Source organism: Ailuropoda melanoleuca, chromosome 6, assembly GCF_002007445.2.
Source record: "Ailuropoda melanoleuca isolate Jingjing chromosome 6, ASM200744v2, whole genome shotgun sequence".
NCBI classification, from domain to species: domain Eukaryota; kingdom Metazoa; phylum Chordata; class Mammalia; order Carnivora; family Ursidae; genus Ailuropoda; species Ailuropoda melanoleuca.
The window spans coordinates 90,893,744-90,965,832 of record NC_048223.1 but is presented as its reverse complement, the minus strand read 5'-3'; the positions used below and the strand labels follow the sequence as shown (position 1 = coordinate 90,965,832).

The 72,089-nt window shown below is 39.6% G+C and overlaps 4 protein-coding genes across 4 annotated transcripts; 3 read left to right on the top strand and 1 right to left on the bottom strand.

The window, feature by feature from the left end:
• Nucleotides 1–21,808: 21,808 nt before the first annotated feature.
• On the top strand, nt 21,809–22,770 carry LOC100479785 (olfactory receptor 6C75). The gene is given in 2 exon segments (XM_002930897.3): nt 21,809–22,550; nt 22,553–22,770. Coding segments are annotated over 2 exon segments (960 nt in total).
• A 24,092-nt stretch (nt 22,771–46,862) lies between these two features.
• LOC100480294 (olfactory receptor 6C74) lies at nt 46,863–47,831 on the top strand. The gene has a single exon (XM_002930899.3). The coding sequence runs from the start codon at nt 46,863–46,865 to the stop codon at nt 47,829–47,831; it is 969 nt and encodes a 322-aa protein (XP_002930945.3).
• Nucleotides 47,832–56,250: 8,419 nt separating this feature from the next.
• On the top strand, nt 56,251–57,213 carry LOC100480038 (olfactory receptor 6C74). Its single transcript, XM_002930898.3, has one exon. The coding sequence runs from the start codon at nt 56,251–56,253 to the stop codon at nt 57,211–57,213; it is 963 nt and encodes a 320-aa protein (XP_002930944.3).
• A 6,846-nt stretch (nt 57,214–64,059) lies between these two features.
• Nucleotides 64,060–65,004, bottom strand: LOC100484062 (olfactory receptor 6C74-like). Its single transcript, XM_011218067.2, has one exon. The coding sequence runs from the start codon at nt 65,002–65,004 to the stop codon at nt 64,060–64,062; it is 945 nt and encodes a 314-aa protein (XP_011216369.2).
• Between the last annotated feature and the right edge of the window lie 7,085 nt (nt 65,005–72,089).

Sequence of the window (72,089 nt, the reverse complement as noted above, 5' to 3'; positions counted from 1 at the left end):
TAAAGAACACCATTTAGTAGAAGGCCATAAAGTTGCAGACATGAAGAATGTGGCTTGAGGGTCAATGAGAGAGCAGTGGAAAGAGAATCCAAACACCCAGATGCTGAAGTTCCTGGAGTTGCCTGAATCTAGAATCACTCTCCACCTTTAGTGTCCTTGACAACCAGGCCTATTGTGAGTCCTGTTTCAGGATGTCTATGAATGAGACGCTACTTAGGAAATAAAACCCCCTCATTGACTGTGATTGATAGTTCAAAACAAAGAGTCAAACTAAGATGGTTATGAGGAGAAAGCAGAGCTCCTCTATTTTTGGTAGCTGTATCTTTCCCCCATAGCGGACATGATGGACAAAGGTGAAGCATGCTTTCGGAAGAAGCCAGCCTTCTGAGGATGCCGCAGGTGCTTACCCTGGCAGTATGCCTCTTGATCGGTCTGAGCACAGGCTCCCCCACTATGCCCGCACTGGCCACTTTCCTTCCCTGCCTTGTGGGTGGCCTGAACTCCCTCCCAACTAAGGAAAAAGAGTCTGGTAGATACCTCCATCCAATGTTGAGCAGTCCAGTCATATTGGGAGGCTGAAGAATTCCAAGTTATCTCCTCTGGTTCCTTAGAATTCTTCTCAGGAGCTTGTCTCCAAGCAATGATAAGTGCTGGATAAGAAAACAGAATTTGATTATGTTGTCAGTCCAGAGTCCCCAGGGTCACACGTGTGGAAAGAGATCATCCTGGTTTACTGAATCGTAGGAATCTTGGACACTGATTTTATGACACCGACTAATATAATACTAATTATTGGTGAGGTGATGTCTCAAGCCCAGCCAAAAGGATCCCATTTCCTAAAAGGGGATTAAATAAATTAGTTTTCTTGCCATGGCACATGGTTCATCTTCCCCTCTAAGTAGTTCCCCTCCATTAAAAGTAAAACTATTACATGTAATCAGCTGTAAGGGTGTTATCAGAAGAGGTGTGAACTCAAAAATGTGAACTTCGCCCCATTTCAAAGTTTGGGGAGGGAAGAGGTTATTGAGGGCTCTTCCATACTTTGTGTAAAATATTGACCTTGCAAAATGTAACATTCCATTTCATTTTGGAAAGGTACTGAGGTAAAGATACTTAAGAATCTTGTGCTAAAAACACAGCAAAGAGCCATAGGTGTTGTCCCCAGTACCTGGAGCATCCACACATCAGAGGTGAGACAAGCACAAGAAACCCTACCAAGAAAGTAAGAGAAGTGGGGGAAGGTAGAACCTTACAAAGTAGTTTCACTTCTGAGATTTATAGATAGCTTTTTCTACTTCTTTCTATGCCACACACATAATTCAATTCAGTCATTCTACATATAAAGTCAGGTTCATTAAAAAGGAAAAAAATTCTTTTTCCATGCATGCATTAAGAAGAGAACAAAGATGCCCAGATAGAATAAATTACCCTATACTGTCAGTTTTGCCTCGTGGCCCCAAAGTGGAAACTGCTAACACTACTATACTTTTCCTCACGTGTGAGGATAGGTATTGAGTGTGATATTAATGAGACCTCTAGATCAGAAGGGATATGTTCCAGGTCCCCAGTGGCATTGTTGCCTTATTTTTATGGAAAATCCATGAGGAACGGTGATTCTCAAAGTGTTATTAGTAATCCAAAACTCCACCCTCAGCCTGGGGTTGGGCCTAATGAGTGCTTCTCTCCATCTTGATCCCTACTTCCGGTTCAATTTCGCATCCCCTACTTCGGTCTCTCACAATAACAAAGATGATAGGATTTACCTTTCCACAGGCCTTAACCTAGCCTTCTTCCTTAGGGACATAATACTAGAAATTGGAACCTTTCTGGTAACAGACTATATTAACCATACACTATAAACCAAAATACTCTTATAATCTAAACCTGAATATAGCTGTAGCCTAATTTGTCAAGAGTGGATGAGCGACAGTGTGGCAAATGTAATAATATTCTGTGGAGGAAAATCCACAAGCTGATGTTTGCTTTATCCCTCCATGTTTTGATAATCACAAACACAACTTTAAGAACTATCCCCTTCCTTACTGTAGCTGGCTAACTAAATACCCCAAGCACAAGGAACACTGAAAAATGTCTTTGATAAGTGAGATCTCAAGGTCAATTAAGCAAAAACAAAACAAAACAAAACCCATAAAGAAATACCAGGTATTGGAGAGCCAGAAGCCACTGTTCGGAAAAGAGAAACTATACCAAGGACAATTTGGAACATTTCTTGGGCCAGCTCAATAACACCCCTGATGTTAGATGTAATGTAGAATTAGCTCAGCCTATTTCTTCGAGTGTTCCATTTGGTAACCTTTCCATCAAAATACATGGAGAGCTTTCCTCCCACCTTCCCACCATCGTGTTGGTGCTGGGACTTGCTCAGTTATGATGAGTATTTCTGCACCATGAAGACTGCACTGAATAGAATTAAAACCCCATGCCAATGAACCTTTAACTGAGCATTAAATTGCATAGTTTCACTTTGCTCTAGATTCTGTAACTCATCTGCCATTATTCTTTATTTTCCCTCACTTCCAGGTGTGACCTGGATTGAAAGCAGAGTGGGTAGATGGGAAGATGTTATAAAAATGATTTTGTTGGGGCACCTGGGTGCCTCAGTCACTTAAGCGTCCAATTCTTGATTTTGGCTCATGTCATGATCTCAGGATTGTGGAGTGGAGCCCTGTGTCTGGCTCCATGCTCAGGGCAGAGTGTGCTTAAGATTCTCTCTCCACCTCTACCTATGCCTCTCTCTACACTTCACCCATGCTCAGGTGGGCACACACACTCTCTCTCTCTCCCTCTCAAAACAAAAAACGAAAAACTGTCCATTTGTGGAAAGGTGGGACCCACATGAAAACTCATGAAAGTTTCTATATTTGCCTTGACTATCTAAGATCAATATTAATCTGGGCAGATTCAAGCAGAACAAACTTCCAAATAGCTCCCATATGTACCAGAGTAGCCTGCAAATACACCTTGGAAGTTTAGTCCCCTTCTCTGGCTGTTGATGGGTAGTCAGAGGCCACAGAAAAATGGGTCACTCCTGCCACAGAATCCCAGCTGACATACCCAGGAAAAGAAACAGCTTTCCAAGCCAGTGATTGCTATGGATACAGCTTCTCCACCCTCGGGCGCACATCTCTTCCCCTTCTGCATCTAGAAAGAATCTGGGGATCCACTGCCCAGATTCTTTTTAAAAAGAGAGGGGCCTGCCAGGTTAGAGATGTTACAGAAACCACCTAGCATTCCCCCTTCTTCTCTGAAGAGGAAAAATGTGTGCTTTCCTTTTTCAAATAGATTGGGCAGCACAACGAAAATATTCTTCAAATGAAAATATGCAATGAAAGAATCACAAACTTGATGGAAGCATGAAGAATGATTGACCAAGAAAGGTGGTCTTCCCCAGTATCTTTCCAAAAGCCTTATGAAAACCAGGGTATATTCAAGCTCTTTCTCACCATAAAATCTGTTCTTTCAACAACTATGCTGTGGTCTCAGTGCAAACATCACATGTAGAAAATTGTAGTCTGGATTTTTATCTCAAAGTACTATCAATATTCAACTTAGGACTTTAAAAACCCTTGGGAAATTGTCATATAATGTCCTTCAAAAAGTTGGCAGAGAACAGTGCAGACATCTGGGAGTCAGCATTACCATAGACAATGGGAAGATAAATATAAGGGTCGCACCAGTAACTCTTGTCCTCAACAGAAATCAATTAGCTACCCCAGGACACCAGGCATGCCTTTACTTTCTGCCCTTGTCTCTTCAGTATCTATAAGATTTGGGGACCTACACTCTGCTCACCATTGGGTCCATCTTGTTTCACGACCAAATAGCATTGTGGCAAAAATAGCACAGAGCTTCAGATTTGCATGTCAGCAGCTTTTCATTGCTGATGCAGTAAAACAAGGAAGCTTTTCCACATGGAAAGGTGAAGATGTGATGGAGGAGCAAGTGCAGAAGAAGGTGGCTTGCGTCAGGAGTACCCAAGATGTGGAGCACTGCATCAGAAGGACCCTTCTCTCAGCAACACCCAGAGCTAAACATAGAAGAAACTGCCTGCTCCTGTTAGAAAGTATAGAATACCATGTGATCAGTCAGGGAGGGGAAGGCAAGGTGAGGCTTGGCCTCGGTTAGCTAAAATTTCATACTCGATTTTGTTTTTTTCCTTAGCATGATATCTTAAGCATTACTCATTATTATACACATTATTGTGACTTTAAATGCATGTGAAATATTTAGTTAGATTTCAGCAATTGTTCAGCTATATATTCCACAGTTGTAACTTGTCACAGGCCATGGTTAAATTGCCATGTTATTAAGATAATCCTTGATGGTATTAGGCCAGGGAACTCAGGAACACTACCTTGACCTGGGCACAATCTCCTTTCAGTTAACTTCCTGGGGAATATATGCACAAAGAAGTCCACCTACAACATGATCACTGAAAGAGCTACAGTACTATGCTGCTCATTTAATGCCTTTTACAGCCAGACAAACGTTTATTAGGAGTCAGCAGGGCTAAAGTACCAAACAGGGTGTCCGGAAAATTAATATTCACTCTAACCCTAATCCCTGAGATTCTGATAACCTAGGCAAATATCACATTGAAGAAACAACCAAATCTAGGTATTGCATACGAACTAGAATTCTGAGTGACTACATCTGACTCAGGTAGGCAGTTATTATATGCCTTACTATCCATTTCTTTAATAAGGGGGAAATAGAATTAACCACAGCAAAGGATCATTTTAAGAATAATGAGATAAACTCAAATTAGCATAGTATTAGGCAGGTATTAAATCTTCCATAAAAGCCATTTTTCATTCATTCACTTAATCTTTCAATATATATTTATTGAGCACCTATACTTGCTGGGACTGTGCAAGGCAACCATCAACACCACACTTTCCATCATTATATTCACCATCTTCACCACCACGTCATCATTTTTTAAAAAAGATTTTATTCATTTATTTGACAGACAGAGAGAGACAGCCAGGGAGAGAGGGAACACAAGCAGGGGAAGTGGGAGAGGAAGAAGCAGGCTCCCAGCAGAGGAGCTTGATGCAGGGCTCTATCCCAGAACACTGGGATCATGCCCTGAGCCAAAGGCAGATGCTTAACGACTGAGCCACCCAGGCGCCTCGTACCACGTCATCGTTATCAATGTCATCATCACAGTCTACTGATCATAAGGGCTCTATCAGCACTGAAGGGCAAACAGATCAATTACCATGGAGGACTCAGAAAGGTAAATATAGGTGAGGTTTTCATTAGATCAAGACTGAGTGTTATATGCAAACAACGAATCGTGGAACACTACATCAAAAATTAATGGTGACTAGTATACCATAATAAAAAAAATTTTTTTAATAATAAAAAACTGAGAATGAGAAAACAAATATTTGATAAAATAGTAACTGGACTATTCCAAATTGGTTGAATTATATGTTTTGCTACAAATTCTTTAGTCTCTTAAAAAATATATATATTAAAGTTTCCTCTCCATTTGGTGCTGACCCAGCCATCCTCAGGGACTGGGAATTTGAGAGCAGCATTGATAAAAACATGAGTATACTCCTCTGTGAGAGAGTCAAAATTAGTGCTCCCTTTGGTGTGCAGCCGGCAGTCAGCAAAAAATAAGGGAATACTTAATTTTACTAATACTTTCCAAGGATCCTTCTGAGGGGCATTAAAATATGATCTACTATGCAAGAGGCAGAATTAACTTTTTCTTATAAATTTAAAAATTGTAGAAAATCGCAACCCCACCGGAATGGCTAAATGTTAAAAGCATGGATAAAACCCAGGGTTAGAAGAGGTATAAAACAACTGGAATTCTAACATATTGCGGCTGGGAATATAAAATAATAAATCACTTGGAAAACAATGTGGCCATTTCAGATAAAATTAAACATACATTTACCATACAACTTAGCAATCTCACACTGACCAAGAATTGACCTAAGAGCAATTAAAACGTATGTTCACAGTTGTATACATGGTTTACAACAGCTTCATTCACAATAGCCAAAAAATTGTTTTAAAAAATTGCCCATCAACAGGTGGCCTATCCAGAGAATGAGATACTACTTAATCATAAAAAGAGTGAACTACTGTTACAATGAAATATATGAATCTCAAAAACATCACATTGAGAAGAGAAACCTGGCACTAATGAGTGTATATTCAATTCCATTTATGTGAAATTCCAGAAAAAGCAAAACTAATCTATAGTGAAATAAAACAGCATGGATTCCCAGGACCTGAACATAGTGGTGGGGTTTGACAACAGGAACCAAAGAACTTTTCCCAGTGATGAAAACGTTGTGTATCTTGTATGGGATGAAAAAAGGTGAAAGGAGGGAGTATAAAGAGGCAAGGATAACTGACGCTGATTAACATGAGGAGACAGGGTTTCTACAATATAATAGAGGAAGGAAGAAATACAGAAACTAAACAAGACTCAATAGAATATATCTTTTGCTTCCATGGTAATAACTTTGGAAATTAACAGCAGCCATGACAATGATCTGTTAAGGACATAGTAACCAGGGGCTCAGACCTCTCAGGTATAACGGTCTGTTACCCAGGAGGACAAGCAAATGAAACCAGCAATCTGATGGTGAAAGGTGAAGAAAAACATACAGAAAGAATGAGCATGAAAGGAGATGTTGGAATATCTATTTGGCCTTGGGACCAATGGCAACAGCAGGAACTACAGCTCACCCACTTACCCTTTTGCTATAACCATTTTTTTCTTACTTTAAGAAATATGACCAATGACTACAGTGAAAAATAAGTAATAGGACAGGATGACTATAAGGTGATGTACAAATAAATCTAATTAGTGTAAAGGGTATAATGAAGAAGACGGTGCCAGACCCCAACCATATTACCTTGGTATTCAACTTGTCAGGCAATCTGGAGAGGGTTTACGGCAAGCTCTGTCAGAGCACTATGTTCTGGGCCTGGGAGCACATTTTTCCATGCACAAGAGAAGCAAGAAGTGCTAGAAAACGAACACTCCCACAAGCAATCATCAGCTAGTGATGGGTAGAGAATTGCCATACACACACCCCATCTTCTTTTCTTCTGGGTTTGAATAACTGTGAAGAATATTCTACACTATGACTAAGAATTCCATAGTGAGACTGGGCTCCAAGTTCCCAGAAGGGTAACTGGCTTAGTAATACAGTTCTTTTTACTATATCATTTTCCCTACTTCCTACTGGTCTTTCATGAAATCAGCTCTCCAATAAACTACTTGTCTTCAAATCCTTGCTTCTGGGTCTGCTTCTGGATTAACTCAAACTAAAACATTGATTTTTCTTCTACTATGTAGTTTATTCCCCAGAAATTCACACCTTCTGTGCAAATTGTATGCATAGTAATAATAGGAATGTTCTTCTGTGAATCCATCCTCATATCATTTTCATGGGCTACCACATGAGGAATGTCTTTCACAAAGAAATGCCTTTCATTCCAAAATAATTCTGATTTCAAAGAGTTCATTAAAGACTTCCTCTTCCACCAAGCTGGAATAACACTTCTTCCCCTAGGTCTTCCATCTAGAAATTTAAATACCCTGGATGGGGTAGTGTAGGAGATGGGGGTGGTGGGGGAGTCAAACGATGGCTCAGTAGTAGGTCCCTAGGCTCATCTCATACCATGAACACAGCTAGATAACTACCAAATCATCCTAAATACCCTGGAAATCAACCTTAAGACTGACAGAACAAACCCCATAACTAAGGGGAGAGAAGAGGCCACATCAGAGAAGGTAGTAAGTATGAAGACATGGTTTAGGGGAGAAAAGATGGCAGGTGTTGCAGAAGGGGACAGCCATGGTCATGGAGAAGGCCAAGGAGTATAGAACACACAGGGACAATGCACAAGAACATTTCCCAAAGCCATTCACTGAGAAAAGAAGAGGGGTTGTTTTCCTGAGTTCTTGCAACCAGTGGCACTTAAAGCCTAGAGTTTTAAAGGTCACCATGTTGCTCCTGGAGAAAAGTCAGGCAAACAGCCTGAGGGGCAGATCAGGTGGAAATAATGCTTTGAAGAACATCTGGGATACACAGGGGGGAATTATTTGCTCTTCTTGGAGAGCATCTCTGAGAGGCAGAGTTCATGGAGATCCCTCTCCAGGGACAAAGGAGCTGGCTGGCACCCTTTGCCACAGCATAAACATAGAGCCACCTGTGGGGAAACAACACAGCACTGACACCAGTTGCCTAACTTGCTCACACCAAATCCCAAACCCCTGCACTCTGGCTGGACTTACCTTCTCAGTCAAGTTTGCCTGAGACCCAGCGAGCAACCCTCTACCGGAAGACCAGCACATATCCCTGCCCACACCACATCTCCTGATAAGAGAGTTCTGCAGGGCTTCAGTTCTAGTAGAAGTAAATCAAGTCTCATTTCATAAGCAGACCAGAGCACACCTAGTTAAAACTCACCACATTCTGCTAAGAACCTAACGCTGCCTACTACAAGCAAGACGAGCCTCTGCAGACAACTCTCCTGAAGGATGGAGCAGCCAAATCATGATAGCACAGCACACATAGCACACACCAGAGACACTCCCTGAAGAGCCAAGAGCCCAGACACCACACGACCTCTTCTTCATAGCCATTATGCTCAGGAAGAGGAAACATAACTGGCTTTTCTAACACAGAGAAGGCAGAGACCTAGACAAAATGTCAAGATGGAGGAATTCATCCCAAATGAAAGAACAAGATAAAGCCACAGCCAGATCTAAGTAAAACCGACATAAATAATATGCCTGGTGGGGAATTTAAAGCAACAATCATAAGGACGCTCATTGGGCTTAAAAAAAAGAATGGAGACTTCAGGGAGACACTTAACCACAGAGATACAAGAGTTTACAAGAAGCACTCAGAAATGAAGAATCCCATAGCTGAGATTGGAAGCAGGTTTGATGCAATGAACAGCAGGATGGAGGAAGTACAGAATGAATTGCTATAGAATACTTTTATAAAATAATAGAAAAGTAAAGAAAGTGAATAAAAGAGAGAAAGAAGAATTATGCAACACAAGAATAGACTTAGGGAACTCAGTGACTCCATCAAATGTAATAACATTCATATTACAGGAGTCCCAGAGACGAGAGAGAAAGGGGGGCAAAAATTTTTTTGAGGAAATAATGGCTGAAAACTTCCCTAATTTGAAGAAGAAAACAGACATCCAGATCCAGGAGGCACAGAAAACTCCCATTAAAATCAACAAGAGCAGGCCAATGCAAACACATATTTGTAATTAAATTTGCAAAGTATATCAATAAGGAAAAAATCTTAAAAGCAGCAAGACAAAAGAAGTCCTTAACTTACAAGAGAAGACCCATTAGGCTAGCTGCAAATATCTCAACAGAAATTTGGCAAGCCAGAAGGGAAGTGGCATGATATGTTCAATGTGCTGAATGGGACAAATATGCAGGCAAGAATACTCTGTCCAGCAAAACTATCATCCAGAATAAGGAGAGATCAAGAGTTTCCCAGACAAACAAAAACAAAGGAGTTCATGACCACAAAACCAGCCATGACAAGAAACCAGTTCCCTGAAAGAGGACTCTTTGAGTGGATAAGAAACACCAAAAGTGAAAAGGAAAAGACGGGATCTCCAGAAACAATAACAAAACAAGCACTAAGATGTCACTAAATACATATCTACCAATAATTACTCTGAATGCAAATGTACTGAATGTTCAAATCAATAGACATAGGGTGTCAGAATGGATGAAAAAGCAAGACCCTGCCCCAGAGTCCAAGATGGCGAAGGAGGAGGAGACCTTAATTTCATCTGGTCCCAGGTTTTCAGCTAGATAGCTGTCAAATCATTCTGAACACCTGAGAACTCAACCAGAGATCTAAGAAAAGAATGGCTGCAACTCTATTAATAGAAAAGTGACCACTTTCTGCAAGGTAGGAGTTACGGAGAAGCGAATCCAAGGTGATATATAGGAAGACAGACCAAGGTGGGGAGGGAGCCTGCGTCAGCCAGCTACCAGCAAGTGATACAGCAGCAGAGCACAAAATAGGAACTTTTAGAAGTCTACTTCACTGAGGGGCATCACTCAGGCTGCTAAGTGGGGGCAGAACCCTAGCTGGGACAGTGTGGTCTTAGAATCCTCAGAGTCATCGGAAAACCAGGGGTGCCTGCATGTGGCAGAGCTCCTAGGCACCATAGCGGGGACGCCATCTGCAAAGAGTGAGCCCAGGAGTGGGCTCTCAGCACACGGTCGCCATAAACCGTGAACTGTGGCACAGTTGGGCCCCTGCTCAGAGAACACGAAAACCAGAGAGACTCCCCCCTTCCTCCCATGGAAGGAGTGGCACGGGAGCATGCTGCAGGAGTCTGCAGAGTTTGGAAATTCGAAAAGGGATCATGTGCCTGAGATAGAAATGCTCAGTCAAAGGCCAGGTGAGCACGGAGTGTGGCCAAAGACCAGGGAGACAGGAGTAATTGATTGCTTTTCTGTGAGGGCTCACTGAGGAGTGGGGTGCCAAGTTTTTGGCTCTGGGGCTGGAGATTGGGAGGCTGCCATTTTCATATTCATCCTCTAAAGCTGCACAGAAAGCTTTCAGGGAACAAAAGCCACATAGAGGAAACCAAAGCAGATTACCTTGTCTGGCCCCCTGGCAAGGGTGGTACAATACTGCCTGGGGCAAAGACACTTGAGAATCAATGCAACGGGTCCCTCCCCTAGAAGATCAGCAAGAACATCCAGCCAAGACCAAGTTTATGGATCAATGAGAACTGCAAAACTCCAGTGCTAGGGAAATACAGCACATAGAATTCATGGCTTTTTCCCCATGATTCTTCAGTCTTTCAACTTTAATTTTTTTATTATTATGTTCAATTAGCCAGCATATAATACATCATTAGTTTTTGATGTAGTGTTCAACAATGTATTAGTTGTATATAACAGCCAGTGCTCATCACCACATGTACCCTCCTTAATTTTTTTGTTTTTTTCATTCCTTTTACACCAATTTCTTATTTTATCAACTCCTTTTTAAAATCTTTTTTAATTTTCATTTTTGCAGTTATAATCTATTCCTTCATCGTACTTAATCTTGTGTGTGCGTGTGTCTGTGTGTGTATATATATATGTTTTCTTTCTTTACAATTTTGGGATGCAGTTTTTCTAACACCAAAATAGACCCAAAATCTTAGTGTATGGCTCTGTTCTAGTCACCTGTCTGATCATATTTTCTTTTTGTTGTTTTTCTTTCTTTCTCTTTTTTTTCTTCTTTCTTCTCCCTTTTTTTTTTTGGTTTTTCGTTTGTTTTGTTAAAGTCATTTTTAATTTTCATCTTTATAGTTACATTCTATCTTTTCAATGTATTTAATTTTATTTTTGTATATATGTTTTTCTTTCTTTACAATTTTGAGATGTAGTTTCTTCTAACAAACTGACCAAAATACACTCAGGAGATAGTGTTTTGCTCTGTTCTGTTCACACATCTGCTCATATCCCTTCCTTTGTTGTTGTTACTTTTCTCTCTCTTTTGTTTTTTCATGTCTTTTAATTTCCATTTTTACACTTACATTCTTTTTTTAAAGATTTATTTATTTATTTATTTATTTAACAGAGAGAGAGACACAGCCAGTGAGAGAGGGAACACAGGCAGGGGGAGTGGGAGAGGAAGAAGCAGGCTCCCAGCGGAGGAGCCTGATGTGGGGCTCGATCCCAGGACTCCGGAATCATGCCCTGAGCCGAAGGCAGATGCTTAACGACTGAGCCACCCAGGAACCCCTACAGTTACATTCTATCCTTTCATTGTATTCAACTTTATTTTTATACATATACATGTTTTCTTTCTTTACAATTTTGGGATCTAGTTTTCAAAAAAGCAGACCAAAATACACACAGAATTCAGTGTATTGCTCTATTCTGCTCTCCTGTCTGATTATATTCTCTCTCACTCTCTTTTTTCTTTTCCCTGGTTTCAGGTCTTGTCTGGTTTGCTTAGTGTATATTTCTCTGGGGCCTTCTCAAGTGCAAATGGAACATTCTCCAGAATAGATCACATACTGGGTCACAAATCAGGTCTCAATTGGTACCAAAAATTGGAATCTTTCCCTGCATATTTTCAGACCATAATATTTTGAAAAAGGAACTTAATCACAAGAGGAAATTTGGAAAGAACTCAAATACATGGAAGCTAAAGAGCATCCTACTAAGGAATGAATGGGTCAACCAGGAAATTAAAGAAGAATTTTTTAAAAATCATGGAAACAAGTGAAAAAGAAAATTCAAGTGTTCAAAACCTTTGGGATGCAATAAAGGCAGTCCTAAGAGGGAAGTATATAGCAATACAAGCCTTTCTCAAGAAACAAGAAAGATCTCAAATACACAACCTAACCTTACACCTAAAGGAGCTGGAGAAAGAATAGCAAACAAAGCCTAAACCCAGCAGGAGAAGAGAAATAATAAAGATTAGAACAGAAATCAATGAAACAGAAACCAAAAGAACAGTAGAACAGATCAACGATACTAGGAGCTGGTTCTTTGAACAAATTAATAAGATTGATAAATGCCTGGCCAGACTTATCAAAAAAAGAAGAGAAAGGACCCAAATAAATAAAATCATGAATGAAAGAGGAGAGATCATGACCAACACTGAAGAAATACAAACAATTGTAAGAACATATTATGAGCAATATGAGCCAAAAAGTTAAGCAATCTGGAAGAAATGGATGCATTCCTAGAGATTATAAACTAAGATTTTAAACCAAAACTGAAACAGGAAGAAATAGAAAACCTGAACAGACCCATAACCAGCAAGGAAATGGAAGCAGTAATAAAAAATCTCCCTACACACAGGAGTCCAGGGCCAGATGGCTTCCCAGGGGGATTCTACCAAACATTTAAAGAAGAAATAATACCTATTCTTCTGAAACTGTCTCAAAAAATAGGAATGGAAGGAAAACTTCCAAACTCTTTCTATGAGGCCAGCATACCTTGACTCCAAAACCAGACAAAGACCCCACCAAAAAGGAGAATTGCAGACCAATATCCCTGATGAACATGGATGCAAAAATTCTCACCAAAATACTAGCCAATAGGATCCAAGAGTAGATTAAAAGGATTATTTACCATGTCCAAGTGGGATTTATTCCTGGGCTGCAAGGCTGGTTCCACTCCTCAAATCAATCAGTAATACACTACATAAATAAAAGAAAGAAAAGAACCATATGATCCTCTCAATTGATGCAGAAAAGAGCATTTGACAAAGTACAACACCCTTTCTTGACTAAAATTCTTCACAGTGTTGGGATAGAGGGAACATACCTCAATATCGTAAAAGCCATCTACAAAAAGCCCACAGAGAATATCGTTATCAATAGGGAAAAACTGAAAGCTTCTCACCTAAGATCAGGAACATGACAGAGATGCCCACTTTCACCACTGTTGTTCAGCAGAGTACTAGAGTCCTAGCCTCCACAGTCAGACAACAAAAAGAAATAAAAGGCATTCAAATTGCCAAAGAGGAAGTCAAACTCACTCTTCCAGATGACATGAGACTCTATGTGGAAAAACCAACAGACTCCCCACCAAAATTGCTAGAACTCATACAGGAATTCAACAAAGTTGCAGGATATAAAATCAATGCACAGAAATCAGTTGCAGTCCTATACACTAACAACAAGACAGAAGAAAGAAATTAAGGAGTAAATCCCATTTACAATTGCACCCAAAACCATTAGATACCTAGGAATAAACCTAACCAAAAAGGCAAAGGATGTGTACTTAGAAAACTATAGAACACTCATGAAAATAATTGAGGGAGACACAAAGAAACGGAAAAACATTCCATGCTCATGGATTGGAAGTATAAATATTGTTAAATGTCTATGCTACCTAGAACAGTCTACACATTCAATGCAATCCCTATCAAAATACCTGCAACATTTTTCACAGAGCTGGAACAAATAATCCTAAAATTTGTATGGAACCAGAAAAGAACCTGAATAGCCAGAGGAATGTTGAAAAAGAAAACCAAAGCTGGTGGCATCACAATGCCATACTTCAAGCTTTATTACAAAGCTGTAATCATCAAGACAGAAGGTACTGGCACAAAAACACATAGACCAATGAAACAGAATAGAGAACCCAGAAATGGACCCTCAACTCTATGGTCAACTAGTCTTCAACAAAGCAGGAAAGAATATTCAATGGAAAAAAGACAATCCCTTCAATAAATGGTGTTGGGAAAATTGGACAGCCACATGCAGAAGAATGAAACTGGACCATTTTCTTAAACTTTTTTTTTTAAAGATTTTATTTACTTATTCGACAGAGATAGAGACAGCCAGCGAGAGAGGGAACACAAGCAGGGGGAAGTGGGAGAGGAAGAAGCAGGCTCATAGCTGAAGAGCCTGATGTGGCTCGATCCCATAAGGCCGGGATCACGCCCTGAGCCGAAGGCAGACGCTTAACCGCTGTGCCACCCAGGCGCCCCGTGGACCATTTTCTTATACCATACACAAAGATAGATTCGAAATGGATGAAAGACCTAAATGTGAGACAGGAATCCATCAAAATCCTAGAGGAGAACCCAGGCAGCAACTTCTTTGACCTTGGCCACAGCAACTTCTTGCTTAGACCTGTCTGCAAAGGCAAGGGAAGCGAAGGCAAAAATGAACTTTTGGGATTTCATCAAAATAAAAGCAAAGGAAACAGTTGACAAAACCAAAGACAACCTACAGATTTGGAGAAGATATTTGCAAATGACATACCAGATAAAGAGCTAGTATCCAAGATATGTAAAGAACTTATCAAACTCCACACCCAAAGAACAAAAAATCCAATCAAGTAATGGGCAGAAGACATGAACAGACATTTCTGTGAAGAAGACATCCAAGTGGCCAACACACATGAAAAAATGCTCCACATCACTTGGCATCAGGGAAATACAAATCAAAACCACAATGAGATACCAACTCACACAAGTCAGAACAGCTAAAATTAACAAATCAGGAAATAACAAATGTTGATGAGGACGCAGAGAAAGGGGAACTCTCTTACACTGTTGGTGGGAATGCAAGCTGGTGCAGCCACTTGGGAAAACAGTATGGAGGTTCCTCAAAAAGTTGAAAATAGGGCTACCCTATGGCCCAGCAATTGCACTACTGGGTATTTACCCCAAAGATACAAATGTAGTGATCCGAAGGGGCACCTGCACCCCAATGTTTATAGCAAGAATGTCCCCAATAGCCAAACTATGGAAAGAGCCCAGATGTCCCTCAACAGATGAGTGGATAAAGAAAAGGAGATACACACACACACACACACACACACACACACGCACACACACAATGGAATATTATGCACCCATCAAAAATGAAATCTTGCCATTTGCAATGACATAGATGGAACTATAGGGTACTATGTTAAGCAAAATAAGTCAATCAGAGAAAGACAATTATCATATGATCTCACTCATATGTAGAATTTAAGAAACAAAACAGGATCATAGGGGAAGAAAGGACAAAATAAAACAAGACAAAACCAGAGAGGGAGACAAACCATAAGAGACTCTTAATTACAGGAAGCAAACTGAGAGTTGCTGGAAAGGGGCAGGTGGAGGGATGGGGTAACTGGGTGATGGACATTAAGGAGGGCATGTGATGTAATGAGCACTGGGTATTATATAAGACTGATGAATCACAGGCCTGTACCTCTGAAACCAGTAATACATTATTTGTTGATTGAATTTAAAATAAAAAAAGGTTTAAAAAAAAGCAACACCCATCTATATGCTGCTTACAAGAGACTCATTTTAGACTAAACACACTAGCAGACTGAAAGTGAGGGAAAGGAGAAACATTTATTATGCAAATGAACATCAAAAGAAAGCCAGAGTAGCAATACTTATATTGGATAAACTAGACATTAAAACAAAGTCTGTAACAAAAGTTGAAGAAAGGCATTATATAATAGTAAAGGGGACAACCCAACAACAAGACCTAACAATTGTAAATATTTATGCATCCAGTGTGGGAGCACACAAATATATAAGACAATAATAAACATAAAAGAACTCACTGATAATAATACAATAATAATAGTGGGCTTTAACACCCACTTACATCAATGGACAGACCATCTAAGCAGATAATAAGCAAGAAAACAATAGCTTTGAATGACACACTGGACCAGGTGGATTTAACAGATATATTTAGAACACTCTATCCTAAAGCAGCAGAATACATATTCTTTTCAGTGCACATAGGTCAATCTCCAGAAGAGATCACATACTTGGTTACAAATTATGCCTCAAGCAGTACAAAAACTGAGATCATACCGTACACTTTTTCTGAGCACAATGCTATGAAACTGGAAGTCAACCACAAGAAAAAATTGGAAAACACCACAAATATAGGGAGGTTAAACAGCATGCTACTGAACACTGAATGGGTCAACCAGGAAATCAAAGAGGATATAAAAAATATATGGAACCAAAAGAAAGTGTAAATACAATAGTCCAAAACCTTGGGATGTAGCAAAAGCAATCCTAAAAGGGAAGGATACAGACAAGCCTACCTGAAGAAGTACGAAAACTCTCACACAAACAGCCTACCATTACACCAAAGGAGCTAGAAAAAGAGCAACAAACGAAGCCTAAAGCCAGGAGAAAGAAGAAGGTAATAAAGATTAGAGCAGAGATAAATGATACAGAAACTGAAAAAACAGGAGAGCATATCAATGAAACCAGGAGCTGGGTCTTTGAAAAAATCAATAAAATTGATAAACCTCTAGCCACACTTATCAAAAAGAAAAGAGAAAGGACCCAAATAAATAAAATCGTAAATAAGAGAGGAGAAACAAAAACCAACCTCGCAGAAATACAAACAATTATAAGAGAATATTATGAAAAACCACACGCCAACCAACCGGACAACCTGGAATAAATGGATAAATGTCTAGAAACCTAGAAACCACCAAACTGAAACAGAAAAAAAATAGAAAACTTGAATAGAATGATAACCAGAAAAATAACTGAATCAGGAATTAAAAATCTCCCGAAATACAAAAGTGCAGGGTCAGATGGATTCACAGGCACATTCTACCAAACATTTAAGGAATTTAAATAACTGTAATTTATTTATTTTTTAAAGAGTTTATTTATTTATTTGACATAGAGAGAGACAGCCAGGGAGAGAGGAAACACAAGGAGGGGGAGTGGGAGAGGAAGAAGCAGGCTCTCAGCGGAGGAGCCTGACATGGGGCTAGATCCCAGAGCTCTGGGGTCACACCCTGAGCCAAAGGCAGACACTTAAGAACTGCGCCACCCAGGCGCCCCTAAATAACTGTAATTTAAATACAAACTTTAAAAAAAAAGGAGGATCCAGAACCTTACACAGTGGTTTCACTTCTGAGATTTATAGGTAGCCTTTTCTACCTCTTTCTGTTCCACCCACATAATTCAACTGAATTAATCATTTCATATATATCTATATACATAGATATATATGATGAAGTTTATTAAAAAAGAAAAGATTTCTTTTTTCCATGCAAGAATAAAAAAGACAGCAAAGAAACTCAGAATAAGTTACCCCATGCCTTCAGCTTCCCCTCCTGGTCCCAAGTTGGAAACTACTAACACAACCATGCTTTCCTCACATGGACGGATGGGTATTGCATGTGATATTAATGAACCCTTTAGATCAGAATTGATGTGTTCTGGGTCTCTGTTGCCATTGTTGCCTTACCTATATGGACATTCCATGAGAGGCAGTGGTTCTCAAAGTATTATTCGTATTCTCACAGCTCCATCCCTCAGCCTGAGGTTGGGCATACTGAGTGCTTCTCTCCATCCTGATTCCCACTTCTCTTCATATTCCATCCCCTATGCCATCTCCCACAAATATCATAGATGATGGGATTTACCTTTCCTCAGGCCTTAATTAAGCCTCCTTCCTTAAGGAAATAATACTAGAAATTGGAACCATTCTAGGAATAGACCATATTAACCAGATACACTGTAAACCAAAACATTCTTATTATCTAAATCCTGAATATAGAGGTAACATAATTTTTCAAGAGTGGCTGAAGGACAGAATGGAAAACATAATAATATTCTGCAGAGGATAATCCATAAACAGATGTGTGCTTTATCCTTCTGAGTTTTGATAATCACAAATACAACTTTAAGAACTGTCCCATTCCTTACTCTAACTGGATAACTCAGAGCACTCAAAGCACAAGCAATGCTGGAAAATGGCCGCAGCAAATGAGCCAAGGTACCATTTAAAAGCATGAAGAAATAGTGGGTAAAGGATAAGCCATGAAGGCACTATCCAGAAAAGAGAAACTAAATCAAGGACAATTAGAAATATTTCTTGGTACCAGCTCACCATCCCTTACGCTAGATGCAATGTAGAGTTAGTTCTGCCCATTTCTTTGAATGTTCACTTTCTAAGCCTTGCCATCAAACCGTGTGTCAGGCCCTCTCCTCCCACATTCCCACTACCATGTTGGCATTGGGGCTCACTCAGGTGTGAGAGGTATTTCTGCACCATGAAGCTGGCACTGAATAAAATTAAAACTCCATACAATGAGCCTTTATCTTAGCATTAAATGTATGGTCTCACATTGCTATAGCACTGTAACTCTTCTCTCATTACTCTTCATTTTCCCTCACTGCCAACTGAGAAAATAACCATGGGGTCCAAGTTTGGCCCGGATAGAAAGCAGAAGTATGAAAATGGATAGATGTTTTAAAAATGATTGTGTATTTATGGGTAGATGGGATCCCCATGAGTACTCATGAAAGTTTCTATAATAATTGCCTTGACCTTACAAGAAAAATTATGATGAAGGCAGATTCATGCAGGACAAATTTCCAGCTACCATGAGCTCCATGGGTGCCAGCAAATATACTTTGGGAGTTTAGTCCCCTTTTCAGGCTCTGGATGGGAAACCAGAGGTCACAGAAAATTGGGCGGTCTACCACAGCGGCCCAGCTGAGATACCCAGGAGACGAAGCTGTTTTCCAACCCAGTGGTTGCTATGGATACAGCTTCTCCATCCTCAAGCTCACATCTAGCCTCTTCTATATTTAGAAAGAATCTGGGGTTCCACATCCAGATGCATTTAAAAAGAGTGGGGCCTGCCAGGTTAGAGATATTACAGAAAGTGTCTAGCATTTCCCTTGCTTCCCTGAAGCAGAAAATGTGCGCGTTCCTTTTTCAAGGAGATTGGAGAGCACAATGAAAATATTTTTCAGATGAAAATACGCAATGAAAAGAATCATAATATTGGTGGAAGCATGAAGAATGATTGACCAAGAAAGGTGGTCTTCCGCAGTGTCTTCCCAAAAGCCACATGAAAGCCAGTGTGTGATCCAGGTATTTCTCACCATAAAATATGTTCTTTTAGCAATTATGCTTTGGTCTCAGTGCAAATATCACAGGTAGAAAATTGTAGTCTGGACTGTTGCCTCAAAGCAGTAGCAATATTCAACTTGGGATTTTAAAAAACCCTTGGGAAATTGTCATATAATTTCCTTCAAAAATCTTGGCAGAGAACAATGGGGACATCTGGGAATCAGCATCACCAGAGACAATGGGAAGATAAATATAAGGGTTAGGCCAGTAATTCTTGTTCTCAATTGACTAATTGGCTGCCCTTAGGACCCTAGACAGGCCTTTACTTTCTGCCCCTGTCTCTTCAGCATCTATTAAGGTTTGGGGGCCCTACACTCTCTGCTCACTGGCTGGGTCCTTCCTGCTGGGTGACCAAACGGTATTGTGGCAAAAACACCAGAGGCTTCAAATTTTCACATCAGCACCTTCTAACTGTGGATGCAGTAAAATAAGGATGCCTCTCCACATAGAAAGGTGAGGATATGATGGAGGACCATAGTGCAGTAGAAGGTGACTTGGAGCAGATGCGCCCATGACGTGGAGCACTCCAGCAGAAGGACCCTTGCCTCAGCAGCTCCCAGGGCTAAATCTGTAAGAAGCTGCCGTCTCCCAGTAACTGGTATAAGAGGTGAAAGCAATGTTGCATGTTAGGTGGGCTTCTACCCACTGGTGGCAGCCAGACTTTTCCTCAGAATCCTAAGTAGTCTGGGAGTCTAGCTTTAGCCCAGAATTGGGGCCAGTGAAATGTAGTTGTTTTAGTCCATCTGTTCCCCTCTGGGGTTTCAGCGCTGGAGGCTGCATGTTCTGGTCTATGGAAACAGGGCCTTGTCAACAGAACACTGGCAGCATGGAATGCATATTCATCCCCTCAGGGACAATAGGCTGTGACAAATGAGTTTCCTTCTCCTCTCCTTTCCCCTCAGCCCACAACAAGCTCTTGATGTCTTCGAAGACAATACCTGCAAGAGGAGAAAGCCCTGCCCCCCATGAGGTGATTCCTGTGTGTGCCTGGCCTCATGGACCCTGGTGACCTGGTGGACGTACTGGGGTCAACAGGAACAGAAGCAGAGGCTCCTTCTGGTTGTGCCACTCAGGGGGGAGCAGTTTGGTTTCATGAGCAGCCCTTCAGAGGACCTGGCCCAAGATGTGTTAGTAAGAATGACACATTCCACGCAGCAGACTTTTAACCTAGTACTGAGATGCTAGAGCCAAACACCGTCCTGAGAGAAGTTACTGACTGAGAGTACTGAAGAGAGAGGAATGTTCGTGGAGCTTTGATGCAAGAGTAATTTATGAATGCCAGGTGCCCTGCATAACCTCCACAGTGGGTTAATCTTATAAACTACTATCACTTCACCTGCACCACAGGCCAGCGTGAACCCTGGGGTGGGGATGGTGGTGGTAAATCCTGGATTTACAACTTACCTCAAGTTGTCGAGCAGCCCCTAATGTCCCTGGTCTCCAGGCTCTTGTAAAAAAATGCTTGTGCTAACGCAGATACTCTGTAAGCCCCATGTCACGCCACAGGTCTGTAGCTCATCTGTGAATCTAACCAAGGGTAGAAACAATTATGATAAATAAAGCTAATCTTTCACTTAAAATTGATAGATCATCAACAACATATATGATCCCATTTTAAAATAATTTGTCTCTGCATTTGGAAATGGCAGATCCTCCAGATTCTGGGGTTCTCCCTAAAGTCCCAGGAATGTGATCTAAGCTCTCTGGAACTCTCTAAGCTTCAATTTCTGCTTCTGTAAAGAAGGGGCTCATGGTTATTGTGAAGAGTACTGGAAAAACTGAATTTTAGTGACCAGCACAGAACAAGCATAAGTCCTCAACAGATGATGATGATGACAACTTAGACCATAGTATGTGTTTCATATTTTACAAGGGATAAAGGGAACATTACTAACATTATGGTTATGTTTACTTACAAATTAATATTATTAAAAATATTTTGTAAGTATGAAAAAGTCACTGACTCTGCCTACTAATGATGCTCTATTAAGCATCATATTAATGACCATGATATTACGCTTAGACTTTGAGGAACACACAATAAACACTGGCATCATATGCCAAGTGACTTACATGCTTTATACTAATTCTCCTAGAACATGAATAGGTAGATCCTATCATCATCTTCATTCTACAGAGGGTGAAAGTGAAGTTCACAAAGGTTAACTTCCTTTCCAAAGATGACTCATCTCTCAGGAGTTAGAACTCAGTATTGAACTAGTATTAAACTCAGGTCCTTCTGATTCAAGAACCAATGGACTAAACCACATTGTTATGTGCCTCTCCACCTTCTTTCAGAGGCAAATAACTTAATCATGCTTCTCTAAAACCCTTGTCCTCTCTGATGTCTTAATTCTAGGTTAGATCAGCATTGATGATGCTGTGCAAAGACATGCCCATGGAAATGAGGAATGGGACAACTGTCCAAGAATTCATCTTGGAGGGGTTTCCTGCCATCCAGCATCTGGGAAATGTCCTCTTGGTTGTACACCTGCTGGCGTACCTGGCATCCATTGCAGGCAATGCTGTCATAGTCACCATCACCTGTGCTGACTCCCGGCTCCACACACCTATGTACTTTTTTCTCAGCATTTTCTCCTTCTTTGAGTGTTGTATCATAAGTGCTGTTATTCCTAAATTGCTGGTCATCTTTCTTTTAGGCAAACAAACCATTTCCTTTCCTGCCTGTTTCATACAAGCATTTGTCTTTGTATTTCTGGGAGCAACAGGTTTCCTTCTCATAGCAGTGTTGTCTTTGGATCCGTATGTGGCCATTTGCAAGCCTCTGCATTACCCAACCATCATGAATCTGAAGACTTGCTTCCTCCTGGTCACTTCCTGCTTCGCTTTGGCCTTCACTCTCATCACTGGTCTGATAGTAAAGGTTTCCCAGTTATCGTTCTGTGGCCCTCATGTCATCCCCCACTTTTTCTGTGATGTTGGCCCCCTGATTCATCTCTCCTGTTCTGACACCAGGTCTGTTGAAATGTTGACCTTTGTCCTTGCTTTGTTTATCCTTTTGACATCCTTTATCATAACCATCATTGCATACAGCAACATAGTAGTCACAATTGTGCGACTCCCATCAGCCAGGGAGAAACAGAAAGCTTTCTCCACCTCTCCTCTCACCTCATAGTCCTCTCTCTGATGTATGGCAGCTGTGTCTTTATATATGTGAAACTAAAGCAAACGAACAGGCTGGACTCCAGTAGGGAGGCTGCTCTCGTGAACACGGTGGTGACCCCGCTGCTCAACCCTGTCATCTACACTCTGTGGAACAAGCAGGTCCACCGGGCTCTGAGGGAGACAATGTGCAGAATGAAAATATCAAGATAAAAACAACAAAAACAACAACACATGGCCTTGGAGTGGAAGGTTTCAGAGAATAATTTGTCTTCATTCCGGCGAATTTAGCAGTCCACAGAGTTGTAGTGCAGGGTCTTGGGCAACCACAGCTGATCTGCACATCCCTAGCAAAATGGAAATCTGTTTTAAAGGCCACATTTACCTTGATGTGCATAACTATCTTCTCCCTACATATTCCACATATTGATGATAATTGATTAATTGAAAAATTCTTTACTGAATTGTTATTCTTCCCTCTGATAAAAATCATGTGTTTGAAGTTTCTAAATTTTAGTAATATGTACATTTTTTATTTTACTTCTCTCTAGTCATAAACATGGCACAACAGAATTAACAATGCTTTAAGAAAGGCATTTTGATAATTAAAATAATAGGAGGTTGTATATTATGATGTGGTTAGGAAGAAAAGGATGGGAATAGTACAAATGCTTGGTCAACATTCCCTCCATGCCTATCCCAAGGAAATAATGGTCATAGTACCCTTCACATTGGAATATATACGGTTTGCATCAGGTGTGCTCTTAAATGCTATTCTTTGCCCTTAGCTTAGTTACATATGTATGCAGCAACCCCATGCTGGAGAGAAACAGAATTGTTCTCAGTGTTAGAGAACCAAACTCTAAGTAGTGGTAATAACCACAGTATCCCACAGCTGACCAATACTCCTAGTTCCTAAGTTATTTATTCTAGCTCCAACTCCTGAGATGCATAATGCATACTTATGATCAGTTCATCTCCTAAAACTGTTACCACAGAATGCTTCTGTATGTCAGTGGAAGGAAGCCCTTATTTCATATTTCTATAATATCTTCCAAAGATTCAAGTTCTTAGAATCTAAGTTATTTGCTTATCTACTTCATATTGTTAATGAATACACACAAATTAGACATATATCCTGGTTGAGTGGTGTTGTCAACTGTTCAGGTGATCTTCTGATTGATAACCTATTTTAAAACCAACATTTCTGTTATCTCAATCCTTAAACTTTGAGTACTTTTCACACCTTTCCAACTGCAATGTTTCTATTTATTATTCAGAAGAAACACCTCTAAAAAGATTAAGACAATTTTTCATTTTGTTTGTCTTTAACCCAAACCCTGAGGTTAGATAATCTCAAATACATTTTATGAAACATGTTCTACACATGATTAGATCCTATTTGGCCTTGATGGTCCTATTACAAAGTTCAGATTTCATGTGATTGACAAGAAAGAAGTATCGAACATGCCTAAAAAATCACAGATGATTTGCTATACACATTGTATTAAAAGGAGTTTAGAAAAGCCAAGATCAGAGTAGGAAAGTGGGTACACACGCTGTTACAGGAATTAAAAGAAAGAGAATTATAGCTAAGGGAAGTGGCAGTGGGAATGGAATACAAAAGGACCAGAGAAGACTCTGAATCATTTGTATTGGACAAGACTGGTGCTGTCTTCAACTAACTGGTCAACTTCCAAAAACACACGAGTCACCTTCTCCATTAAATATGGAGATTGAGCCAGATAATCTCTAGGGTCCACTTGAAAATACTCATGGACATAGCAACAAGATACTTCAGGAACATGGAAATAATGTTCCACCCTGAGAGTTGAATTACGGAAGAGTGTATTAAAGTGGTTGAGGTTCCATAATGTAGGAATAAATGATGGAACTGTGGTCAAACTACTGAAAAGACTGTGAGCCTCCCCAACATTTTAGTCATGATTGGAAATAATTTATTATACTTACACTAATTAAATGCATTTATATTACCTTGAGATAGAATATGTTTGAAGAGTGAGCTTGAGAAATACAAAAATGAAGACCAGAAATCCAAAACTGAGTCTATAATTCCAGACTGATGGTTGCCAGCCATAGATGGTACCGAGTGAAGGATAAACCCTAATGTAGAGATTAATGCACTATATTCTGGAGCCATTAAATATTTTATTGAGACAAACACCCTAAATTAATTCTATGTTGACGATACTTCCAACTACAATTTTTAAACCACTTCATTGGCATGTGATTGATACATAAAAAGCTGTAGATATTTAATGTATGCAAGTTGATGTGTTTGGAGATAAGTATACACCCTTGAAACCATCATCACTCTCAATACCAGGAACCTATCTGTCACCTCCAAAAACTTCTTCCTGGCCCCTTTGTTGTTAACCTTTTTTCCCTTATATGCCAAGTAAGAGTACCTAATTTAAGATCTAGCATCTTAGCAAATTTTTAAGTAGGTAATAAAGTATTATTGATCATAGGCCCTATGTTATACAGATCTCCAGAACTTATTTATTACGTATAACTGAGACTTGATCAATACTTCCTTATTTCCCTACTCCCTCCAGCCCCTGACAACCACGATTCTATGCTCTGCTTCCATGTATTTGTTTAGATCCCACATATAAGTGAGATCATACAGTGTTTGTCCGTTTCAGGTCTATTTTACTTAGAATAATGTCCACCAGGTATATCCATGTTCTTACAAGTGACAGGATCTTCTTTGTAAAGTTTAAATGAGATTCCATAATGTACATATACCACATTTTCTTTATCCATTCTTTTTTACATGGACTTTTAGGCTATTTCCCCCTCTTAGCTATTGTGAATAATGCTACAGTGAACATGGGAGTACAGATATCTCTTTGAGATCCATATTCAAATTCCTTTGGATATATACCCAGAGGAGGGATTGCTAGATCAAATGGTAATTTTATTTTGAATGTTTCTGGGAACATTATATTGTTTACCAGAGTGGCTATACCAATTTACCTTTTCATCAGTAATGTACAAGGGTTCCTTTTTCTCTACATCCTCACCAACAGTTCTTATCCTTTGTTTTTGTTGGGTGTTTTTTGTTTCTGTTTTTGCTTTTAGTTTTTTGTTTTGTTTTGTTTTGTTTTGTTGGTAATACCCATCCAAAGAAGCATGAGATGATACCTCATTGTTGCTTTACTTGTACTTTTCTTTTAATGATGTTTGCGTGTCTATTACTGATGGTGAGCATCTTTTCATGTACCTGTTGGCCCTTTGTATGTCTTCTTTGGAAAAATGTCCATTCGGTTTCTCTGCACATTTTTTCCACTTTCTCTAAGTTTTTATTTAGATTTCAGTTAGTTAATATACAATGTAATATTAGTTTCAGGTGTACAATTTAGGGATTCAACACTCACATACAACACCCAGAGCTCATCACAAGTGCCCTCCTTAATCCCCATCACCTATTTCCCCTATCCCTCCAGCCACCTCCCCTCTGGTAACCATTAATTTGTTCTCTATAGTTAAAAATCTGTTTCTTGGGGGGTACCTGGGTGGCTCAGCCATTAAGGGTCTGCCTTCGGCTCAGGTCATAATCCCAGGGTCCTGGGATTGAGCCCCGCATCGGGCTTCCTGCTTGGCAGGAGACCTGCTTCTCCCTCTCGCACTCCCCTTGCTTGTGTTCCCTCTCTTGCTGTCTCTCTCTGTCAAATAAATAAATAAAATCTTAAAAAACATCGGAATCCGGCAATGTACTGTATGGTGACTAACATAATATAATAAAAAAAATCATTAAAAAAAATCTTTAAAAAAATCTGTTTCTTGGTTTGTCTCTTTCTCTCTTCCGCCCCCATGCTCCTTTGTTTCTTAAATTCCACATACGAGTGAAATCGCATGGTATTTGTATTCTCTGACTGACTTATTTCAATTACTATAATACTCCTTAGCTCCACCCACATCTTGCAAATGGCAAGATTCCATTCTTTTTGATGGCTGAGTAATATTCCATTGTGTATATATGTCACATCATCTTTATCCATTCATCACTCAATAGATATTTGGGCTCTTTCCATAATTTGGGTATTGAGGATAATGCAGCTATAAATACTGGGGTGCATGTATCCCTTTGAATCTGTATTTTTGTATCTATTGGGTAAATATCTAGTACTGCAATTGCTGGATCATAGGGTAGTTTTATTTATATTTATTTATTTATTTTTTAAAGATTTTATTTATTTATTTGACAGAGAGACAGCCAGTGAGAGAGGGAACACAAGCAGGGGGAGGGGGAAAGGAAGAAGCAGGCTCCCAGCAGAGGAGCCTGATGTGGGACTCGATCCCAGGACTCTGCAATCATGCCCTGAGCCGAAGGCAGACGCTTAATGACTGAGCCACCCAGGCGCCCAGGGTAGTTTTATTTTTAACATTTTAGGAACCTCCACACTGTTCTCCAGAGTGGCTGCACTAGTTTGCATTTCCACCAACAGTGTAAGAGTGTTCCCCTTGTGGTGCATCCTCACCAACACCTGTTGTTTCTTGTGTCATTAATTTTAGCCACCCTGAGAGGTGTGAGATGGTCTCTCACTGTGGTTTTGATTTGTATTTCCCTGATAATGACTGATGTTGAGCATCTTCTCATGTATTTGTTAGACATCTGGATGTCTTTTTTGGAAAAGTGTCTATTCCTGTCTTCTGCCCATTTCTTAACTGGGATATTTGGTTTTTGGGTGTTAAGTTTGATAAGTTCTTTGTAGATTTTCAAAACTAACCCTTTATAAGATACGACATTTGCAAATACCTGCTCCCATTCTGTAGGCTGACTTTTAGTTTTGTTGACTGTTTCCTTTGCTGTATGGAAGCTTTTTATCTTGGTGAAGTCCCAAAAGTTCATTTTGCTTTCATTTTCCTTGCCTGTGGTGACATGTTTAGCAAGAAGTTGCTATGGCGGAGCTTGTTTTAAATTCTACTTTGGACAACTTATTTACATCTGTATTGATTAAATCCCTGGCCATGAGTTCTACCTCCTGTTCTTTCTTTTGGGGTGAATTCCTCCATCTCATCATTTTGTCTGAAGAGAAAAGAAGAAAGAGAAAAGAACAAAAACAAAACAAAACAAAACAAAAAACGAAAACAAAGACAAAAAACAAGGAAACAAAAAAACAAAAACCCCTAGATCCTGGGTATGTTTTGGTCTGCTTATTAAAAGAATCTAGATCCCAAGATAAAAAAATGAAATGAAATGAGAATAGACCAAAAAAAATAAGATATGTATATGAAAAGTATATATATGATTTATAAAAATTAATAATAAAAGTTAAAAAAGGAATTGGAGAATATAAGAAAATAAATGAAAAAATAATAAAAATAAAAGAAAGAATAAAAGTAAAAAGGAAGCTCGATCTTATTTCCTGTAGAGCTGATGCTTTGCAGCACTCTATGATCAATAAACTTGGTACAAGCTAGTTGTTTGTGTTGGTTTTCTGAGAGAGGGGCCTGCTGCGCTGATTCCCATGCTGACAATCAGTTTCAGTGGAAATGCTTCTCCAGGGCACAGGGGGGTGGGGCTTGACATAGGTGGCTCTGGCCTCCACTAGGTGACCCAGGTGCTCCCTGAAGGCTTTCAGCACTGATGGGCAGGATGATTATGGCTATGCCTGGCTCTCTAGCCTCAGAGCTGAAAGTTCGAGCCGCCTACTCTTCAGTGGGCCTTCACAGAAAAGCAATCAACTATCCTACTTGTTTCCACGGTTTCCATCTGAACCCTGCATTCAAACTGCTCACGGCCGAACCTTATTATCTTAGGCACAAAACTCCAAATTTCAGGGACGCTCGAGCATGGACCACACTGTTCCTCGAGGGGAGGGTCTCACCACACCTGCCAGCCTATCCCAGGAAAGAAGTCTCACAACCACAGAGCAGTTCACAGTTTATAGCAGAAAGCTGGCACCAAGACCTTCTGCTCTCTGCCAGCTTCCTGGCTCCTCTGCCTGGGAACAGTGCAGCACCCTGGCACCACCTGTTCTTCCTTTGAACCACGGGATCCTCAGACCACCCTGTCATTCAGGATTCTGCCCCTCTTCTCCACCTGAGCACCTTTAATCCAGGCACATACCCCACAGTAGTGAACTTAAAAGTTGAGATTTTTGCTCCACCACTTCTAATACTTTCCAGTACCTCCGCAAGCAGGATCCCTCCCCATTGCTGCATCCAGGGCTATGTTTGACCCAAGTGAACTTTGCACTTCCTACCTTCCAAAAGATGGTCTCTTTTCTACTTGTAGACTAGCAGTTTTTGTTCTCTGAGAACTCCAGTTGACTTCTTGAGTGTTCAGAATACTTTGATAACTATCTAGCTGTGTTCGAAGCATGAGACAAGCTCAGGGTCCTTCTACTCTGCTGTCATCTTAACTCTTCCAGTGAATTGACAATTTTATCATATTGGAAAATTTCATTCCTTGCTCTGAAGTGTTAATTTCTCTGATATAAATATAGCTTCTCTGGCATTATTTTGATTAGTCTTTCCATGCTATATCATTTTCCATTCTTTCACTTGTAACTACCTGTATCATTATATCTCAAATTACTTTCTAGTAAACTACGAGTAGTTTGGACATGTTTTATTCGTTCATTTGCATGTTTTAATCTGACAGCCTCTGTCATTTTATTGTAGTGAAAAGCACATAACATAAAATTTATCATCTGAACCATCTTTCAATGTGCAGTATAGTAGCTTTAGATATGTCCACATTGCTATATAACAGATTTCTCCAGCTTTTTCACCTTGCAAAATTCAAACGCTGTATCCATCAAACAACTCCCCTTTCCACCTCCTCCATCCCTGTCAACCACCATTCTACTTTCTATTTCTGAGAGTTTGACTTCTTCAGATACCCCACATAAGTGGAATCTTACAGTATTTCTTATGCCAATCTCTCTGTCTTTTAGTTCGGTGACTTTAGGTCATTTCCATTTAATGAAATTATTGGTATGTTTGGATTTAGGTGTACCATTTTCTTATTTGTCTTATGTGTTTTTTCCTCTGTTTTTCCTTCCTTCCTATCCCATCATTTGAGTTCTTAGAATATGGCTATTATTCCATTTTAATTCATCAGGTTTTTAAAAATAATATCCATTCGTATAGATTGCTTTAGTTGGTTACTATGAAAATTACAATTTATATATTTAACTTTTCATAGTCCAGTTAGAATCAACACTTTACCATTTAAAAGGAATTTAGAAATCTTTCAATTACATAGATCCCTACCCTCCTCTTCTTTATAATCATCTTCTATATTATATCTCTATACACTGAAAAACCTCTGCAGGTAATGTTATTATTTTTCCTTTCAACTATCGAATATAGTTTTCAAGAACCCCAAAGCAAAATATGTACCAAGATATTTACCATTTATCTTGCTTATTTTCCTTGATGTACCATTTTCTTCTGTTATCATTTCCCTTCTGTCTTTAATTAGTACCTTTAGCTAAATAAATAATTTAATTTAAAAATGAAAATAAATTAAGAAATTTAATAATAATAATAGAACTTCCTTTACCAATTCTTTTACAGCAGATCTGGTGGCAACAAATTCTCTTAGCTTCTTTTCATCTCAGAATACCTTCCTTTACCTTTATTCCTAAAGGTGCTTTTTGCTAAATAGAGAATTTCAAGTTGACAGTTCTCTTCTTTCAGCAATTGAAAACTATAATGCCACTTCCTTCTGTAGTTTCTGGTTAGAAATCCAGTCATTCAATTTTATCTCCCCCTACAGGTAACACACCTTTATTTTTCTGGTTGATTTCAGTATATCCTTTGTCTTTAGTTTTCAACAGTCTAATTACGTTTGGTCTGAGGATGGAATTTCTTTGGATGTATCCTCTTTAGGATTTGTTCAGCTTCTTGAATCTGTAGGTTTATGTGGTTTGCCAAATTTAGGAAGTTTTCAGACATTATCTCTTGAAATACATTTCTCAGCACGGAACTCTTTGTGCTGGTCCTTCTGATGACAAGAAGTTTTACCTTTTATTCTTCCATGGGTCCCTGAGGCTCTGTTCATTTGTTTTAAATCTTTTCTTCTCTTTCCTTTCTAGGTGGGATCATTTCTATTGATCTAGTTTCAGTTTCACAGGCAATTTTATGTCATCTCCATTTAGGCTTTTGAGCTCAGTCAGTGAGTGTTACTTTTAGTCACTGTATTTTTCAGTTCTAATATTTCCATTGGCTTCTTCTTCAAACATCATTGCAGAGTCCTATGTTTCCATTCATTTTACAAGTGCTTGTAATTGCTTGTTAGAATATTTTTAAATAATTGATTTAAAGTCTTTGTCAGATAATTTCAACATCTTTATCATGTGAGAGTTGATGAATCCTGACTATCTTTTCCCAAGAGAATCAAGATTTTCCTGGTTCCTCATATCCTGAGTAATTTTGAACTGGGATATCAGGTTTTCAGACTCTGAGTCTTTTTAAACATCCTTTTGAAAATGTTGATTTCTTTATTTTGGCAAGAGATGGACCTGATTCGGTTCAGGCAATATGTTCCCTCCCATCTTCCTTAGGTTGCAGTTTCAATGTCAGTGCAGTTTTCAAAACCTTTGCAAAGCTACTCAGATCTGTCTCACATGTGCACCACCCAGTGGCAGTCTGGGTCAGGCTAGAAATCTTTCTGGTAATTCAGTTTTCAAAGTCTTGATTATGCTAAGATCAGATGCGGTCATGCATAGTTTGGGAGTACATCTTCTGAGTTATTGAACAAATTAATGGATTTCTTTCCTCCAGTTCCCTCACATCATTATCTCCCCAACACATCTCATGTCCCTGAAGTGCCTCTTTTAGGGTCTGTGGCCAGAAGCATAGGGCCTTAGTTACTTTTCTCTGCTGCTCACTTTTGTGACTGGACCAAGAAGCAAGAGAACCTGAAGACAAAAAACATGGTAAACTCATCATTGATTTGAGGGCACTTCAAATTCTGGTCTTCTTTCCAGTCCTCCTGCTTGATTCACAGTGCAGAATCCTCTCATGGTTGCCACATCCATTCTATTATAGCCATTTTCAGTGTAGCAGACAGGGTAGAACATATTTTCCCCAACTTACCTGGAACTAGTTCCTACAGTCATTTATTTACTTCTTTATTTCTGCATATTATCCACACCCTTCTTTGACTTCCAGTGTTTGAACACTGCCTGGTATTGACTCATTTTCCTTCTCCACCAGCCAAAGCCCAATACTCAGTCACTGTATTATTAAATTATTTGCATACCTTTTGTGTTGTAACTGCCTTACCTGACTCCATTCAGAGTTCAAAGGGCAGACTCACTGAGGTTTGGGGGAGGGAGGAATGCCTGATAACTACTATACTGTATTAATTACTTAGAGCATCAACAAGACTAGGAAAGCAGTATTTTATGATTTCCCACAAGCATGTAAGTTTCACAGAAAAGTATTTTCAAGTTGAACTAAACAATGAAAAAGTACTACTGAAGAATTAATTATCTGTCAGTTTATCCCCACTGGAGTCACTGGTAGGCTAGGAAATGAATTTGTTACTTCTTATTATAAGCCCAAGTGCACAGAGAATTTCTGTGTGGTAGCTCCTTACTCATGGTGTTCAGGGATGACAAGGGTCCCATGCAGCCCTGCAGAATTCCCTGATAATGCTCTATCACAATTACCGCTAACTAACTCTGAAGCCACTTCTGCTTTTGGCTCTTAGAGCCAGATGAGACACCAAGTAAGCAAAAATAAATAAATAAACTTCCTCTTGCCTGTCACTCTGCCTCTTTATTCTTTTATCCCTACTTCCTACAAACAGCTCCATTTCAATAAGCCCCTCACTTGAGACTGCTATTTCCCACTGCATTGATTTGCTTATACTCCACTTTGTTCCTGGATGTAAAACAACTTATTATTTCCTCAGCTTCATCCTCCCCACTGATGATCTAGAAAAATGAACTTATACTTACTGTAAGAGAATTGGAATGATGCCAAAGGAATGAAATATTCCAGTCTCAAAGTGTGGTCCCTACACCAGTAGCAATACATCACCTGGTAACTTGTAATAAATGCAAATTTGTGGGTACCACCTACATTATCAGAAACTTTTGGGATGGGGCTCAGTAATCTGTGTTTTAACAAAGTTTCCAGGAAACACTGATGCATGCCAAAGTTTGGGAACCATTGCAACTGGGGAGTTAATAATCACCTGGCCATGGCATAATAAGGGAGAAGAGTGGTTCAGATATAGATTGCTTGTCAAATTATAAGGACCTTTTTAACTGGTTTTCACTGTGCTAGGAAGAAGTCTTATTTCTAACACCATGACTGGTTCAGTGGGGTGCAGGAAGGGAAGCAAAGAACAAATATTGAGTGATATGGGCTGATAATTCCAAAGGCCTTCATTCCCTCTCCACCTGCCTGCTCCATTTGTTGGCCTGCATATTAATCTCTCCAGCTACTGATTACACTTTGGCAATTATCCACAGTGGCATTTTTCTAATAAAAATTCATTCATTATTCTTCCAACATTTTCTTCTTCAATGGTCCTGGGAGCAGTTGACAAACACATTTTTAATGACTGGCCTTCAAAAAACCAGGGATGTACTGTATGGTGACTAACATAATATAATAAAAAAATTATTATTAAAAAAATAATGACTAGCCTTCACATATATGGCAATATCATGCTCTCCATATATTATACTTCAATAACCCGCTGACACTTCTTGGCTGACTTTTTGCAGTTCTTAACATCATATAAATTTAGATTCAACCAAAAAATAGGTTCTGTTGATGTAGTAGTTATTTCAGTATTATAAATATTCTAAAAGCTGAATCATTATGTCTTGTGTTAGAAACAGAATCTAGTGCTGTGCTAGAATCTAGAAAAGAACAAAGTTTGTCCTTGTGTACAAAGCATTCCTCCATATCACTGTAATCTTCAAGGGAAGTAAGGAAACAGTGATTGACTAAACAAAAACTTCTATGTCAAGAAAATTGTTTCCTTTACTTCAGAGAAATTTTGCACAAGTGGGATATGTCAGAACAATACCGAAATTGATCCTGATGATTGCATGGGAACTCCCATTTAAACATCATGAAACTAAAGAATATAAAGGCATATTTGTTGGTTTTTCTTTAAATAGACTATAGTTTACTATCAATAAAAGGATTAGCCCCTGAAAAGGAACTTAAATATTCTTCTAAAAAGTGTCCTCAAAGTTATCAAATAAGAGAGGAAATTATTTGAACATTAAAAAGGCAGAGGACATTTTTTGTCATTAGCTCATAACTACATCTGTACTCTTCCTCCCATTAGAGTTAGGAGGAGTTTTGCAACAGTGTGAAATTTTTTCACAAAAACTATACTCACAACTCAAAGACAATTATAATGTATTGTTTCATAGGGTTCTATTTCTAAAGTAAAAAACATTTGTATTTTAATTTTTTGTAAGTACATTATATTACAAAAAATATGTATCTGTTCATAATGTATGTTAAAATTTCAGTCTATATTTAGCTTTTTTTTCTATTTCTCATTTTATGGGAGGTATGATTTACATTTAAATAAAAAGCACAATTCATAAGTTAAAGCTGATTAGTTTGACAAATGTATATACCCATGGACCCACCATCTTAATTAAAATATGCAGCATTTCTATGACCCCAGAAAGTTCTCTTCTCTCTTTTCCCAGTTTCTGCCTTCCACCCTGAATGAAAATCACTGTGATTTTCATTATCATATAGTAGTTTTATCTGATTTTGAACTTCATATAAATGGAATTATACCATATGCACTCTGTGTCTAGCTTCTTTCATTCTGCGTGTTTTTGAGATTCCTCCGTGTTGTTGCATTTATCAGTAGTGGGTTCATTTTATGGCTAAGTAGTAATCCATTTCCATGATGACTAATGATTTTGAACATTTTCCGTATACTTATTGGCTTCCATGTATCTGCAGTGATGAAGGATCGATGCAAATATGTTTCCCATTTCTTTATTGGGCTCAGTGCCTCATATTATTGAAATGTGTTATTTATATATTTTGTATAAAAGTCTTTATCAGATATGTGTTTTGAGGTTGGTCTTCTCAAAGTCTGTGGCTCATGTTTATTTTCTTAAGCACTTTTTTAAACAGGCTTAGAGCAACAAAGATTTATTATTTTCCAGTTCTTTGGCTTGGAAATCGTGCTGGTTTTCCTGCTGATCTTGCCTGGGATCATTCAGATAGCTACAGATATCTTATGGCTTCACTGAAACAAGAAGGGCCAAAATGACCTTACTTACACGGCTAGAAGCTGGCACTGGCTATTGTGTATAGCCTTGAGGAAGTCTCTCTCATCTTCTAGTCAGCTAGACTGAACTTCTTCACAACATGGAGGCCTCAAGATCCTAAGAGACTGAAAGCAGGGGCTGTGAAGCCTTTTCAGTCATAGGATCTGAAGAACTGCACCATCACTTCTGCTGTATTCCATATTTTTACTCTTTCTGTTGTTCTTTCTTTATTCCTGATATTCTAAGTTTTCTTTGGTATCATTTCCCTTTGGCCTGATGAACTTCTTTTTAACAATATCCATATATATATTTGAGAACAGGTTTACTGACAACGAAATCTTTTCATTTTCCTTCATCTGAGAATGTCTTGATTTTACCTTTATTCTTGAGGGATATTTTTGCTGGATATAGAATTCTAGAAAAATTGTTCTTTCCTTTCAGCACTTTAAAAATATTGTGCCACTTCTTTCTGGGTTTCATGGTTTTAACCAAAAGATCTACTGTTCTTCCTTGCTGCTAATGCATCATCCTCTCTGTTTTCGAGAATATTCCTTTGTCTTTAGTTTTTTAAAGTTTATTTCTGATGTGTCTTGAGGTGGACTTTTTGGGGGATTCACTCACCTTCTTAAATCTGTAAATGTATGCATTTTGCCAACGGAGGATGTTTTTAGCCACTATTGCTTTGAAAACCATTTCAGCCACATGTCCTTCTCTTCTCCTTCTAGGACTCTGCTGATACAAATGTTAAATTTTTGTTATTTCCCTACCAGTCCCTGAGATGATATTCATTTCTGTGCAGTCTATTTTCTCTCTACTGTTCATATTGGGTTATTTGTATTGTTCTATCTTTGAGTTCACTTATTCTTTCCCCTATGATATTAATTCTGCTCTTTGGCCTCTCTAGTGAGTTTTTTTGTATTGGTTATTGTATTTTTCAGTTCTACAATATCCATTTTTTATATCTTCCATTTCTTTGCTGATATTTTCTATGATGAATTAGAAAATTACTATTTGTAATTGATTCAGGCAAGATCATCAGGGGATCCTACAATTAATGGATAAATGTTTGAGGAGGCAGAGGTTTGTACATAGTCTCAAAGTACTGCCCTAAAAAACACTTAATGATTATAGTATGTCCGCCCCTGCTCCACTTATATACATATTCTTTCATTTCAGTGATGTTTTGTAGTTTTCTATATGGAGGTCCCATGTGCTTTTACAGATTTATCTGTGCATATTTGATGTATTTTGATGGGACTGTAAATAAATGGTACTATTTACATTTTTTATTTCATATATTTTTTTGCTAGCATATAGAAATACAATCAACTTTTGTATGTTCAGTATCTGGCACCTTTGGTAAATTCGCTCTTGGATTTTATTTATACACAATCATATAATCTATGATGTTGGGAGGTTTATTTATTTATTTCTATTTTTATATCTTTTTTTCCTTGACTTATTACGGTGACTAGAACCTTCAGTACTAAAGTGAGTGGAAGTATAATAGCAGACATATGTTTCAGTTCTGATCTCAGTGGGAAGATTTCAATGTTTCATCATCATATCTGATGTTTCCTACAGATTTTTGTTGTGCTGTTATTATTTTTTGAAATAAGGAAATTCACATTTGTTTCTATTTTCTTAAGAGTTTTTTTAATTAATGAATAGGTGCTAAATTTTATGATTCTTTTCCTAAATTTAAAAGTCATGTAGTTTTCTGCTCTTCTTTCTTCACATAGAAATTTTTTTTTGAAGATTTTATTTATTTATTTGACAGAGAGAGACAGCCAGCGAGAGAGGGAACACAAGCAGGGCGAGTGGGAGAGGAAGAAGCAGGCTCCCAGCAGAGGAGCCTGATGTGGGGCTCAATCCCAGAACGCCGGGATCACGCCCTGAGCCGAAGGCAGACTCTTAACTACTGAGCCACCCAGGTGCCCCACTTACATAGAAATTTTTGAATATTAAATCCACCCTCCATTCCTGGTATAAAGCTAACTTGTATTAACATTGTAAAATATGCCGACCTGATGTGCTAATATTTTATTGAGGCTTCTTGCGTCTACATATTGGACACATTAGTCTATGATTTCCCTTTTTCTGTAATGTCCCTGTCAAGTCTATCTTGAAAACTATGTTGAGACTTTCTTTATGGTTCAGCAGATGATCAAACTTGGTAATGTTCCATGTACATTGTAGAATAATATTAATCTATGGTTCCCGGATACAGTGTTCTATGTGTAAGTGTTTAAACATGTGGTTTAAATTTTCTATGTCATTACTGGTTTTTTTTGTCTGTTTGTTCTACCAGTTACTGAGAGAGATGTTTTAAAAATTTCCATCCATGATTTTGGATTTAATTTTAGGTTTGTCAGATGTTGCTTCATATATTTTTGGTGAATTTAGACTTTATGTCTTCCTCTTAAATTAATACTTTTGTTATTATAAATGTATTTTATACATAAGTTTGTATGTATACAAATCTGTACATCTTTACCTCTTGTCATAGTTTTTGCCTTAAAGTCTACTTTGTCTAATACTCACAGGGCTACCTCGCCATCCTTTGAGTTTGTATGGTATATGTTTAGCTCTTATTTCTCTATCCTTTTACTTACAAACTTCTATGTTCTTATACATCTGATGTGTCTCACTTGGGCAGCATATAGTTCAATCTATTTATTTTTTCAATTTAATCTGACAATCTTCTTTTAAATTGGGTATTTAGCTTATTTTCATTAATTTATTACTATTAATCTGGGTTAATCCTTACCATCTTACTACTTGTTGCCTACTTACCTCTTCTTTTTTTCCCCTTTATTCTCCTTTTTAAAAACTATTTGTTGTCTTGAGTGAGTTAAGATGGCAGAGGAGTAGGGGACCCTAAGTTCATCTGGTCCCTAAAATTCAGCTAGATAGTTATCAAATTATTCTGAACCCCTGTGAAATCAATCAGAGATCTGAGAATAGAAATGCTGCAATTCTACAATAGAAAAGTGACCATGAATCAGAGCAATGAGGAGGTACAGAGACATGAATCAGAGCAATTTATCAGAGGATACAGGAGGGTAGGGAGCCAGCTTAAGGAGGCTGCCACAAAGTATTATAAGCAGTGGAGTACAAAATTGGAAATTTTAGGAGTCTGCCATGGTGGGGGACATCGCTAGCTTAAAGGTGCTCAGGTGGTGAATTAGGGCAGAGCCCCAGGAGAAAGAGTGTGGTCTCAGGATCCCCAGGGTCACAAAGAAAATGTAGGTGCCTGAGTACAGCAGAGTTCCCAGTCATCAGAGCAGGGAAGTTGGCTGGAAACAGAGTCTTGGCACTGGCTTTTTCTCAGTGTGTCATAAACTATGAACTGCTGCACAGTCATGTGACTGCTCTCTGGGCAGGGGCCCAGCAAAACGCAGAAGCGTGGCAAGATGCCACTTGCTCCCCCTGGGAGGAACAGTGCAGATTTGGGCTGCTGGAGTCCAGAAAGTTTGGAGATTTGAAATTGGGTCACATGCCTGAGATAAAAATGCTTGGTCATAGGTTGGGTGAACACAGAGTTCAGACAGAAACCAGGGAGACATGAGTGATTGCCTGCTTTTCTGCGAGGGCTCACTGAAGAGTTGGAGGTGCAAACTTTCAGCTCCAGGGCTACAGATTGGGGTGTCACCATTTTAATCCCCTTCCATTGGTGCTGAAAGCCTTCAGGGACCAAACAGCACTACATAGTGCAGTTCGGAGCCAATTACACTGAGCCTGATCCCCTGGCAAGAGAGGCGCAATACCACCAGGGCAAGGACACTGAGAATCAGTGCAACAGGCCCCTCTCCCAGAAGACCAGCAGGAACAACTGGCTAGCAACAAGTTTACAAACCATCGAGAACTATAGAACTTTAGCTCTTAGGGAAAACAGTATATAGAATTCATGGTTTTTTATTATTATTATTCCTTAGTCTTTCAGGTTTTTTCCAGCTATTTTCTTATTGCTTCAACTTTTTAATTCTTTTTAAATTTTAATTTATATATATTCATTATATATTTTTTTATTTTTGGTCTCCCTTAATTATGTTTTATTTTATATTTCTATATATATAAGTTTTTCTTTCCTTCCTATTTTGGGATCTATTTTCTCTTAACAAAGAAACCAAAATACACCTAGGATCTAGTTTATTGTTTTGATCTGTTTTACTTCTTGTGTGATTTTTTTCTTATTTTGTTTTGTTTTTATTTTCTTCAGGCTGTTTTTTTTTCTGGTATTGTTGTTATTGTTGTCTCCTCTCTCTTTCTTCTATTCTTTTCGGGACATAATGAGGAAACAGAGAAACTCACCCCAAAAGAAAGAACAAGAGGAAGTACTCACTACTGGGGATATAAAAGGAGAATTATAAACCAATATCACTGATGAACGTGGATGAGAAAATTCTCACCAAAATACTAGCTAATAGGATCCAACAGTACATTAAAAGGATAATTCACCACAACTAACTGGGATTTATTCCTGGGCTGCAAGAGTGGTTCAACATCTGCAAATCAATCAATGTGATACATCACATTAATAAAAGAAAGGACAAGAACCATATGATCCTCTCAACAGATGCAGATAAAGCATTTGACAAGATACAGCATCATTTCTTGATAAAAAAAACAAAAAAACAAAAACAAAAACCCTCTACTATGTAGGAATAGAGGGAACATATCCCAACTCATAAAAGCCATATATGAAAACCCACAGTGAATAGCATCCTCATTTGGGAAAAACTGAGAGCTTTTCTCCGCTGTTGTTCAACATAGTGCTAGAATTGCTCGGCAATCAGACAACAGAAATGAATAAAAGGCATCTGAATCTGCAAAGAAGTCAAACTCTCACTCTTAACAGATGACGTGACACTCTATAGAAAATTCAAAAGACTTCACCCAAAAATTGCTAGAAGTGATACAGGAAATCAGCAAAGTCGCAGAATATAAACACAATGCACAGAACTCAGCTGCATTCCTATACACTCACATGAAGCAGAAATCAAGGGATTGATCCCATTTACAATAACACCAAAAACCACAAGATACTTAGGAATAAACCTAACCGAAGAGGTAAAGGATCTGGACTCTGAAAACTACAGAACACTCTTGAAAGAAATTGTGGAAGACACAAAGAAGTGGAAAAACATTCCATGCTCATGGATTGGAAGACCAAACATTGTTACGATGTCTATGCTATCCAGAGCAACCTACACATTCAATGCAATCCCTATCAAAATACCATCAACATTTTTCACAGAACTGGAACAAACAATTCTACAACTTGTAATGGAACCGGAAAAGACCCCAAATACCCAAAGGAATGTTGAAAAAGAAAACCAAAGCTGGAGGCATCACAATTCTGGATTTCAAGGTGTATTACAAACCTGTTATCATCAAGCCAGTATGGTACTGGCACAAAAAGAGACACATAGAGCAATGGAACAGAATAGAGAACCCATAATATATTCTTATATAGAGTAAGGGTCAAGTTGTGTTTTCTCCATTTGAATACCTACTTGATGCAGCACCATCTACACTTATTGAAGGACTATCACTTCCCTACTGCATTAGACTGTCATCTTTGTCATAAATCTAGTGATGTATATTTTATTGCTAAGTCAAATAAGTCAGATAGAGAAACACAAATACTGTATGACCTCATTTGTATGGGGATATATAAAAACATGTAACTCATAGAAACAGATGAAATGATAGTTGTCAGAGGATGAGGGGGAAATGGGGAGATGTTGGTCAAAGAGTACAAACTTTCAATTATGGAATGAGTAAGTTTTGAGCATCTAAGGTTCAGCACAGTGACTATAGTAACTATAGCTAACAATGCTGTATTGAACACTTGAAAATTGCTTAGAGAGTAAAGCTCTTAATGTTATTGTCATAACAAAAAATGGTAATTATGTGAAGTGAAGGATGTGTTAGTTAATCTTACTATGGTAAACATTTCATAATATATGTGTGTATCAAATCATCACTTTGTACACCTTAAACTTACATAATGTTATATGTCAATTGTAACTCAATAAAGGCGGGGGGGAAAGAGAATATTCTGCTTCATGAAGTTTTTTGGAAATTACTTTAACTCTTTTCATACCTTTTGAAAAAGTGCATAAGATTTGTATCGTTCCTCCCTTAAGTGAAGCACCGAGATATACCACAAGAAAGTGTCACAGCCACTATGGATCCTGTGTCACTGAAAAATAGAGGGATAGAAATAAAGAGTATAAAGAACACCATTTGTAGAGGGCCATAAAGTTGCAGACATGAAGAATGTGGCTAGAGGGTCAATGGGAGAGCAGTGGAAACAAGATCTAAACACCCAGATGCTAAAGTTCCTAGAGTTGCCTGAATCTACAATCACTCTCCACCTTCGTGTCCTTGACAACTAGGCCTATTGTTGAGTCCTGTTTCAGGATTTCTATGAGTGAGATGCTACCAGTGAAATAAAACCCCCTTATTGATCATGATTGATAGGATTTCCTTTGTTTTCAAAACAAAGAGTCAAACTAAGATGGGTATGAGGAGACCGCAGAGCTGAGCCGACCCAGCTTTTCTATTTTTGGCTGAATGTATCTTTCCCTGACAGCAGACCTGATGGACAAAGGTGAGGCACACTTTCAGAAGAAGCCACCTTCTGAGGATGCCGCAGGTGTTTACCCTGGCAGTATGCCTCTTGTTCAGTCTGAGCACGGGCTCCCCCACTACGCCTGCACTGGCCACTTTCCTTCCCTGCCTTGTGGGTGGCCACCTCCTTTCCAACTAGGGAAGAAGAGGCTGATAGATACCCCTATCCAAAGTTGAGCAGTCCAGTCATATTGGGAGGCTGAAGAATTCCAAGTTATCTCCTCTGGTTCCTCAGAATTCTTTTCAGGAGCTTGTCTCCAAGCAGTGATAAGTGCTGGATAAGAAAACAGAATTTGATTATGTTGTCAGTCCAGAGTCCCCAGGGTCACATGTGTGGAAAGAGATCATTCTGGTTTACTGAATCTTAGAAATCTTGGATACTGACTTTATGACACCAACCAATATAATACTAATTATTGGTGAGGTGATGTCTCAAGCCCAGCCAAAAGGATCCCATTTCCTAAAAGGGGATTAAATAAATTAGTTTTCTTGCCATGGCACATCGTTCATCTTCCCCCTCTAAGTAGTTCCCCTCCATTAAAAGTAAAACTATTACATGTAATCAGCTGTAAGGGTGTTATCAGAAGAGGTGTGAACTCAAAAATGTGAACTTTGCCCCCATTCAAAGGAGTTTGGGGAGGGGAGAGGTTATTGAGGGCTCTTCCAAACTTTGTGTAAAATATTGACCTTGCAAAATGTAACACTCACCATTTCATTTTGGAAAAGTACTGAGATAAAGATACTTAAGAATCTTGTCTTAAAAACACAACTAAGAACCATACGTGTTGTCCCCAGTACCTGGAGCATCCACACATCTGAGGCGAGACAAGCACAAGAAATCCTACCAGGAAAGTAGTAGAAGTGGAGGATCCAGATCCTTACAAAGTAGTTTCACTTCTGAGACTTAACAGATAGCTTTTCTACCTCTTTGTACCCCACCCACATAATCGAACTTAATCATTATATATATATATATATAAAATTGGAATATATATTCCATGCATGAATAAAAAAGGAAAAAAAGAAGCCCAGATTGGATAAATTACTCTATACCTTCAGTTTTACCTTATGGTCCCAAGTTGGAATCTACTAACGCTACAATGCTTTTCCTCACATGGAAGGAAAGGTATTGGGTGTGATATTAATGAGACCTCTAGATCAGAATTGATGTGTTCCAGGTCCCCATTGGTATTATTCCCTTGTTTTTATGGAAATTCCATGAGGGACAATGGTTCTAACAGTATTATTAGTATAGTAATAGCTCCAACCTCATCCTGGGGTTTGGCCTAATGAATGCTTCTTTCCAACCTGATGCCCACATCCTGGTCATTAGCATTCCCTACTCCCTCTTCCACGATATCATAAATGACAGTATTTACCTTTCCTCAGGGCTTAACTAAGCCTTCTTCCTCAGGGTATAATAGTAGAAGTTGGAACCTTTCTAGGAACAGGCCATATTAACCATTCACTCTTATTATCCATACTCTTATTATCTAAGTCATGAATGTATGTGTAGCCTAATTTGTCAAGAGTGGCTGAGGGAGTGTGGCAAACATAATCATATCTGCAGAGGAGAAACCTTAAGCTGATGTTTGCTTTATCATTCCATGTTTGATAATCACAAATACAACTTAAAGAACTATCCCTTTCCTTACTCTAACTGGCTAACTAAAAACTCAAAGCACAGGAAATGATGGAAATTTCCAAGATAAATGAGATCTCAAGGTCATTAAAAAAACATAAAGAAATAGTGGGTATTGGAGAACCATGAGGGCACTATCTAGAAGGAGAAACTCTAAGCCAAGGACAATTTGAAACATTTCTTGGTGCCAGCTCAACACCCTTTATGCTAGATGCAATGTAGTTAGTCCAGCCAGTTTCTTTTGAGTGTCCACTTCGTAAGCTTTTCCATCAAACCTCATAGAGCCCCTCTCCTCCCACCTTCCCACCATGATATTGGCATTGGAACTCGCTCAGGTGTGACAGGTATTTCTGCACCATTAAGATGGCACTGAATAAAAGTAAAACCCCAAGCAAATGAGCCTTTATCTGGGTATTAAAATCTATAGATAGTCTCACTTTGTTCTAGCCTCTATAACTCATCTCCCATTATTGTTTATTTTCCCTCACTTCCAGGTTTGGCCTGGATTGAAAGCTGAGTGTGTAAATGAATGGATGTTATACAAGTGATTTTGTCTGGGGTGCCTGGGTGGCTCAGTTGTTTAAGCAACCAACTCCTGATTTCAGCTCAGGTTATCATCTCAGAGTCACGGAATCAAGCCTCCTGTCAGACTCACTAGCCCCTGCCTCAAGCACACATGCTCTCTCTCGCTCTCTCTCTCTCTCAAACAAGGGGGATTTTGTCTATTTCTGAGAAAGTGGGACCCACAAGGAAACTCATGAAACTTTCTATATTTGCCTTGACCTTCTAAGAGCAATATTAATCCGGGCAGATTCAGGCAGGACAAATTTCCAAACAGCTCCCGTATGTACCAGAGTTGCCTACAAACACTTTGAGAGGTTAATACTCTTCTCTGGCTTGTAATGGGAAGCCAGAAGTCACAGAAAAATGGGTCTCCCCTGCCACAGAACCTAGCTGAGATACCCAGTAAAAGAAGCAGGTTTCCAGGCCAGTGGTTGCTATGGATACAGCTTCTCCACCCTCAGGCTCACATCTCCTCCTCCTCTTCTGCATCTAGAAAGAATCTGGGTTCCATTTCCAATAGTCTTTTGTAAAAGAGAGACTGCCAGGCTAGAGATGTTACAGAAACCACCCAGCATTCTCCCTTCTCTGTGTGCTTTCCTTTTTCAAGAAGATTGGTGATCACAATGAAATTTTTTTCATATGAAAATATTCAGTGAAAAGAATCATAACGTTGGTGAAAGCATAAAGAAAAATAGACCAAGAAAAGCAGACTTCCCCAGATTCTTCCCAAAAGCCTCATGAAATCTAGAATATAATCCAGCTTTTTCTCACCATAAAATCTGTTCTTTTAACAACTGTGTTCTGGCCTCAGTGCATACATCACAGGTAGAAAATTGTAGTCTGGACTTTCACCTCAAATCAGTAGCAATATTCAACTTGGGATTTTAGAAACCCTTGGGAAATTGTCACATAATTTCCTTCAGAAATCTTGGCAGAGAACAGTGTGGACATCCAGGAGTCAGCATCACCACAGACAAAGGAAGATAAATATAAGGGTTGCACCAGTAACTCTTGTCCTCAACAGTGACGATTAGCTGCCCCAGCACAGCAGTCGTGCCCCAGGACACCGGCCGTGGCTTTCTGCCACTGTCTCTTCAGCATCTAATACGGTTTGGGAGCCTGCACCCTCCGCTCTCTGGCGGGGTCCATCCTGCTTCACAACCGTACATTCTCGTGGGAAAAATATCACAGAGCCTCAACCTTGCATGACAGCAGCTGCTCGATGTTGATGCAGTAACACAAGGACACTTCTCCACACGAAAAGGTGAGGATGTGACGGAGGAACATGGTACCGTAGAAGGAGACTTAGAGCAGGTGTACCTATGACATGAAGCCCTAAACACAAGGACCCTTGTCTCAGCAACACCCAGGGCTAAACCTATAAGAAGCTACCTGTTCCCATTAAGGGTACAGGAGGTGACCGCAATGTTGCATGTTAGGTGGGCTTTTACTCACTGGGGGAGGCAGAGCCAGAGCTTTCATCAGAACCATAAGTGGTCTGAAGTCCAGCTCTCGCCCAGAACTGGAGGCAGTGAAATGTGGTTGTTTTCATCTGTCTGATCCTTTCTAGGGCTTTCAGTGGTCAAGGCTGCCATGTAGCCTTATTGTGCTATGAAACATTCTGGGCTATAGAGAAAGGACTTTGTCAGCCAGACATTGGCAGCATCGGATATATATTCACCCCACTCCGGGACAACAGGCTGTGACAAATGAATTTCCTTCTCTCCTTTCTACTCAGCCCAGAGCAAGCTCTTGATATCTTAGAAGACAATAGCTGCAGGGGAAGGAAGCCCCATGAGGTGACTCATGTGTATGCCAGGCCTTACAGACCGTGGTGGCTTGGTGGCCTTACTGGGGTCCACTGGCACAGAAGCAGAGGCTCCTTCAGGCTGGGCCACTGAGGGGTGAGCAGTTTGTTCATGAGAAGCACTTCACAGGACCTGGCCCACAGTGGGTTAGTGAGAGTGACACATTCCACACTGCTGACCTTTATGTTGAGATACTAGAGCCAAACAGCATGGTGAGAAAAGTCACTGATCGAGAGTTCTGAAGAAAGCAAAACGTTCACTGAGCTTTGATGTAGGAGTGAGTACATGAGTGCCAGGTGCCCAGCATATACACCTAACTGGGCTAATTCCTATGACCTAATGTCACTCCCACCTCCATCACAGGACAGCATGAACCCTGGGTGGGGATGGGTAAATCCTGGATTTACAAATTATGTCATGCTGTAGAGAAGCCCCCAGTGTGTCTGGTCTCCCTTGTCTTGCATAAAATGCTTGTGCTAAAGTAGATGTTCCCTAAGCCTCATGTCATTCAGCAGGTCTCTAACTCGCCAGTGTTACTAACTAAGAAACATTTAAGATAAATAAGGTAATCTTTCACTTCAAGTTTAAAGATCATCAACAGCACATTTGTTTCCCTTTTAAAATATTTTGACACTGCATTTGGAAACAGCAGGGGCTCGGGATCTGGAAGATCTAGGTAAAGTGCCAGCTATGTGAACTAAACCCTCTGGAACTCTCAAAGCCTCAGTTTCTGCTACTCTATGAGAAGGGGTTCACGGTTATTGTGAAGAGGAATAGAAATTCTGAATTTCAGTGACCAGCATAGTACCAAGCATAAGTCCTCAACACATGGTGGTGATCACAATTTGGACCATAGAATGTTTTGCATTTTTAAAAGGGATAGCTAAAGGGAATATTACTAACATTATTGTTATGTTTACAAAAAAATTGATCATATTATTAAAAATAAAATGTTGTATAACTAGAAAAATGTCAATACCCCTGCCTACTGATGATGCTCTACTAAACATTATATTAATGATGATAACACTACAATCAGACTTTGAAGAACACCTAGGAAACACTGGCATCATATGCCCAGCGAGTTACATGCTTCCCCTTACTTGATTCTCACAAGAACATGAACAGGTAGATCCTATCATCTTCATTCTACAGAGGGTGAAAGTGAAGTTCACAAAGGTAACTAACTTTCCAAAAATGACCCATCTCTCATGAGTTAGAGCTCAGTATTGAACTAGTATTGAACACAGGTCCTTCTGATTCAAGAACCAATTGGCTAATCCACTTTACTATCTGCCTCTCCACCTTCCTGGAGAGTCAAGTAACCTATTCATGCTCAACTAAAACCTTTGTGCTCCCTGATGTCTTCATTGTAGGTTAAGTACAGCAGAGATGCTGCTGTGGAAAGAGATGTCCATGGAAATGGGGAATGTTACAACTGTCCAAGAATTCATCTTGGAGGGATTTCCTGACATCCAGCACCTGGGAAAGGTCTTCTTTCTTGTACACCTGTTGGCATACCTGGCATCCATTGTAAGCAATGCCATCATAGTCACCATCACCTGTGCTGACTCCCGGCTCCACACACCTATGTACTTTTTCCTTAGCACTTTCTCCTTCTTGGAGAGTGGTATCATAAGTGCTGCTATTCCAAAATTGCTGGTCATCTTTCTCTTAGGCAGGAAAATTATTTCCCTTCCTGCCTGTTTCATACAAGCATTTGTCACTGTATTCCTGGGATCAGCAGTTTTCTTCCTCATAGCAGTGATGTCTCTGGATCGGTATGTGGCCATTTGCAAGCCTCTGCATTACCCAACCATCATGAATCTGAAGACTTGCTTCCTCCTGGTCACTGCCTGCTTTGCTTTAGCCTTCTCTCTCATCACTGGTTTGGTGATAAAGGTTTCCCAGTTATCCTTCTGTGGCCCCCATGTCATCCCCCACTTTTTCTGTGATCTTGGTCCCCTGATTCATCTCTCCTGTTCTGACACCAGGTCTGTTGAAATGTTAGCCTTTGCCCTCACTTCCTTTATCCTCTTGACATCCCTTCTCATAACCCTCATTGCATACAGCAACATAGTAGTCACAGTCCTGCGACTCCCATCAGCCAGGGAGAAAAAGAAAGCTTTATCCACCTGCTCCTCTCACCTCATAGTCCTCTCTCTGATGTACGGCAGCTGTGTCTTTATATATGTGAAACCAAAGCAAACGAACAGGCTGGACTCCAACAGGGAAGCTGCCCTTGTGAACATGGTGGTGACCCCGCTGCTCAACCCTGTCATCTACACTCTGCGGAACAAGCAGGTCCACCAGGCTCTGAGGGAGACAATGTGCAGAATGAAAATATTAAGAATAAAATGACATGGCCCTGGAGTGGAAGGCTTCAGAGAACCATTAGTCTTCATCCTGGCCAACGTAGCAGTCCACAGAGTCATAGTGCAGGGTCTTTGGCTGATCTTACTTGAACTCTGCACATCCCTAGCAAAATGGAAAACTGTTTTTCAAGGCTTTGAAAACTGGCATCAACAGTCAAAAAAACAGTCCAACTGTTTTACCTTGATGTGCATAGCTATCTTCTCCCTAAATATTCTACATATTGATGATAATGATTAGTTGCAAAATCCTTTACTAAATTTTTATTCTTCCCTTTTTATAAACCATGTGCTTAAAATTTCCAAAATTTAGTAAATTTATACACTTATTAGTTCACTTCACTCTACCCATAAGCCTAGCTCAACAGAATTAATAATGATTTACCAAAAGGTATTTAGATTATTAAAATGATAAAAGGTTGTATATTACATTGTGTTTAGGAACAAAATGATGGAAATAGTATGTTTGGGTCCACATTCCCTCCTAGCCTCACCCAAGGAAATAATGGTCAAAGTACTCTTCATCTGGCATTATATATTGTTTGCTTCATGTGCACTTTTAAATGCTGTTCTTGGCCCTTAGCATAGGTATATATGTATGCATCAATCCCATGCTGCAGGAAAACTGAATTGTTCTCAGGCTTAGACAGTTCTCTAAGGAGAGGGAATGACCACAGCATGCCAAGACTGACCAGCCCTTAATTCCTAAATTGTTTATTCTAGCTCCAGCCCCTCAGATGCATAATGCATACTTATGATTGGTTCCTATCCTAAAGCTGTTACTGCAGAATTCCTGTGTATATCAGTGGAAGGGAGCACTTATTTTTATTTCCATAATGTCCTCCAAAAATTCAAGTTGGGGAAACCTAAATTATTTGCTTATCTACATAATTTTACTAATGAAAATCAACAAATTAAACATTTTTCCTATTTAATTGTGTTGTCAATCATAAGGTTACCTTCTGATTGATAACCTACTTATTTTTTCCGTATTTTATTTATTTACGTGAGAGAGAGAGAGTGTAGTGTAAGGGGCAGAAGGACAAGCTGACACCCTACTGAGTGCACAGTCCTAGGACCCTGAGATCATGATATGAGCCAGGCACCTAGGCACCCCTGATTGATAACCTACTTTAAAATCAAAATTTCTAGGATCTCAGTCCTTAAACTTTGTGTAATTCTTGCACCTATTTACCAGCTAGGCTGTTTCTATTTTTTTCTCAGAAGAAACATCTCTAAAAGGATTAAGACAATTTTTATTTTATTTTTAGCACAAACACTGATGTTAGATAATCTCAAATATATTTTATGAAACATTCTACACCATGATTAGATCCTCTTTGGCCTTGATGGTCCCATTACAAAGGTCAGATTTCATCTCAATGACAACGAAGAAGTATCACATATTCCTACTCCCCTTCCCTCCAGCCCCTGGCAACCACCATGCTACTCTCTGCTTCTATGTATTTGATTAGATCCCACATATGAATGAGATCATGCAGTGTTTGTCTTACCATGTTTGGCTTATTTTACTTAGAATAATGTCCTCTAGGCATATACATGTTGGTGCAAGTGGCAGTTTCTTCTTTGTAAAGTTTTCGATGTTCCATAATGTGTATATGTCACATTTTCTTTATCTATTCTTCTTTACATGGAATTTTAGACTATGTCCACATCTTAGTTACTGTGAAAATGCTGCAGTGAACATAGGAGCACAGATATCTCTTTGGGATCCATATTTCAATTCCTTTGGATATATACCCACAGGTGGGATCTCTGTATTTAATGGTAATTTTATTTTGAAATGTTTCAGGAAACACTGTATTGTTTACCAGGTTGGCTGCATGCACCACTTCACATTTTCATTGGTAGTGTAAAAGGGTTCCTTTTTCTCCACATTTGTTATCCTTTGTGGGTTTCTTTGGTAAGAGGCATGCAAAGAAGTGTGAGGTGATATCTCATTGTGGTTTTACTTGTATTTCCCTTAATGATGTTTACATTTCCATGGAGATAATGAGCGCCTTTTCATGTACCTGTTGGCCATTTGTATGACCTCCTTCAAAAAATGTCTACTCAGTTTCTCTGCCCATTTTTGATAGTTTGGGATTTTTGGTGTTTTTATATATTTTGGAGACTTCATAGGATGGTGATTCTTGGAAGACACAAGAAATTTTTCTTTTGGACAATGAAAATGGAGGGCATGTCAAGTGGGTCAACAGCATTTGTGAAGCATGCAGCTAAAACATCATGCTTTGATCTGCTTACAGTGATGGTGAGATAGAAAAGAAATAGAGTAATATGAGCTGAAAGCATAGGCAGAATTTAAAGATAAGTGATGTCAAATACTATGTGCAGGAAGAACCATTTTCAGTAGTTGGATGGAAATAGACTTTCAGGAACGAAAATAGGAAGATATGTGGGTACTATTATTAGCATATCCTGAGGGCAATAGGAGACTCATCAGTCTTAAAAAGCTGGTAAGGCATGGTCAGCTTTGTATTAGGAAGATCTCTGTGGCTTTGATGGGCAATGTGAGGGGCTTTCAGAGTAAATGGAGTCTATAATTTTGCCATAAGCACACAGTGTTCAGCCTTCAATTCTTTGATACCATTTTCTTTGCAGCCCATACAACAACCACTTCAGGGGAAAAATAAGGGCTCTGCCTTCCTTCTATGTTCCAGTCATCACATTATGCTTTTCATTACAGGGATTCAATCTGGAACCCTGCTGGCAAGGGATTCTCTAAAACGCAGTTCTCATAGTCAGCTGCTGTGATCTAGAGGTTAGGTTAGAGTAGGGTGGAGACAACTGCTGCTAACTCTTCCCCTCCCCCCAAAAAAAGAAAATAATGAAAAACTAAATCCAGCACAGCGTGCTCCAAGATAATACTGCATCCTTAAAACACCATTACATTTTGATAAAAAAAAAAACAGGTAATCCAACAACAAAAAACATCTGTAAAAATTAGAAATAAAATAGCTGAAAGAAATTATCAGGATTGTTGGCAGATAAGTAAATGGAGAAGTTTCAGAAAGAAAAATTACAGACAGAAAAGGAGATAGAAAACCTGTGGGGAATGTATTTTGGTCCAGAATGTCAAAATTCATTTTATTAGGGATTTTGGAAAAGAGAACAGAGAAAAAAGAGAGGAATAAATTATTAAATACACAGAGAAGACAGTCTCCAAATTGCCTGTACAAACTGCTCAATAAATGAAAAAGGCTGGTATCTAGGCATGACTTAATTTTTTAAATTTTTTATAATAATTTTTATTATGTTATGTATTAGGCATGATGTTATACAATTTATAAACACCAAAAGAAATCTTAAAATCTTTACAGACTAAAAAAATAAATAAAAATACCTTTCTACAAAAGACCACTGAATTCCATATATCAACTTCTGTATAGCTTTTGATTTGGAAGAAAGTAGGATGTGGTTTCTAAGCTTTGGGTGAATGATTTTCAATGTAGAGTCTTATACCCATTCAGCTATTGACAAAATGTTAAAACAAATGTAAATATTTAGGGACCTAGGAATCAAAAAATTTGCTTTTCATGCACCATTTCCTACTTAAATTCTTGACAATTTGTTTCCATGAATGAAGCAAACAATCTCCCCCCTCAAAAGAAGTAAAAACTGTGCTTTTGTTTCATCATCTATGAAATAAAATAAGGTTTGAAAATTCATACAAATATTGCAATTTAAACAATGTCTTGGATGGTTTTAGCAGTATGACCTACATATTTGCAGTTATGAGGACATTGATGATGATGGTGATGATGGGCCCAGAAATAGCTGGACCTACAGCAGGAAAAGAATTCCAAGAATCTTAGGGAGAAAACCAAGATCAGATTTTTTAAAAAAAGCAAATAAAGAATAAAACCAAAGCCACAATAAAAGGGGAGGGGTAATTAGAAATTTCAGGAGGTTAAATCCCAGGTTAAATCAAAGAGTTTAAATTTTCTATAGTTGCAATTTCAAATACCTCTTTGACACTACATAGGAAGGTTTTTAATTGGTAAATCAATACAGAAAGTCACAGGATACAAAATCAACTTACAGAAATCTGGTATTTCTATATACCAATAATGAAGCACAGAAAGAGAAACCAAGGTATCAATCTGATTTACATTGCACCAAAAAACAAAAAGATACTTTGGAATAAACCTAACCAAAGAAGTGAAAGACATGTACTCTGGAAACTATAAAACACTGACAAAAGAAATTAAACAGGACACAAACTAATGGAAAAACTTGCCATGCTCATGGATCAGAAGAACACATATTGTTTAAATGTCTATACTACCCAAGGTGTTCTACACATTTCATGCAATTACTATCAAAATCAACAGCATTTTTCACAGAGCTGGAACAAACAATCCCTAGATTTGTGTGGAATAGCAAAAGACACTGAATAACCAAAGAAATCTTGAAAAAGAAAAGCAATCTGGAGGCATCACAATTCTGGGCTTCAAGTTATATTACAAAGCTGTAGTGGTCAAAAGGGACTAATACTGGCACAGAAACAGACACATCGATGAGTGGAACAGAATAGAAAACGCAGAAATGAATCATAACTATGTGGTTAATTAATCTTCGAAAAGCCAGGAAAAAATATCCAAAAGGAAAAAGACAGTCTCTTCAACAAATGATGTTGGTTAAACTGGACAACTATATGCAAAAAAATGAAACTGGACCATGTTTCTACACCATACATAAAAATAAACTGAAAATGGATTAAAGACCTAAATGTGAGACAGGAAACCATAGAAATCCTAAGGAGCACAGGCAGTAACATCTTTGACTTTGGCTATAGCAACTTCTTTCTAGATTGTCTCCTGAGGCAAGGGAAACAAAAATAAACTATTGGGACTGCATCAAAATAACATAAAGAAGGAGGGGTGGCATTGGAGAGCCATAAGAGCACTATCCAGAAAAGAGAAACTATACATCAAAGACAACTGGAAATACTTCTTGATGCCAGCTCACCACCCCTTACATTAGCTGCAATGTATACTCCAACCCTATTCTTTATCCCCTTTGTAAACCTTCCCATCACACTACATGCCAGGTCCTCTCCTCCCAATTTCCCACCATGCTGGCATTGGGACTTGCTCAGGTGTGACACGTATTTCTACACCATGAAGCTGGCACTGAATAAAATGAAAACTCCATGCATATAAGCCTTTATCAGAGCATTAAAATGTATAGTCTTACATTGCTCTAACTTCTGTAACTTCCCCCCTTCTTTATTTTCCCTTACTTCCAACTGAGAAAATAACCATGGGGTCCAAGTTTTGCTTGGATTGAAAATAGAGTGTCAATGGACAGATGTTATAAAAATGATTTTGTAGATCTGTGGGATGGCGGGACACACATGAATACTCATGAAAGTTTCTATAATATTTGCCATGACCTTGTAAGATCAATAATGATGAAGACAGATTCAGGCAGAACAAATTTCCAAACAGCTACCAGATGCCCCAGGGTTGCCTGAAAATACACTTTGGGAGTTCAGTTCCCTTCTTTGGCTTTCTATGGGAATCCAGAGGCCGCGGAAATATGGGTTGCTCCCACCCAGCAGCCCAGCTGAGATACCAGTAAAAGAAGCAACTTTCCAAGCCAGTCATTGCTGTGGATACAGCTTCTCCACCCTCAGACTCATATCTCTTCCTCTTCTGCATCTAGAAAGAATCTGGGGATCCACATCCCTGGGAGTTTTTAAAAGAGATGCATGCCTTGCTAAGATATTACAGAAACCACCTAGCATTCCCCTTTCTTCCCTGAAGAGGAAAAAAAGGTGTGCTTTCCTTTTTCAAGGAGATTGGGATGAAACCACGCATTGGAAAGAATCATAATGTTGGTAAAAGCATGAAAATGATTGACCAAAAAAAGGTGGACTTCCCCAGTATCTTCCCAGGACCTCCTGAAAGTCAGAGTATAATCCTGCTTTTTCTCACCACAAAATCTGTTCTCTTAACAACTATGCTCTGGCCTCAGTGCATATGTCATATATAGAAAATTATAGTCTGGACTTTCACCTCAAATCAGTAGCAACATTCAATTTGGGATTTCAGAAACCCTTGGGAAATTATCATATAATTCCCTTGAAAAATCTTGGCAGAGAACAGTGCGGACAGCTAGGAGTCCACGTCATCACAGACAAGGGAAGATAAATATAAGGGTTGCACCGGTAAATCTTGTTCGCAACAGTGACCAATTAACTTCCCCCAGGACACAAGCCATGCATTTACTTTCTGCCCCATCTCTTCAGCATCTAATAAAGTTTGGGGGTCTGCACTCTCTCCTCAGTGGCTGCATCCATCCTGTTTGGTGACCAATCAGTCTCCTAGGAAAAATATCAGAGCCTCAAACTTGTGTGTCAGCATCCTCTCACTGTGATGCAGTAAAACAAGCATGCTTCTCCACATGAAAGGTGAGGATGTGATGGAGGAGCAAGTCAAGACGTCTTGGAGCAGGTGGGCCCATGACGTGGAGCACTGCAGCACCCAGGGCTTGTCTCAGCAGCACCCAGGGCTAACTTAGAAGGTGCTGCCAGCTCCTGTCAACTGGTAGAGAAGGTGACAGCAATGTTGCATGGTACGTGGGCTTTTACCCACTGGGGGAGGCAGAGCCAGACCTTTATCAGAATGCTAAGTAGTCTAGGAGTCCAGCACTAGCCCAGAATCGGGGGCAGTGAAATGTGCTTGTTTTAATCTGTCTTCTCCTTTCTGGGGTTTCAATGGTCAAGGCTGCCATGTAGCCTACCTTGTTCTATGAAACATTCTGGGCTACAGAAACAGAGCTTCCTCAGCCAGAAAACTGGCAACATGGGATACATATTCACCCCACTGTGGGGAAGGGGTGGGAAAGGCTATGACATGCATTTCCTTCTCATCTCCTTTCCCCTCAGCCCACAGCGAGCTCTTGATTTCCTGGAAGATAATAGATGCAAGAAGAGGAAGTCCTGACCCCCATGAGGTGACTCCTGTGTGTGCCTGGCCTCAGGGACCCTGGTGACTTGGTGGACTTATTGGGGTCAACAGGAACACAGCAGAGGCTCCGTCAGGCTGTGCCACTCAGGGGTGAGCAGTTTGGTTTCATGAGCAGCCCTTCACAGGACCTGGCCCAGGGTGGGTTCGTGAGAGTGACACATTCCACACTGCTGACCTTTAGCCTAATATTGAGATGCTGGAGCCAAACGCCATTGTCAGAGAAGTCACTGATTGAGAGGATTGAAGAGAGAAGAATGTTCCCTGAGCTTTGATGTAAGAGTGAGTGCCTGAGTGCCAGGGTGTGCCCAGAATATCCTCCTAGGTGCCTAGGTGCCGAGAATATCCTCCTAGGCGGGTTAATCCTATGACCTACTGCCACACCCACTTTCATCACAGGCCAGCGTGAACGCTGCATGGGGGTGGTAAATCCTGGTTTTACAACTTACCTCATGTTGTTGAGCAGCCCTCAATGTCTCTGGACCCAAGTCCCATCAATAAAATGTTTGCACCAAAATAGATGCTCTCTAATCCCCATGTCATTCCACAGATCTGCAACTCATTGGCGATACTAAGGGTAGAAACAGTTAAGATAAATAAAACTAAACTTTCGCTTAAGGTTGAGAGAGCATCAACAATAGATTTGTTCCTGTTTTAAAATATTTTGTCACTACATTTGGAAATAGCAGTTATTTCAAATTTGGGCATTCTGACTTAAGTCCCAGTTATGTGACCTAAGCTCTCTGGAACATTCTAAAGCACAGTTTCTACTTCTGTAGAAGGGGTTCATGGTTACTGTGAGGAGGAATAGAAATTTTGAATTTCAGTGACCAGCATAAAACCAAGCATAGTCCTCAACACATGATGATGATCGCAATTTACACCATAGAATGTGTTGCATTATTAAAAGGAATATCCAAAGGGAGTATTATTAACATTATTGGTCATTTACATAAAAATTGATATTACTAAAAACAATAAAATCTTGTATAAGCACAAATGTCAATAACTTTGCCTACTGATGATACTCTATTAAGCATTCTATTAATGATCATAACATTACAATCAGACTTTGAGGAACACCTAGGAAACACTGGCATCATATGCCAGGTGAGTTACATGCTTCACCTTACTTGATTCTCACAAGAACATGAACAGGTAGATCCTATCATCTTCATTCTACAGAGGGTGAAAGTGAAGTTCACAAAGGTTAACTTGCTTTCCAAGATGACCCATCTCTCATGGGTTATAACTCAGTATTGAACTGGTATTGAATTCTGGATCTTCTGATTCAAGAACCAGCTGGCTAATCCACTTTACTATCAGCCTAGCCACCTCCCTGGATAGTCAAATAACTTAACCATCCTCATCTAAAACCTTTGTCCTCCCTGATGTAGGTTAAGTACAGCAGAGATGCTGCTGTGGAAAGAGATGTCCATGGAAATGGGGAATGTTACAACTGTCCAAGAATTCATCTTGGTGGGATTTCCTGCCATCCAGCACCTGGGAAAGATCCTTTTCCTGGTGCACGTGCTGGCATACCTGGCATCTACCATAGGCAATGCCGTCATAGTCACCATCACCTGTGCTGACTCCCGGCTCCACACACCTATGTACTTTTTCCTCAGCACTTTCTCCTTCGTGGAGTGCTGTTTCATAAATGCTGTTATTCCTAAGTTGCTGATCATCTTTCTCTTAGGCAGGCAAACCATTTCCTTTCTTGCCTGTTTGATACAAGCATTTCTCTTTTTCTTTCTGGGAGCAGCAGGTTTCTTCCTCATAGCAGTGATGTCTCTGGATCGGTATGTGGCCATTTGCAAGCCTCTGCATTACACGACCATCATGAACCTGAAGACTTGCTTCCTCCTGATCACTGCCTGCTTCACTTTAGCCTTCCCTCTCATCAGTGGTCTGGTAGTAAAGGTTTCCCAGTTATCCTTCTGTGGCCCCCATGTCATCCCCCACTTTTTCTGTGATGTTGGCCCCCTGATTCATCTCTCCTGTTCTGACCCCAGGTCTGTTGATATGTTAGCCTTTGTCCTCATTTCCTTTATCCTCTTGACATCCTTTCTCATAACCCTCATTGCATACAGCAACATAATAGTCACAATCCTGCGACTCCCATCGGCCAGAGAGCGACAGAAAGCTTTCTCTACCTGCTCCTCTCACCTCATGGTCCTCTCTCTGATGTATGGCAGCTGTGTCTTTATATATGTGAAACCAAAGCAGACGAACAGGCTGGACTCCAACAAGGAGGCTGCCCTTGTGAACACGGTGGTGAGCCCGCTGCTCAACCCTGTCATCTGCACTCTGCGGAACAAGCAGGTCCACCAGGCTCTGAGGGAGACAATGTGCAGAATGAAAATATCAAGATAAGAATAAAATGACATGGCCCTGGAGTGGAAGGCTTCAGAGAACCATTTGTCTTCATCCTGGCCAATGTAGCAGTCCACAGAGTTGTGGTGCAGGGTCTTTGGCTGATCTCACTTGACCTCTGCACATCCCTAGCAAAATAGAAATCGGTTTTTCAAGGCCACATTTTATGATGTGCATAGCTATATTCTCCTTAGATATTCCACATATTGATGATAATGATTAATTGTAAAATCCTTTACTGAATTGTTATTCTTCCCTCTGATATAAACCATGTGCTTGAAATTTCCAAAATTTAATAACTTATACACTTATTATTTCACTTCTCTCTATCCATGAACATGGCTGAACAGAATTAATAAATATTTACCAAAAGTCATTTAGATACTCAAATGATAGAAGGTTGTATATTAGGCTGTGGAAAGTAGGAAATGATGGAAATAGTACCAGTGCTTGGGTCCACATTCCCTCTATGCCTAGACCAAGGAAATAATGGTCATAGTACCTTTCACTTTGGAATATATTTGGTTTGCATCAGGTGTGCTCTTAAATACTGTTCTTGGCTCTTAGCTTAGCTACATATTTATGCATCAATCCCATGCTGGAGAAACAGAATTGTTCTCAGTCTTAGAAAACAAAATTCTAAGGAGAGGGAACAATCATCCCATGGGAACATGGGGAACATGGCTGACATCCCATGGCTGACCAATGCTCCTAGTTCCTAAATTATTTATTCTAACTCTAGCCCCTCAGATGCATAACGGACACTTGTGATTGTTTCCTATCCTAAAGCTCTTACCACAGAATGCTTGCATATATCAGTGGATGGGAGCACTTATTTCATATTTCTTTAAGTTCTTCCAAAGATTCAAGTGGGGGAATCTAAGTTATTTGCTTATCTTCTTCACATTACCAATGAAAATAAACAAATAAGATTTTTCCAGGTTGACTGGTGTTGTCATCTATAAGGCTATCCTCTGATTGATAACCTACTTTAAAACCAACATTTCCATGACCTCAATCCTTTGTGTACCTTTATTTTCTAGGAGGGTATGTATATTTTTTCTTCAGAATAAACATCTTTATTTTTTTTAATATTTTATTTATTTATTTGACAGAGACAGCCAGCGAGAGAGGGAACACAAGCAGGGGGAGTGGGAGGGGAAGAAGCAGGCTCCTAGCAGAGGAGCCTGATGTGGGGCTCGATCCCAGAACACCGGGATCACGCCCTGAGCCGAAGGCAGACGCTTAATGACTGTGCCACCCAGGCGCCCCAGAATAAACATTTTTAAAAAGATTAACAACAGGGTAGAGGAGTTAAGGTGGCAGAGTAGTAGGGGGACACTGAGCTTGCCTAGTCCCTCTAACACAGCTAGATCAACATCCAACTATTTTAAACAACTATGAATTCGATCTAAGGAGTAAGAAAACAGTCTGCACAGTTGAAAGTATAGAACATGGATGGGAGGTTCAGAGCCCTGAATTAGGCAAGACGAAAGCTGCAGGCTGCCAAGGTGAGGGAACCTTTTCCATGGAGCAAACTCTGGAAGAGCGAGAGCAGGAAAGAGCACAGTGGGTAGGGAATCACACAATAAGGCTTGGTGAGAAGATCACTGTGTTGCACTAGAAGGGATTACTCCCCTGCCCAGAGTACATTTGGAAGAGTGTTTTGCCTCTTCAAGGACAAAAGGCCAGCTGGGAGCAACTGAGAGGAGCTCGACAGCAGGGACAGAGGTGTGCACAGAGGGCAGATCCCCTTGTAGCAGATTTTCACTGTGAGCCACAATAGGCTTAAACCACAGCATACATGCAGAACTGAGCAGAGAGCAGAGGCAAGGCCAACTGCAGATAACATGGCCACTGCTTCTCACTGTCTGCCACAATAGATTCAAGCTTCCATGCGACTGCTGGAAGGGACAGAATGGAGTAGGGACAGAATGGAGTAGGGGACTGAATGACATGCAGACAGCAGATAACCTGCTTGCAGCTTTTGCTATGCATCACAATAAACCCTGGGCTCTGTGTGTGCACAGTACAACTGTTTTTCTTGGACAGGACCGTGCTGGGCATGCCACAAGGCTCTCCTCCAGGGGAAGGGAGTAGGTCCACACTTTGCCACAACCTTTAAAACTTGGATTTTTGAATCCCAGACACCAGTCACAGATAAAATACAGGAGATCTGTGGCGCCAGGCCCACCAATGGACCAGGAACAGACAAGTTAAGGGCAGAGAACTGACAGAAGCCCATGACACAGGAGATTGTTTGCTTTTCTGAGAGGGCTGCCTGAACAGTGGTGGCCAGGATTTCCCCTCCCCGGGGACCAGATGGCAGGGTGACACCATATTCCTCCTACCCTTTCCAACTTCCCCTCACTGCCTACCAGCACAGTTGGACTTCAGTGAGAAATGAAACACTTCCAGTGGAGGCTAGAGTCCCCTACACTAAACCCCATCCCCCTACGTCTGGCAGGGCGTCTTTTTACAAGGGCAAGTCAGCTTCTGAGCTAGCCCAGCAGGCCTTTCCCTCAGAAGAGCAGCACTGGCCCCCCACATGTACCAAGTCTACCAGTGAAGAGTGATCCAAAACATCAGGCTCTGGTGGAAATAGGACCAGGCTTGCTTCCTCTTTTTTTCTTTTCTCTTCTTTTCTTTTTCCTTGTTTTTTTTTTTAAATTTTAAAATTTTTTCTCTTTCTTTTTTTATCTTTTATTTTATTATATATATATTTATATATATATATTTCTCTTTATCTTTTTTTGGTATCGGGCTTGTAATTTTTTCTCCATTTGTTGGTTTGTTTGTTTCCTTCTCTTATTGTTCGGATCAGGCTTCCTTTTTTCTTTTTCTTCTTTTCTTCTTTCCATACTCCTTTTTCCTTCTTTCTTTCTTATTCTTCAGAATCACACTTACAGTTTTTTGTTTGTCTGTTTGTTGGCCTTTTTGTCCGTTTTCCTTTTGCCTTGGATCAGGCTTTTTCTTTTTTTCTCTTCCAGGCTTATCTTAACCAACAAATGAAAGCACACCTAGTTAAAGGTCCACACACTCCCCACTCTAAGCAAGGAGCATCTCTGTAGAGGATGGAAAGTGGGAAAAAGCAGCCAAAACACAACAGCAGAGTAAATACAGCATACACCAGAAACACTTCGCACGGTTTTTATTGTTGTTTCTTTTTCTTTCTTTTTTTCTTTTCTGGACAAAATGATGAGACAGAGAAATTCACTCCAAAAGAAAGAATAGGAGGTAGTACTCATAGCAAGGGATTTAATCAACACAGAGATAAGTAGGGGTGCCTGGGCGGCACAGCGGTTAAGCGTCTGCCTTTGGCACAGGGCGTGATCCTGGCGTTCTGGGATCGAGCCCCACATCGGGCTCCTCTGCTATGAGCCTGCTTCTTCCTCTCCCACTCCCCCTGCTTGTGTTCCTTCTCTCGCTGGCTGTCTCTATCTCTGTCGAATAAATAAATAAAATCTTTAAAAAAAAAACAGGGATAAGTAAAATGTCTGAGCTAGAATTTAAAACAATGATTATAAAGATACTAGCTGGGCTTGAAAAAAGCATAGAAGACACAAGATAATTCCTTGCTATAGTGATAAAAAAACTAAAATGTAATCAGGCCAAAATTAAAAATGCTATAACTGAGATGCGGTGGAGGTCAAAAAAATGAGGATGAATGAATCACAAGAGTAAACCAATGATATAAAAGAGAAAATTATGGAAAACAATGAAGCTTAAAAGAAGAGGGAAAGAAAGGGGAGGAGGGTGGGGGAATGGGATAGACCAGTGATGGGTAGTAAGGAGGGCACGTATTGCATGGTGCACTGGGTGTTATACGCAACTAATGAATCATCGAACTTTACATCGGAAACCGGGGATGTACTGTATGGTGACTAACATAATATAATAAAAAATCATTAAAAAAATAATAAATAAATAAATAAATAAATAAATAAATAAATAAATAAATAAAAGGAGAGGGAAAGAATACTATAAGATCATGAAGGTAGACTTTGGGAACTCAGCAATTCCATAAAGCAAAATAATATCTGTATTATAGGAGTCTCAGAAGAAGAAGAGTGGGAAAGGGGAACAGAAGGTTTATTTGAACAAATTAGAGCTGAGAACTTCCCTAATCTGGGGAAGGAAAAAGGCATTCATGTCCAAGAGGCATAGAGAACTCCCCTCAAGATCAACAAAAAAAAGGGTCAACACCTTGACATATGATAATGAAACTTGCAAATGACAAAGATAAAGAGAAAATCCTAAAAGCAGCTCAGGACAAGAGGTCCATAACCTACAAGGGTAGCACACATAAGGCTGGCAACAAAGCTGCCCACAGAGACCTGGCAGGCCAGAAAAACTGGCATGACATAGTCAACATGCTAAAATATGCAGCCAAGGACACTGTATCTAGCAAGGCTGTCATTAAGAATAGAAGGAGAGAGAAAGAGTTTCCAAGACAAAACCTAAAGGAATTCATGAACACTAAATCAGCCCTTCAAGAAATATTAAAGGGGACTGTTTTTTTTTTAATGATTTTTTATTATATTATGTTAGTCACCATACAGTACATCCCCGGATGCCGATGTAAAGTTCGATGATTCATTAGTTGCGTATAACACCCAGTGCACCATGCAATACGTGCCCTCCTTACTACCCATCACTGGCCTATCCCAATCCCCCACCCCCCTCCCCTCTGAAGTCCTCAGTTTGTTTCTCATAGTCCATAGTCTCTCCTGTTTCATTCCCCCTTCTGATTACCCCCCCCCTTCCTTTATCCCTTTCTTCCTAAAGGGGACTCTTTGAGCAGAGAGAGAACAAAAGTAACAAAGACCAGAAGGGAACAGAGACAATCTACAGGAACAGCAGCTCTATAGGAAATACAAGGACACTGTTAATTACTTTGAATGTAAATGAACTAAACGCTCCAAACAAAAGGCACAGGGTATCTGAATGGATTAAAAAACAAGACCCATTAATATGCTGCTTACAAGAGACTCATTTTAGATCCAAAGACACCTCCAGATTGAAAGTGAGAGGGTGGAGATCTATTTGTCATGCTAATGGACATCAAAAGAATGCTGGAGTAGCCATCCTTACATTAGACAAACTAGATTAGTTTCAGGTGTATAATTTAGTGATTCAGCACTTACATACAACACCCTGTGCTCATCACAAGTGCCCTCCTAAATCCCCATCCCCTATTTTACCCATCCCCCATCTTCCTTCTTCCCTCTGGTAACCATCAGTTTGTTCTCTGTAGTTATAAGTCTGTTTCTTGGTTTGCTTATCTTTCTTTTGTCCCCCAAGCCTGTAAATCCACATGAGTGAAATCATATGTATTTGTCTTTCTCTGACTCATTATGCTTAGCATAACATACTCTAGATCCATCCACGTCAGTGCAAATGGCAAGATTTCATTCTCTTTATGGCTGAGTAATATTCCAGTGTGTGTGTGTGTGTGTGTGTGTGTGTGTGTGTGTGTGTGTTTGTGTGTGTGTGTGTATGCCACATCTTCTTTGTCTATTTATTAGTTCATGAACATTAGGGCTCTTTCCATAATTTGGCTATTGATGATAATGTTGCTGTAACATCAGGATATATGTATCCTTTTGAATTACTATTTTTGTATTCTTTGAGTAAATACCCTAGTAGTGCAATTGCTGGATTGTAGAGTAGTTCTAACTTTTTAGGAACCCCTATACTGGTCACTGGAGTGGCTGCACCAGTTTGCATTCCTACCAACAGTGTAAGAGTGTTCCCCTTTTTCCACATCCTCACCAATGCCTATTGTTTGTTACGTTGTCAATCTTTTTAGAGATGTTCCTTCTGAATAAAAAATTCTAGCTGGAAAATAGGTGCAAAACATATACAAAGTTTAAGGATTGAGGTCATGGAAATGTTGGTTTTCAAATAGGTTATCAATCAGAAAATAACAACACAATCAACCAGGAAAGATGTTTTATTTTCATTAATAATGTGAAGAAAATAAGCAAATAACAGGTTCCCCCAACTCAAAACTTTGTAAGAAATTATAGAAATATAATATGTATTCCCTTCCACTGATATATACAAGCATTCTGTGGTAACAGCTTTAGGACAGGAACCAGTCATGAGCGTGAATTATGTGTCTGAGGGCTGGAGCTAGAAAACAATAATTTAGGAAATAGGAACATTGCTCAGACATGGGCTGCTATGGTTATTCCTTCTCCTTAGAGAATGGTCTAAGGCTGAGAATAATTCTGCTTCTCTCCAGCATGGGACTGGATGCATACATATGTAGCTAAGCTAAGGGCCAAGAACAGCATTTAAGAGCACACCTGATGCAAATCATATATATTTGAAGGTGAAGAGTACTATGACCATTAATTTCTTGGGTTAGGCATGGAGGGAATGTGGACCCAAGCACTGGTACTATTTCCATTATTTCCTACTTTCCACAGCCTAATATAAAACTTTCTGTTATTTGAATGTCTAAATGCCTTTTGGTAAATCATTATTAATTCTGTTCAGTCACGTTCATGGATAGAGAGAAGTGAAATAAATGAATAAGTTACTAAATTTTGGAAATCTCAAGCACATGGTTTATATCAGATGGAAGAATAAAAATTCAGTAAAGGATTTTGCAATTAATCAATTGTCATCACTTTGTAGAATATTTAGGGAGAAGATAGCTATGCACAACAAGGGCCTTGAAAAACAGATTCCTACTTTGCTAGGAATGTGCAGAGTTCAAGCGAGGTATGTCAGAGACCCTGCACTATGACTCTGTGGACTGCTACATTGGCCAGAATGAAGACTAATGGTTCTCTGAAGCCTTCCACTCCAGGGCCATGTGGGTTTTCTTTTTTTTTATCTTGATATTTTCATTCCGCACATTGTCTCCCTCAGAGCCCGGTGGACCTTCTTGTTCCGCAGAGTGTAGATGACAGGGTTGAGCAGCGGGGTCACCACCGTGTTCACGAGGGCAGCCTCCCTGTTGGAGTCCAGCCTGTTCATTTGCTTTCGTTTCACATATATAAAGACACAGCTGCCATACATCAGAGAGAGGACTATGAGGTGAGAGGAGCAGGTGGAGAAAGCTTTCTGTTTCTCTCTGGCCGATGGGAATCGCAGGATTGTGACTATTATGTTGCTGTATGCAATGAGGGTTATGAGAAGGGATGTCAAGAGGATAAAGGAAGTGAGGACAAAGGCTAACATTTCAACAGACCTGGTGTCAGAACAGGAGAGATGAATCAGGGGGCTAAGGTCACAGAAGAAGTGGGGGATGACATGGGGGCCACAGAAGGATAACTGGGAAACCTTTACTACCAGACCACTGATGAGAGGGAAGGCTAAAGCGAAGCAGGCAGTGACCAGGAGAAAGCAAGTCTTCAGATTCATGATGGTCGGGTAATGCAGAGGCTTGCAAATGGCCACATACCGATCCAGAGACATCACTGCTATGAGGAAGAAACATGCTGCTCCCAGAAATAAAAAGACAAAAGTTTGTATGAAACAGGAAGGAAAGGAAATGGTTTGCTTGCCTAAGGGAAAGATGACCGGAAACTTAGGAATAATAGCACTTACGACACCACACTCCACAAAGGAGAAAGTGCTGAGGAAAAAGTACATAGGTGTGTGGAGCCGGGAGTCAGCACAGGTGATGGTGACTATGAGGGCATTGCCTATAGTGGATGCCAGGTATGCCAGCAGGTGCACCATGAAGAGGATCTTTCCCAGGTGTTGGATGGCGGGAAACTCCTCCAAGATGAATTCTTGGACAGTTGTAACATTTCCCATTTCCATGGACATCTCATTCTACAACAGAATCACTGCTTGTCTTAACCTAAAATCAGCATGCACAAAAGTTTTAGAGGAGCATGATTAAGTTATTTGGTTATCCAAGAGGATGGCTAGGCTGATAGCAAAATTTAGCTAGTTGGTTTAGCTAGTTGGTTCTTGAATCAGTAGGACCTGAGTTCAATACTAGTTCAATACTGTGTTCTAACTCCTGAGAAATGGGGCATCTTTGGAAAGTTAGTTAGCCTTTGTGAACTTCACTTTCACCCTCTGTAGAATGAAGATGATAAGACCTACCTATTCATATTCTTGTCAGAATAAGATAAAGGGTGTAACTCACTTGGCATATAATGCCAATGTTTCCTATGTATTCCTCAAAGTCTAATTGTAATGTTACGATCATTAATGTAATGCTTATATATCAGTAGGCAGGGTTGTTGATATTTTCATAGTTATACAACGTTATATGGTTTTTAATACTACCAATTTCTAAGTAAGCATAATAGTAATGCTAGTAATATTCCCTTTCAATATTCCTTTTAATAATGTAACACATTCTATGGTACAAGTTATCGTCATCGTGTATTGAGGACTTAAGCTTGGTACTATGCTGGTTACTGAAATTCAGAATTTCTATAGTCTTCACAATAATCATGAGCCCCTTCTTCCACAGATGCAGAAACTGAGCTTTAGAGAGTTCCAGTGATTTTAGGTCACATAGCTGGGACTTTAACCCAAATGCCCAAATCCAGAGCCCTTGCTGTTTACAATACAGTGATACAATATTTTTAAATGGAAAGAAATTTATTGTTGATGGTTTCTCAACCTTAAGTGAGGATTAGCCTTATTTATCTTAATTGTTTCTATCCATACTGAGTATCACTGATGAGTTATTGATCTGTGGAATGACATGGGGCTTAGAGAAGCTCTACTTTACCACAAGCATTTTATAGAAGAGACTGGAGACTAGAGGATGTTAGGGGCTCCCTAACAACATGACATAATTGTAAGGTCTGGGTTTACCATCCCTGCACCCCCTCCAGCCTTCATGCTGTCTTGTGAGGGAGGTGGGAATGACAACAGTTCATAGGAATAACCCACTTAGGGGGATATGCTGGGCATCTAGCACCCACACACTCACTCTTACATCAGTGTTCTCAGTGAGTAACTTCTCTTACAATGGTGTTTGGCTCTAGCATCTCAATGCTAGGCTAAAAGTCTGCTGTGTGGAATACATCACTCTCACTAACTCACCCTGAGCCAGATCCCCTGAAGGGCTGTTCATCAAACCGAACTGCTCACCCCTGAGTGGCACAGCCTGAACAAGCCTCTGCTTCTGTTCCTGTTGACCCCAGTAAGTCCACCAAGTCACCAGGGTCCCTGAGGCCAGGCACACACAGGAGTCACCTCATGGGGGGCAGGACTTCCTCCTCTTGCAGCTATTGTCTTCCAAGAAATCAAGAGCTTGCTGTAGGCTGAAGAGAAAGGAGAGGAGAAGGAAACTCCTTTGTCACGGCCTGTTGTCCCAGAGTGGGGTGAATATGCATCTCATGCTGCCAGTGTTCTGAATGACGAAGTCCTGTTTCCATAGCCCAGAATGTTTCATAGCACAGAAAGGCTACATGGTAGCCTGGACCACTGAAACCCCAGAAAGGAACAGACAGTTTTAAACAATCACATTTCACTGCCCCCAATTCTGAGCTACAGCTGGACTCTCAGACTACATAGGGTTCTGATGAAACATCTGGCTCTGCTTCCCCCAGGGGGTAAAAGCCCACCTACCATGCAACATTGCTGTCCACCTTTGTATACCAGTTAAGGGGAACAGGCAGCTTCTTTTACATGTAGCCCTAAGTGCTGCTGAGACAAGGGTCCTGCTGCAGTGGTCCACGTCATGGGTGCTCCTGCTCCAAGACACCTCTTGCACTGCACTTGCTCCTCTATCCCATCCTCACCTTTCCATGTGGAGAAGCATCCTTGTTTTACTGCATCAGCAATGAGGAGCTGCTGACACACAAGTCTGAGGCTCTGTGATATTTTTCCCAGAAGACTGTATGACCACCAAACAGAATGGACCCAGCCAGTGAGCAGAGAGTTCAGGCCCCCAAACTTTTGTACATGATAAAGAGACAGGGTCAGAAAGTAAAAGCACAGCTGGTCTCCTGGGGGCAGCCAATTGGTCACTGTTGAGAACAAGTTACTTGCGCAACCCTTATATTTATCTCCCATTGTCTGTGGTGACACTGACTCCCTGTTCTCTGCCAAGATTTTTTAAGGAAATTATATGACAATTTCTCAAGGGTTTTTAAAATCCCAAACTGAATGTTGTTACTGATGTGAGGTAAAAGTCCAGACTACAATTTTTTACGTGTGATGTATGCACAGAGGTCAGAGCATAGTTTTTGAAAGAACAGATTTTTATGCTTGAAAGAGCTGGATTATATCCTGGCTTTCATGAGGCTTTTGGGAAGAAACTGAGGAAGTCTATCTTTCTTGGTCAATAATTCTTCACGCTTCCACCAAGGTTATAATTCTTTCATTGCATATTGGCATTTGAAGAATATTTTGTGTTCCCCAATCTCCTCGAAAAAGGAAAATACAGGGGTGCCTGGGTGGCTCAGTCATTGAGCGTCTGCCTTCGGTCCAGGGCATGATCCTGGGGTCCTGGGATCAAGCCCCACATTGGGCTCCCTGCTAGGAGCCTGCTTCTTCCTCTCCCACTCCCTCTGCTTGTGTTCCCTCTCTCGCTGGCTGTCTCTCTGTCAAATAAATAAAAAGAAAGAAAGAAAGAAAGAAAGAAAGAAAGAAAGAAAGAAAGAAAAAGGAAGGAAGGAAGGAAGGAAAGAAGGAAGGAAGGAAGGGAGGAAAAAAAGAAAAGAAAGAAAGAAAGAAAAAGGGAAGTACACATTTTTTTCCCTCTTAACGGAGTAAACAGGAATGCTAGGTGGTTTCTGTAACATCACTAACCAGGAAGGCCCCTCTCTTTTTAAATGAATCTGAGAAGTGGATCCCCAGATTCTTTCTAGATGCAGAAGAGGAAAAGTGATAAATCTAAGGGTGGAGAAGCTGTATCCATAGCAACCATTGGCTTGGAAAAGTGCTGCTTCTCCTCAGTATCTTCGCTGGGATGCTATGGGAGAAGTGACCCATTATTCTGTGGTCTGGTTTCCACCAAAAGTCAGAGAAGGGGACTAAACCCCAAAGTGTATTTGTAGGCAACCCTGAAGCATAAGGTAGCTGGAAATTTGTTCTGCCTGAATCTGCCCCCATCAGTATTGATGTTACATGGTCGAGGCAAGTATTATAGAAACTTTCATGAGTAGTTATGTGGGTCCCACCTTTCCACAAATAGACTAAATCATTTTTATAACATCAGTCCATCTATCACTCTGCTTTCAGTCCAGGCCAAACCTGGACCTCATGGTCATATTCTCAGCTGGCAGTGAGGGAAAATAAAGAGTAATGGTAGATGAGTTACAGAAGCTAGAGCAATGTGAGACTATACATTTAATGCTCAGATAAAGGCTCACTTGCATGGGGTTTTAATTTTATTCAGTGCCAGCTTCATGGTGCAGAAATACCTGTCATACCTGAGCGAGTCCCAGTGGCAAAATGATAGTGAGAAGGTGGGAGGAGAGGGCCTGGCATGTGGTTTGATGGAAAGGCTTACAAAGTGGACACTCAAAGAAATGGGCTGAACTAACTCTACATTGCTTCTCGAGTAAGCGGTGGTGAGTTAGCACCAAGATATGTTTAAAATTTTCCTTAGCCTATGGTTTCTCTTTCCTGGACAGTGCCTTCATGGCTCACCGATACCCACTATTTCTTCCTGATTTTTTTTATGGTTGTAATAGTTTCTTTTTCTTTTTTTTCCCTTGCCACAGAGACATAGCTAGAATGAAATTGCTATGACCAATGTCTAAGAGGATACTGCCTGTGCTCTTCTGGGATTGTGTTAGCTTCCTGTCTCATATTTAGGTTTTTCATCCATTTTGAGTTTATTTTTGTATATGGTGAAAGAAGGTGGTTCAGTTTCATTCTTGTCGTGTTGCTGCTCAGTTTTCCCAACACTATATGTTGAGGGGATATCTTTTCCCTTTGGATATTCTTTCCTGCTTTGTCAAAGATTAACCAACCATATAGCTGTGGGTTCATGCCTGGGTTTTCTATTCTGTTCCATTCATCTATGTGTCTATTTTTGTGCCACCCTGTTTTAATCACTATAGCATTGTAATATGACTTGAAGTTTGGAATTGTGATGGCTCCAGCTCTGCTTTTCTTTTTTATGATTGTTTTCACTATGCAGGGTCTTTTGTGGTCCCATACAAATTTTAGGATTGTTTGTTCTAGCTCTGTGAAAAAATGCTGTTGGTATTTTGATAGGGATTGCACTTAATGTGTAGATTGCTTTGGGTAATAAGGACATTTGAAGAATATTTGTTCTTCTGATCCATGAGTATGGAATGTCTTTCCATTTCTTCATATCCTCTTCAATTTCTTTCATCAGTGCTTTGTAGTTTTCAGAGTGCAAGTCCTTCACTTCTTTGGTTAGGTTTATTCCTAGGTATCTTATTGTTTTTGGTACAGCTATAAATGAGATTTGTTCCTTGATTTCTCTTTATGCTGCTTCATTATTGGTGTCTAGAAATGCCACAAATTTCTGTACATTAATTTCATATCCTGTGACTTTACCGAATTCGGGTATCAGTTCTAGCAATTTTTGGGTAGAGTCTTTTGGGTTTTCTGTATAAATATCATGTTACTTGCAAATAGTGAAAGTTTGACTTCCTTGCCAATATGGATGCCTTTTATTTCTTTTTGTTGTCTGATTGCTGAAGCAGGACTTCCAGTACCATGTTAAATAATAGTGGAGAAAGTGGACTTCCTTATCTTGTTCCTGACTGTAGAGGAAAAGTTCTCATTTTTGTTACTCATTGAGGTTGATATTAGCTGTGGGTTTTTCATATATGGCCTTTATAATGCTGATGTTATGTTCCCCCTCTAAAGCAACATGTTGAGGGTTTTTCTTATGAATGGATATATACTTTGTCAAATGCTTTTTCTGCATCTATTGAGAGGATCATATGGTTCTTACCCTTTCTTTTATTAATGTGGTGTATCACATTGATTTTTGAATATTGAACCACCCTTGCAGTCCAGGAATAATTGCCACTTGATCATGGTGAATGATTCTTTTAATGTACTGTTGGATTTGGTTTGCTAGTATTTTAATGAGAATTTTTTTATTATGTTCAGTTAGCCAACATACAGTATTTTTACATCCATGTTCATCGGGTATATTGGCCTGTAGTTCTCTTTTTTAATGTAGTCTTTGTCTAGGTTTGGTATCAGAGTAATGCTGGCCTCATGGAATGAATTTGGATGTTTTCCTTTTTTTTTTTTTTTAATACTTTGAGAAGAATGGGTATTAACTCTTCTTTAAATGGTAGAATTTGGTAGAATTTGCCTGTGAAGCCATCTGGCCGTTATTGCCTTTCATATATCCCAGAAAGAGTGCTGCGGAAACCTCTAACTCAGAACTACCAGATTTTTAAAAATAGCTCCAAAAGGAAAAAAAAATAAAAAATAAAAAAATAAAGTCTGTTCCCTTAACCAAAAAACTGGGTGAAGAATGTCCTAATAACGAATTTTTTTCAATAGTAACCCTACTCCAGCCAAACACCAACAGAAAAACCATACCTTTTTCTAGTGGTTGAACAGGGATTTTATCTTCCCTACCCATTCACGATAAAAAATAAAAATAAACTCTCAATAAGCTAGGAGTAGAGGGGAACTACCTCAACTTAATAAAGAGTATCTACAAAACCTTAGAGGTAACATCATATTTAATGATAAAAGACTGAAGGTTTCCTCTCTAAGATAAGGAACAAGACAACTCTGGAAGTTTAGCCTCTTCAGTAAGGCAAGAAAAGAAAAAAAATGTGTACAGATCAGAAAGGAAGATATAAAACCATCCCTTTTGGCAGATGATATGAATACTTAGAAAACCCCAAACAACATACAAAAATAGTCCTAGAATTAATAAGTGATTTCAGTAAGGTCATAGGTTACAAAATCAACACCAAAAAAAAAATCACATATACTAACTAAAAACTTATGGAAACCTAAATTAAAAATACATTACACTTGCAGTAACTTCAAAGGAAATACGTGGGTATAAATCTAACAAAATATGCACAGAATCTATATGTGGAGAGCTACAGAACTATAATGAGAGAAATCAAAGAAGGCTAGATAAATGGGGAAAGAAAGTGTGCATGAATTGGAAGACTCAGAATAGTTAAGATGTCAGTTCTCTTCAAATTGATAAACAGGCTTCATACAGTTTCTAACAAAATCCCAGCAGTTTTTTTTTTTTTAAAGTAAACTCTATGCCCAACGTGCAGGTTGAACTTATAACCCCAAGATCAAGAGTCGCATGATCTACCAACTAAACCAGCCACCCTCCCCACACCCAGCAAAGTTTTTGTAGACATAGACAAGCTTATTCTAAAATTTATATGGAAAGGCATAGGCCCTTAATCTTTGTTTTTTGAGGGTTTTTTTTTTATGGTCAGTTAGCCAACATATAGTACATCATTAGTTTTTGATGTAGTGTTCAATGATTCATTAGTTGTGTATAATACCCAGTGCTCATCACAACACATGCCCTCATGAATACCCATCACCCGGTTACCCCATCTTCCCACTCCCCTCCCTTCTGAAACTCTCAGTTAGTTTCCCAGAGTCCAGAGTCTCTCATGATTTATCTCCCTCTCTGATTTCTTCCCCTTCAGTTTTCCCTCCCCTCCTCTATGGTCCTCTGTGCTATTCCTTATGTTCCATATATCAGTGAAACCATATGATAATTGTCTTTCTCTGCTTGACTTATTTCACTTAGCATAATCTCCAGTTCCATCCATGTCAATGCAAATGGTGGGTATTCATCCCTTCTGATGGCTGAGTAATATTCCATTGTATATATGGACCACATCTTCTTTATCCATTCATCTGTTGAAGGGCATCTCAGCTCCTTCCACAGTTTGGCTATTGTGGACATTGCTGCTATGAATATTGGGGTACACGTGCTCCTTCTT

Bases quoted from the DNA above. Each gene is read 5' to 3' on its own strand.
- LOC100480294 (XM_002930899.3), top strand. From the start codon at position 46,863: ATGCTGCTGTGGAAAGAGATGTCCATGGAAATGGGGAATGTTACAACT.
- LOC100480038 (XM_002930898.3), top strand. From the start codon at position 56,251: ATGCTGCTGTGGAAAGAGATGTCCATGGAAATGGGGAATGTTACAACT.
- LOC100484062 (XM_011218067.2), bottom strand. From the start codon at position 65,004: ATGTCCATGGAAATGGGAAATGTTACAACTGTCCAAGAATTCATCTTG.